Below are 72,089 nucleotides of genomic sequence, written 5' to 3' on the forward strand. Positions count from 1 at the left end.
CCCTTGGTGTATGGCGATGCTCTGGGGGCGTCTGCTGGAAGAAAGCCACTTGCAGGTACTAGGCTGTTTGGGGATCAGGGTTGGAGAGTTTTCACCTATCTCCACCTCCTCCCAGGGGGAAGTCTGTCCGCCTTCCGATGTATAGCAGCACGGGTCTCTCAAGCATCCTGAGATGCTATATAGATATCCTTTGTTAAGCGATGAATGTCCAATTAGTTGTAGATTCAAAGTGGGAGAGACAAAGAAGACTAATCATGCCACCATCTTGGTCAGAATCAGTGTAGTGAATTTTTAGAAGATGAGGATAAGAAATTCAAATGCAGAGATATCTGTTTGATAATGTTTTTAGATGTGTTGGTCAGAAAAGAAAAATTTTGAAGCCACCCACAAGAGCTCTAGCAGTACAATCAATAAGTGAAAGTGGCATACTCTCACAAGGGAAAAATGCAGAGCAACAGGCGTGAATGAATGCTTTCTGTTCCAATATGTACAGAGTTGGATGGCTCATTCTCATCTTGACAACAAGAAAAAACTGAACAAGCTGAAAAGCAAACCTCTTCTTAGATCCATGAGAGATTTGAAATTACCTCGCGGACCAATACCCCAAAACAAAAGGTGAATATAGAGAATTATTGCTTACTGGGAGAAGAAAAGACTGAGCCAGCCACGTCTAGGAACACATAAACTGTTAGAGATGAATTTTCCAAAGTGTGGACTAGCTTGAGAGTTAAAAACTTTGGGGCTCCATTCTTAGGAAACTCTCCCAAATTCCTGAATTTTTCCTACAGAAGCAACTAGGTTCTCACTCTGGAGACTAGAAAATAAAAATGTTTCATTCTCCATGCAGGAAATGAGGGGAAAATGTTTTGGGGGGCAAACACAAAAGCATTCTGTGCTCCGTAACTTAGGCCATCCCTCAAAGAAAACTAATTTGTCAAAACCATCTATGATTGTGGAAAGAGCAGTCAGACAACTCCCAGGCTCTTCAGGCTTCCTCTCTGACATAAGGGGAAGAATAAATGCTAAGAATGCATTCTGAAGTTCACAGTCCAGGGATTCTGTCCCACCAAAGCATTACAGGTTTAATCATAACATAAGAGAGTATTTTCCCAGCCTAATAACTTCCAACCATATCATCAGGGATTTAATATAAAAGCAGTGGATTAAAATGGAGTTATAAGATGCCGACACTACGTAAGACTGAGTATCTAGGGATACCCAAACACACTAGGGAAGAAAAATACAAGAACAGTAGAGGATATTGAGGCTCCTGACACCAACAGGTAAAGCAAATATTAACAGTCTAAGGCCTATTTAAGAACTCATAGTAAAGGATTAATTACCTTTAATCTTATTGTGAAAATTCAAAACTATATGGAAATTATATAAAACACTTTTGGACAACCACTCAGCCAAAGAGGAAATTAATAAGAAATGTAAAATGTATCTTGAGACACAAATGAAAACTACTTAGGAAAACTTGTGGGATGCAGCATAAGGAGTAATAAAAGAGAAGTTCATACCAATAAACACCTATGTTAAGATAGAAAGGTATCAAAATAACAACCAAAAAGTACACTTCAAGGAACTAGTAAAAGAATAACAAACCTAACTTTAAGTTAGCAAAGTTAGGAAATAATAAATATTAGGGCAGAAATAAATAGAATATAAGAAAACAGAAAAACATGAAAACTACCAATCTTTTGTAGTAATAAACACAATTGACAAACCCTTAACTGACTATGAAAAGAACCGAGAAGAATGAAGTATATGTAATCATAAGTGAAAGAGGACATATTAAAATGCTTAGTATCAAAACTAAAAAGAATCAAAAGGGACTATTATGAACACTTATGTGAACAAATTGGATAACCCAGAAGAAATGGATAAATTCCTAGAAACATACAACCTACCAAGGAAGAATTAAGAAGTAGAAAGCCAGGGGCTGGCCCCGTGGCCGAGTGGTTGGGTTCGCGCGCTCCGCTGCAGGCGGCCCAGTGTTTCGTTGGTTCGAATCCTGGGCGCGGACATGACACTGCTCATCAGACCACGCTGAGGCAGCATCCCACATGCCACAACTAGAAGAACCCACAACGAAAAATATACGACTATGTACCGGGGGGCTTTGGGGAGAAAAAGGAAATAATAAAATCTTTAAAAAAAAAAAAGAAGTAGAAAGCCAAACAGACCAACAACAAATTCAAAGAATTTATACCTTCTTAAACTCTCCCCAAAACTATAAGGAATACTTCCAAACTCATTTTTTGAGTCCAGCATCTCCCTGATACCAAAGCCAGACAAAGACATTGCAAGAAAATAAAACTGCAAGCCAATATCTCTGTTTTATCTTGACTTGGCCATAGTGCCCAAATATTTAGTCAAACATTCCACTGGATATTTCTGTTCAGGCTTTTTCTCATGAGATTACCATTTCAATGGGTGGAGTTTAAGTAAATGAGATTACCCTCTATAATGTGGTTGTGCCTCATCCAATCAATTGCAGTTCTTTATAGAACAAAAACTGACCTTCCCTGAACAAGAAGGATTCTGCCACTAGATTGTCTTTTGACTTAGACTACACTTCTTTCCTGGGATTTCCAACCTGCCTATCTAGATTGCAGATTTTTAATTTACCCAATCTCTATAACCACATGAGCCACATTCTTAAAAAAAAAAAAAAGTAATGTCAGCATTATGGCAATGTGAGATGCTTCTTTTGTCTCTCCTTTTCAATCTATACCTACTAAGACATTCATAACTCAACAGAGGTTCCTCTGCTTAACACACCAGGATCCTGGAGAGATCCACACATCTGTACATTTGAAGGTGAGTCAATTGGAACACACAGAGGAGGCAGAAATGGGGTAACAGCAGAGGCAGTACCCACAATCCCAGTCCCCTGGGCACAGCAGTTGAGCCCACAGCACCAGCAAACCTGTTAGTAGTGGCAGAGGCAGCACCCATGATCATGGCCGCCCAAGGTGGTATCCATACCCCAAGGGAACCTGGTAGCAGCAATGGAGATTACATATATGACTTCAATCCCTGGCTGCCATGGCACCCAGGGTCACAGAGAATTGTACAGTGGCAGGGGTGGGCCTGTGAGCCCAGCCCCCAACCCATGGCTGAGGTGCCTACAAACCTGACAGCCCCAGATGAGGTGGAGGTGCCTGGAATCCCATGTCCCACCTCACACTCCCTCTCCCCCTGGCAGCAGTAGTGCCTGTGACCCAGGCATCTGTGGACGGAGTGTGGTGCCTGGCATACCATTGACCCTGGTGGTGATGCCTGTGACCACAGCAACACTGGAAGCAGCAAGGCACCATCAATCTCAGAGGCACAAGGAGCAACAGTGAGTGCACTAGCCTCACCTTGACCAGAGGTAGTGGAAGGTTGAAAGTGCTGACTCTCAAATATAGGCAGAGGTAGTTCATGTTAACAGGGACCAAAAATTTATACCATTGTGCCAGCTACTGGAAAACAAAAGAGGCCTCCAAATACCAATCAGTTGAACTGTTAGAATCAAAGTAAACAAAGCTTTACCTAAATAAGAAAGGTGTTTGCTACTTCAAATGTGATGGCAGAGGAACAACTCATCATGATGAAACATCATGGTAACGTGATATCACAAAAAGAAAATGACAATTCTCCAGAAACCAAACTTAAATTCTCAGAAGACGGTGATCTATCTGATAGAGAATTCAAAATATCCATCATGAAGAAACTCAATAAGTTACAAGAAAACTTGGAAATACAGTTCAATGAACTCAGGAATATAATTAATGAACAGAAGGAGTACTTTACCAAAGACATTGAAACTCTAAAAGAAGAATCAAAGAGAAATTCTGGAGCTGAAGAACTCAATAAATGAGATGAAGAATGTGTTAGAAAGCATTGGAAATAGTAGATCATGTGGAAAAGAGAATTAGAATGTTCAAAGATAGAAATCTAGAAAAAATTCATGTGGAAGAGGATAGAGAAGTAAGATTTTTAAAAAATGAAGAAGCTGTATGAGAACTATCCAACTCCATTAGAAAAGCGACGTAAGGATAATGGGTATCCCAAAAAGAGAAGAGGGGGAGAAGGGAGTAGAGAGGTTATTTAAAGAAATAATAGCTGAGGACTTCCCCAACCTGAGGAAGGAACTGGATGTACAAGTCCACAAAGCTAAGAGAATGCCTAATTATCTCAATACGAAAAGATCTTCTCCAAGACACTCTATATTAAAACCATCAAAAGGAAACGATAAAGAAAGAATTTAAAATGAAGCCAAAGAAAAAACACAGTAACCTACAAAGGTACAGCCATTAGGCTATCAGAAGATTTCTCAGCAGAGACTCTACAGTCCAGGAGAGAGTGGAACAACATTCAAAATATTGAAAGATAAAAACTGCCAGCCAAGAATACTCTATTCAGCAAAGTTACCTTCAGATATGAAGGAGAAATAAAGGCTTTCCCAGACAAACAAAAGCTAAAGGACTTCACCACCACTAGACCTGCCTTACAAGAAATGTTGAAGGGAGCTCTTTTATCTGAAATGAAAAAGCAAAAGTACACAAAACTTTGAGTAAGGTGAAAAATAGACAAGCAGAACCAGAAAATTGCATGTCTATTTCAGAATAATGTGTTAAGCAATTATAGAATAGAGGTTAAAGGATAAAAAAGAAGTAAAAATAACTAAAACTACTTCAATTTGGTAGTGAACTCACCACATAAAATGGGATAATTTTTGGCAACAAAAACATAAAAGGTAAGGAGGAAAAAGAGGGAACCTGTATAGGTAGATGATGATAAGAAGCTATCAGCAGAAAAAGTACAATTTTATCTATGAGATGTTGTATACAAATCTCATGGTAACCACAAAATAAAAATTACAACAGAGACATGAAACACAAAAAAAGAGAAAACTGAGAAAAACATCATAGAAAACTACCAAACTTAAACGGCAGACAGAAACACAAGGGAAAAGAAACAATGGAGATACAGACCAATTGAAAAACAAAAGGTAAAATAGCACTGGTAAGTCCTCATAGATCAATGATCACCATAAATGTAAATTAATTTAAATCACCAATCAAAAGGCACACAATGACTACATGGATTAAAAAACAAGACTCAATTGTCTGCTGACTTCAGGAGACTCATCTCAGCTCTAAAGACATAGATTCAAAATGAAGGGGTGGAAGATGATACTCCAGACAAATGGCAGCCAGAAGAAAGGGGGTGTAGGCTTACTTATATCAGACAAAATAGACTTCAAGCCAAAAAAGGTAACAGGAGAGAAAGATGGATATTATGTAAGGACAAAGGGGACAATCCATCAAGAAAACATAACGTTTATTAATGTATATATGCAAACAACATAGGATCACCCACATATATAAAGCAACCATTAAGAGACCTACAGGGAGAAGTTGACAGCAACACAGTAATAGTAGAGGATTTCAACACCCCATTTACATCAATGGATAGATCATCCAGACAGAAAGTCAACAAGAAAACATTGGCCTTAAATGACACACTAGATCAGATAGACAATAGATATACATGGACCATTCCGTCCAAAGCTGCAGAATATCATTCTTCTCAAGTGCACATGGAACATTTTCAAAGATAGTCTGTACCTGTTTTGTGTTGGGACACAAAACCAGTCTCAATAAATTTAAGAAGATTGAAGTCATATCAATCATATGTTCTGAAACATAATGGTGTTAAATCAACTAGAAGAAGAAGGCTGGAAGAGTCACAAGTATGTGGAGATTAAACAACATGCTGCTGAACAACTTTTGAATCAATGTATTCACAGAAATAGAACAAAAACATCCTAAAATTTGTATGGAATCACAAAAGCCCCAGAACAGCCAAAGCAATCCAGAGAAAAAACAAAACCAAGACATCACACTCTCTGATTTCAAACTATACTACAAACTATAGAAACCAAAACAGTATGCTATTGATAGAAAAACAGATACACAGATCAATGGAACAGTATTGAGAGCTCAGAAATAAACCCACACAGCATATATGGAAAACTAACTTATGACAAAGGAACCAAGAATATACAATGGAGAAAGTCACTTCAATAAATGGTATGGGGGAAAACTAGCTAGCCACATGTAAAAGAATTAAACTAGACCACTATACACAAAAATTAACTCAAAATAGAATAAAGACTTGAATGTAAGACCTGAAACCATAAAATACATAGCAGAATACAAGTAGTAAGCTCCTTGACATCAGTGTTAGCAATGTTTTTGTGGATTTGACTCCTATGGCAATGAAAACAAAAGCAAAAATAAAGAAAAGGTACTACAAAGTAAAAAAGCTTCTGCACAGCAAAGGAAACCATCAACAAAAGGAAAATGCAACCTACCAATTGGGAAACAATATTTGCAAATTGTACATCCAATAGGGGGTTAATGTGCAAAATATATAAAGAATATATACATCTTGGCCATAAAAAAGGATGAAATTTTGTGATTTGTGACAACATGGATGGACCTCAAGAATATTATGCTAAGTGAAATAAGTCAGAGGGAGAAAGAAAAATACCATAATTTCACTCATATGTGGAATATAAAACAAAACCAAAAATAAACTCACAGATGTAGACAACAGATTGGTGGTTACCAGAAGGAAGAGAGTGAGGGAAGGGTGGAATGGGTAAAGGGAGTCAATTGTATGGTGTTGGATAGAAACTAGACTTTTGGTGGTGAGCAAGCTGTAGCATAAACAGCTGTCAAGTGATAATGTGGTATGCTTGAAACATATGTTATGAACTAATTTTATCTCAATTTAACAAATCACCTATAAAAAAGAAAAATTACTACACATGTATAAACACGTGCTCACATACACACATCAAGTAGGTTCTGTTTCCCTGGAGAACCTTAACTGATGCCATATTTTATTTAAAATTTTTTTTTTTTTTTGCAGGGAAAGATTTCCCCTGAGCCAATCTGTTGCCAATCTTCCTCATCTTTTTTTTTTTCCTTGCTCCCCGGAGGCCCAGTACATGGTTGTATATGCTAGTTATAAGTTGTTCTAATTCTTCCATGTGAGCCTCCACCAAGCATGGCAACTGACATACAGGTAGTGTGGTTCACGACTAGGAAATGAACCTGGGCCACCTAAGTGGTGAGTGCTGAACTTTAACTACTAGTCCATCAGGGCTGGCTTTTTCAATCTTTATAAAACAAATGAGCAATTCATTTTAAATGAGAAGCAATTTCTGCATGTGTTATCTTCCAAACAGTAATTTTTTAAATTGAGGTCATAATAGTTTAAAACATTGTGAAATTTCACTTATACATTATTATTTGTCAGCCACTGTATAAGAACACCCGTAAACACTTTGTGCCCACCACCAACCCCCTCCCCGTGGTAACCACTGAACTGTTCTCTTTCTCCGTGTGTTTATCTTCCACATATGAGTGAAATCATATGGTGTTTGTCTTTCTCTGTCTGGCTTATTTCACTTAGCATAATGCCCTCAAGGTCCATCCATGTTGTTGTGAATGGGATGATTTTCTACTTTTTTTTATGGCTCAGTAGTCTTCCACTGTATATATACCAGATCTTCTTTATCCAATCATCAGTCAGTGGGCACTTGGATTTCTTCCACATCTTGGCTGAATAATGCTGCAATGAACATGGGGGTGCATAAGTCTCTTTGAGTTGTTGATTTCAAGTTCTTCAGATAAATACCCAGTAGTGGGATACCTGGGTCATATGGTATTTCTCTTTTTAATTTTTTGAGAAATCTCCACACTGTTTTCCATAGTGGCTGCACCAGTTTGCATTCCCACCATGTTTGAGGGTTACCTTTTCTCCACAACTCTCCAGCATTTATTACTTTTCTCTTGGTGATTATAGCCATTCTAATGGGTGTAAAGTGATACCTTAGTGGAGTTTTGATTTGCATTTCCCTGATGATTAGTGATGAACATCTTTTCATGTGCCTATTGGCCATCTGTACATCTTCCTTGGAGAAATGTCTGTTCGTATCCCCTGCCAATTTTTGATCGGGTTTTTTGTTTATTTGTTGTTGAGTTGCATAAGTTCTTTATATATTATAGAGATTAACCCCTTGTAGGATATATGACTTGCAAATATTTTCTACCAGTTGGTGCGTTGTCTTTTTGTTTTGATCCTGGTTTCCTTTGCGTTGCAGAAGCTCTTTAGTCTGATGAAGTCCCATTTATTTTTTCTTTTATTTCCCTTGTCCAACTAGACATGGTATTTGAGAAAGTCCTTTTAAGACCAATGTCAAAGAAAGAACTATCTATATTTTCTTCTAGAAGTTTTATGGCTTCAGCTCACTGACCCAGCATCAGCTATGTTGCTTCCAACATCACAAGGGGAGAAGACCACGACTGCATTCTATTGTTTAATTTGGTTTACAAATGGGTCTTACTTAAATGATAAACAAGGATGGTTATCAAGCTGGATATGCTGTCCAGCCTCAAGAATGCCTGCTACTTTCTGTTAACTCTGCTAATCCAGTAAAAACAGTTCCTTCTGCAGGCTTAAGAAATCACCACGGAAGAAGAAAAATATGTATATAGGTTACAGCAAAAGGGAAAAATACTTTTGGCAACTTTCTCCCAGTGGTTCATATAGCCTCTACTTGTTGTGCTATATGCCCAAAGTATAATCCAGAGAAGTCACTTCATGAGTCACAAAGCCACTTTCCCTTCCTAAGGGATCCTTAGAGGTATGACAATTGGACTTTGTCCAAATGCCACCATCTCAAGGATAAATACATCTTGTAATGATCTGTATGTTCTCACATTGTTTTGAGGCCTTTCCTTGCAGAAGAGCAATGGCTTTAACAGCAGGTAAATTACTATTAGAGAGAATAATTCCTGTTTGAGGAATTCCTCCTGAGTTACACAGTGACTGGGGAAGTCAAATCTGTTTGTAATGTTTGGCCAATATTGCAGCATTTCCACTGTGCTTACCATCCTCAATCCTCAGGATTGGTAGAAAGAACTAATGACACAACCAAAACTTAATTGGCAAGGTTTCAGAAGCATTTACTCTCTCACCGCCAAAAGCTCTTGTGCTAGTGCTCCTTAATCTTAGATCTACACTTTTTGTAAACATCAGCTGTCTCCTTTTGAAATAATAATAAAACAGCCTATGCACTTAGATGAAGAAATATATGAACCAAACTTTGCTTAAGGGGTATATTAAATTGTTGTCATGGTCTTATTGAGGTGCTTAAAGAAATGAAAGATTGGTAGCTGATTCTTTCACAGAGAGCTCCCAGAACTTAAGGATCTTGGACTATAACCTGGAGAATTTATTTATTGAAAGAGACAGCAAATAAGACTGTTTGCAGCCCTGTTGGAAGGGACTATACTAGGAGGAGAAGAAGACGGCATCTGTTGTAGACAGCTGTCCCAAGACTCTGGACCTGGCCTGTATTCCTGACCTTATATCTCCTCATTTAAACCTTTGTTATGTTTAAACTGTAAACCTATTTTATAATTTGTTTGGAATACTATCATACTTAAAGAAAGGGATTAATTTGGAACAGACTGGTCTTGAAGGCCAGGCATTTATCGAGTGACTCCTAATGGAACTCAATGGTTATGTGGAACAAATCTTTGGCCTTGGCTACTGCCTGGATGGCTAAAACACTGCACCCTGAGTTTCCTTTAAAAGCAGGGAAGGAGTCAGGCTGAGTTAAAACCTGTTGCCAATCTCCCTCTCTTTAAGGCCGGATGGGCTTGTTCAGTCCTCCACTGGTATGGCTGTATTAGCAACTGTATGTGCTTCTTCTTTGGGGCTAACAGATGTCATTATTACATATGGAATCTCTGACTAAATTTACTCAAGGAGCCCTTAATGATAGTCAAGCAGGAATACCCTTATTTAAATACTGAAATGTCTTTAAAGAGAAGGGCTGTCCTTCAGAATAGAATGGCCTTAGATATTCTTACAGCATCCCAAGGTGGCACATGTGCAATCATTCAGACTGAATGCTGTGTTTTTATACGTGATGAGTCTTCCAATGTGTCATCTCTGCTAAAGCACATGAAGAAGCAAGTGGATGCCTTAAGTGATCCTACACCCAGTTTGATTTGCTTGATTGGTTCCCTTTCAGTACCTGTTCCCTTTTTCAATCTGGATTGCAATTCCTATTTCTATTACTTATTGGAATCCTTGCACTGATCATAATATTCAAACTAACTGTTGTTTTCTTTACTCAGTGTTGTAAAAATAGCATACAAACTAAAGTAATGATTGCTCGATGGCTTGAGATGGTCGATTTGTCTTATAACCCTGGGCAAATTTCCTTTTCTGATAGGGCCTATGACTAAATTCATTTCAGACTAATCCTTTCAAAAATATTATTGTTACTGTACTTGTTCTATAATCATATGCAACGTAAATGTGAAGTGTCATAGAAAATCACATATGCAATGTTTGTGCAACAATCTAAATTAATTACATAACATATGAAATGCTTCCTCTGTTAATACATATACCTCTATGCTTGTCCACTATTTCTCCCCAATGTGGACAACTAGGCAAATAATGAGATAAAAGCCTAGCACCAAGGGACACGATGGACCCAGGGCAGGCAGCAACCACCCTGGCGCCGAGGGACAATATTTTGACCATCAATGCTTTCTATCAAAAGATTATAGATCAAAAGGGGAAAATGACAAATAAAAATGGCAAGTAATAGGATATATTGGGGTATATGAGGAAGCCATTTTGTGTAAACCTAATTCGGCCTGACCTTGTCTTTCCAAAAGGGCCTGACCACAGCCCTTGAGCATGCACTGTATATCTGCTTTAGATATTCCCTATGGCAAGAACAAAGGCCCTTGAGATAAAGGTGCAGCTTCCCTCCCCTCCCAACGGTGGCATTTCTTTAAGGATTAAGCATCTTTCCTTAGGCTAGAAGCTGATTGCTGCGCTCACCTGTGACCACCCAGATCAAGACAATAGACTTGCCTCCTGTGACGCCCTCCGAGAGAGCAGACCCACTACCTGCTGTGTCCATCAAGCACAGTGCCAACAGGGCAATCTTGTGACTGTTGTGGGAGGGACATTTCAATCATATGTGAAATGTCCTGTATGGGGGTATATAACCACTCTCTATACCTCACTTCTTTGGTGCCCTTTCTTCCTTCGGGAAGAAAGGCCCCCGGCCGTGGTCCTCAGATTTCAGTTCAGAATAAACTCACCCAAATTTTCAAAAAAAAAAAAAGATTGGAGCCTGAGCTAACAACTTTTGCCAATCTTCTTTTTTTTTTTCTTTTCTGCTTTTTCTCCCCAAATCCCCCCAGTACATAGCTGTATATTTTAGTTGTGAGTCCTTCTAGTTGTAGCATGTGGGACGCTGCCTCAGCATGGCCTGACAAGCGGTGCCATGTCCACGCCCAGGATCCAAACAAGCAAAACCCTGGGCTGCCAAAGTGGAGTGCAGAACTTAACCACTCACCACCGGGCCAGCCCCCCAAAATCAAGTATTGATTCATGTCACAACATGGAATTCCCTGAAAAAAATTATACCAAGTGAATGATGTCAATCACAAAGAGCATATTATGTAATTCCATTCATATGAACGTCAACAAGTTCGGAAATGTATACAGACGGAAAATAGATTAGTGGCTGTCTGGGGCTGGCGCTTGGAGGAGCTAGGTGGGCAGATAGGGCGGTGGTAGGTTAAGGGCAGAGGCATTTTTTGCAGGTGATGGAAATGTTCTGAATTTGACTGTGGTGATAATTGCAGGTATCTGAGAATATACTGAAGACGATCAGCTGTAGACCTTAAAGGGGTCCATTGTATAGGATGTGTACTGTATCTTTAAAAAACCGTTTAAATAAGTGGATAAATGCATTGAGTTTTTGCAATGCAAATAAGTTTGCAGTCCAATCTCTTAAGCATACGAATCATTTCCGGGTACATCCCACATTTATATAACCTTTTCTTGTTTTTTGTTATATCAGTCCAAACAGGAATTGAATTACCTTAGGGATATTATAGCCTTCGACATTTCAAAGTTCTCTGAGGATAATTCAACCAATGATCTAAAATAAAGTTCCATTCAGGTAAAACGTACACCTGAGAATTGAATGAACACGTCAGACCTTGTGGTTAGACTGAGAAGAGACCTTGCGCCCAGCTAGGGCTGAGGGCTCCAACTTCCCATCAGAGCGAAGGGCTTGGGAGGCCATAGGATTCGTTCAAGCATGACATGAGTGGGGTGGGGAAGCGCTGGGTGGAAGACTCGTCAGTGTCAACAGTCAGATCAAAGTGGAGCCAGACATTATTACGCATGGTGAAGTGATTTCAAATGTCTGCGTTTGCAAAGAAGGGTCACAGTTCCCCAAGTGGCCTCGCAGCATTGCATTTCAACGGAAAGGTCCCCAGAGAGGAGAAGGTCCACTTCCGGCTGGTCAGAAACGTAATCTCTGTCCCCCTGTCACTCAAGAGGGAGGGGGCGGGGATTTTAACCTGTCCAATCAGGGTCGGCTCCAAGGCAGGTGGGCGGGGCGAAGCTCCTCTACCACGCGCGACTTCCTGTTGCTCCACAAGCTTTCCAGTCACGGGTCGCCTGTCCTTAAACTCCTGGAGCTGCTCTGTCACCTGTGATGAATCGTATGAAGGATGCCAGGGGACCCAGGACAGTCAGCAATGGTGAGTGTGCGGTCCCGCGGTGAGGACGCGGGAGGAGGGGCTGGTGGGAAGCGGCGGGGCGGGCCCGGCCTCCCGCGGTCCCCTCCAGGGTCTGCGGCCCCGAGTCCGCGGTGGCGCCGCTCAGCCCTCAGGCCCCTCCGGCCGCAGCGTGGGGGCGGGGCCAGCAGCCGGGCCCCGGGCGTCCTGTGGTCCCTGCGCGCGGCGACTTGGGCCGGAGCGTCTCTGGGCCGCTGTGCGCCCGCAGCCCCGCGTGTCGCAGATGGTGCGGGGCCCGCGGGAGGGTTCGCAGGACAGTCGGGCCTCGGCCTGCGGGGTCTGTGGGTCCCCAGGGCCTCCTTTCTCCCCACATGGCACCCGTTTTCTCCTGAGTTTTCTAAACGTTTGGGGAGCAGCGTCTCAAATCCACGACCCTGTCCCCCAAGTTCTTCCAGGGCCGACAATAAATCCCTAAATTTCCAGATCCCTCCTCACGTTCCTAAACGCCAACTTCCGGTCCCCGATTCACAGCATTATCATCAGCTACAAACAGACCCGATATCTTAATTGTTTATCACTTTTGCATAGTCAGTGGGCGGCTCTTTTAAGAGGGTTTATTGCTCGTTCGTCGATGTTTTTCTTGAGAGAAAGTAGCGCATCCCCCTGGAGGCGCGTGGTGCGAGCTCCTCCCTCCTCTCCTCCAGGCTGCGTCCTGGGCGCGGACGTGCAGCTGTTAGTCCTTTGCTGCAGGTTCCTCTCGGCAAACTTTCCTGCGCGATCTGTCCGTCAGCACTGCCCTTCCCTGGGGTTGTCATCTTTACAAGACATATCTAGGAGCCAGCCGCGTGGCCTAACGGTTAAGTTCGCGCGCTCCGCTTTGGCGGCCCAGGGTTTCGCTGGTTCGGATCCTGGGTGTGGACATGGCACTGCTCATCAGGCCATGATGAGGCGGCGTCCCACTTGCCACAAGCAGAAGGACCCACAACTAAAATATACAACTATGTACTGGGGGGCTTTGGAGAGAAGAAAAAAGGAAAAGATTGGCAACAGTTGTTAGCTCAGGTACCAATCTTTAAAAAAAAAAAGGGTGTATTCAGTCTTAATAATACTAATAAACTAATAAAATGATAATTAACTGCACTTTAATTTAGTGTCAGTTTTTCAACGAATAAAAATTTATTTAATCAATACAGCTCGAAACAATATATTTCTAAAGAGGCAAGAAAGAGGTGAATTTCAGAAAAAATAAAATATTCCAGTGTTACATTGCATGATTTAAAATTTTTTTTTTCTCTTTTCTTCTGCTGGACATGATAGTAATATTCTGAGGTCTGTTCTTTCATTTTGGGTGAGTTCAAATGGATTTACAGGGCTTAGACTTGCAGACCTGAAGTGTGAAGTAGGATTAATAGTTTGTAAAACAATTCTTCTCATGGAAACAATTATTTAACATCTTTTTTTTCCAGAATGCAATACATTCTTGTGGGATTTTTTGTTGAGCCAGCAAACTGCCTTTCCATTTTCTTTCTTCTCTTCCTGATAAAGACTCGTTTGATTGTTTTTACTGGATTGTTCAAACACTGGGTTTGTGTCATTTAAAATACCAGTGTCGCCCAAAAACTCCAGTGGGGGCAGACGTCTGAGGGCAGTGAGTTTAAGCTAAGGCCCCCCGGGGCCTGCAGAGGGAAGGCGTTGAAGGCCCAGCTGTTCTTCCTGGGGAGCCTTCCCTTGCAGGTGTCCTACTGCTCACACCCCATGGAAGGAGCCTTTATCCTGAGAGCCCTGGAAAGCTGGGGGTGCACGTGCTCCTGGGGTGGGGAGTGATGCCCTTTCTGAGGTTGTCACTGTGGATTCCTTGGGCCTGTTTCTAGACATAATTGGAGTTTTGCATGCACAGTGGAGCTGCACTCAGAGAGTAATTTGTTTACACTGAGAAAGTCTGGAGAGTCAGGAGCTCTGTGTCCTGGATTAGGACCCATTAATCTGGGGTCCATTTGGGTCAGAACCTTAAACTGAATCCAGCTGAGTTTCCTCACTGTGAGAATGGAGCCTGAGAGAGGGAGCACGTGCATTGTTCCCTGGGGAGAGGAGGGTGTGTGGGGCTCCCAGAGCTCCTTCCTGTGGCTGCTCAGGTGCCCTCCCCTCCTTCTCCAGGGACTGACTCCCTCCAGGGCTTTGTCTCCACCAGGACAGTCAGGAACATGGGACCTTCTGACTGTGGCTTTCCTTCTGTCCTGTGGGAAGTAGGCTGCTCATCTGAGCTGATTCCAGTGTTTGTGTTTCTTCCCTTTGGATTCCTTTATCGATGAACTAGGGCAGCCCTTTGGCTCCAGTTTCCCTTAGCAGTTGGGTCCTGAGACTGTAAGTTGATGGAGAGAGAGGATGTTAGGGAAGCCAAAAAATTGTGGAACTAAATAGAAGTTTCATTCCTTTTAGGCAAGAGAACCTCAAGGTGTGTGATAAATGTATTAAGTTTTTGAGCACATTGTGTATTTTTAGATCAATTTTCATATGTGTGTGGTTCTAGAGAATATAGAAATTTAAAAGGCTAAAGCAATTGAATTTCTATTTTAATTGATGTGAGAAAAACTTCTGAAAGCCTATGTAAATCTTTCAAAATTCAATACATGTAAGGAGTAAGACTCAAACCAGTATTGCATTAAAATATGCTCCTTATTCCTGAAAATACCCTAGCGTGAGATACAGGGGAAGGACAAACTAGGATGCAGCTTGTCCTTTTAGTTAGGAAGAGATTTGAAAGTTTTCATTTTGTGGTTTGCAGTTTTCTAACAGCGCTTAAAGGAATTAAATCCTAGAATGGTTTCCTATGTACAAAAGTTAAAATTAAAGACTGTTAAATAGTAAAATATATATAAATTTCTCTGTTTTTTTAACAATAAATCTGTAAGATTGCAAAGTCTAACTTAAGACTCACGGCCAACATATCCTGGTCCCCTCCAGTGCTGTTACTCAAGTCACCCCCAAATACACAGTTGTATCATTTTTGAGCCTCTTGTTAGTATTTCTTTATATAAAAACAAGCAATTGAGAAGGCATATTTTTCTTACCCACTTTGTCCTTGTAGTGAGCAGTCAGACTCCACATTTTGGGTGACTGCTCACAGCTTAAGCCTCACCCACCCTCTTCCCCTTGTGCCCCCACCTGGACAAGCTGAGGAGGAAGCCTGGGTGCTCTCTCCTCCAGAGCAGGCAGGAGATTCCCACCACCCCAGCCCCTGCCTTTGTGCAGAGCTCTTGCCCCGGCCCCACCCCGAGGCCCAGTGAAGCCCCAGGCCAGGCTCCATTCCTTGCTTTCTGAGCCCTGTGAGAGCTGCTTGAGAGGCCGGCCCTGCCCTCCCCTCAGACCTGTGTTATGTGAATCCTAAGCCTTTTCCTACCCTGTGTGTGTGTGTATGTGTGTCTGTGCCACACGGGTCTGAGTCTCAACAAGGGAGCCCCGCCTCTGCAGGTGACCATAACAGCTGGTGCCCTGAGCAGCATGTCCAGATGTCACCGCACCCATGGGTCTGTCTTCTCTTGCTCTGACTTGCTCCGCCGCTCTGCTGCCTGGTGGTGGCGTGGGCTGAGGGCTTCTGCTTGCTGGGGAGCTCGTGCTATGAGCTGTGCTGCCCCGTGTTGCATTGTTGACCCACCAAGCCTCACTTCTGGGTTCATCCAACCAGAGTGGGCAATTTTGAGAATTTATAGGCATTTTGGAGCATGGCTATGGGATTGGGGCCTCTTTAAAGTGGTCCCGTTTCAGTGTCTTTGCTATAATTTATCTGTGTGTTAGAGTGAAGTTGTGACAGAGGCTAGGTTAGCTCCAACATACCCCAGGAATGTGGGTGGCACAGTGGGACTATACCCTGTGCAAGAGGAGGGCACATCGGTGGTCACTCCTGAAACAGCTGTCATTTAAAAAGAGAAAGTGAAGAGGGGGGAAAGGCAGGGAGCAGGTGGCAGGCTGATTCCACATTCCTAAGATCAGAGGGCTCACCGGGACGCTTAAGTACCTCTGCTGCTGCCCCTGCCTCTTCTGCCACAAAGATCCTGACCCTTGGGGTTATAGGGGATGATCCCCACGGCACCCCTGTGGCACAGCAAAGGGATTCCTTTAAACTTGACTTAAGTCCAGGGACCTTAAACTCGTTAAAGAACCCAGTTGTCATGGAGGAGGTTCCTAACCCTGGTGGCACTGTTTTGAGGTTCTTGGGAAGAAAAAATGTATAAATACCAGGGTAGAGAGGACACCCCTTCCTCTGAAGTATATCCAGTAACCAAAAAGACAAAACAGAGAAGGATAAGAGGGAGGGAACAAAAGAAAAAAATACTGAAAGAAAGGTCCACAGTTTGACCCAATTAGAAGTCTAGAATATACTAAACAGATTTACACAACAAAACAGATAGAGGTACACTGCTGGGCTTTTGGGCCTCTACTGCACAGGGTCTGAATTAATTTTGCTCTCTGATGTAATGCACTAATTCAGAAACCTTCAAGCAGTTGATCATTACTAGGTGTCATATTACAGTTATACCTAGGATCCCACTAAATTTAAGGAAGCTGCCCCTCATGATCTTAGGGGTGTTAATGAATATAATATAGAGGACAAATAAGACAAATGTTTCATCTTTAGCCCTCAGAACTATTGTTTTGCCTAAATTCTCCATAGTCATAACACCCATTGTCCTGAAATATCCCATAGTGAGCTGGGAAGCTCTGAACCAATGAGCAAGAATGAAAATTAAATGAAGTCTTTGCCACTTACAAATTGGCTTGACAAATTGGGACCCAGGGACCTTACCCCACAAATAAAGTAGTTAGTATGGCCCAATGTAAATTACCCACGGCCTGGAAGGATTGAAAACTGTATAGAAAACCTAGTTAGTGAAGGGTTCGTTATTCCCGGTGCTTCTTTTAACAGCCCAATTTGTCCTGTTATGAAACCTGGAAAGAACGACTGACCCCTCAGAGTGGTTCACCTCAACTCGAGGCTGTGGCTGCACCATGCAGACCTCTGTCCCCAGTCCCCACAGTGTGGAAATTACTGACCACAGCCAATCAGCAATTGATAAATATCCTGCTCTCACAGGTTTGGCTGAGTCTGTTCTGTCCAGTCCTGTGTCCACAGCCTCTCAGCTGCACTTGGCCTTCCCCTCTGAAGGGACATGATGCCCCTTTACTGGGTTATCCTCATGGATCTTCTACAGCTGTGCCCTCCCACAGTCATTGCAGGCGGCGTCTGAACTCATCCTGGTTCCTCCAAGAACACAGGTACGATGTCACATTACTGACACATGCGCTGAGGACATTCAGGACATAGAAATATTGGAAAAAGGAGCTCACAAAAAGTGCATAGACATTGCCACTCAAACATTGAGAAGCCTTGACAACTTTGTTAAATTTCTGGAAATTATTTGATAATGTGAGACCCGCTCCTTCTCTGACACCATGAAGAAATAGCTATTGTTCTCAGCGCTCACAACAGCTACTAGCTTCTCTTGATATTTGGGAGGGAATCTATTCTTTGCTTACAACGAATTTTACTTGAGCCCATTTGTGCTGTTACTTGTAAATTTACCACCTTGAATGGCACCCCCCCTGTACAAAAGGCTGGAGACTCTCAAATTGTCTTAGAGCCAACACTCCTGTTAGTGCCCTCAAAGACTCCTTCACTATAGAGGCCTCAGTGACCTTCTGTCATGCCTCCTGGGGCACCCAGGTGGCCTTAAGTTGTCCATGGGCTTCTGATGCAAGAACCTGCCCTAGTCCCCAGGATATATGTTATTAGAGCTGCTATGACCTCTACTTATGAGGCTATTATGAAAGTAGATGGCCCTGAGCATGTGACCATATATGCAGCAACCCATTTTGCCTTGGGACCTGGAAGCAGCCCTTCAGGAGCTCAGCATGGCTACTGAGACCCCCCAGAGACACGATGGAGGCAAACCTGGGCCCTCTGGGATAGCCTACCTGCAGGAGGGGGTGGTCTTTGCTGTCCTCAGTCTCCTGCCAGGTGCCATGGTGTTGAAGGAGGTCATCCTTTGTCCAGACCCCCAGGCTCCCTGGGAACATCTTTAGGATTCCCTGAGCAAAAAGTAATGGGAGTTCATAGACTTTAAGGATGACATCACCACATTTGTACATGATGGAGCTCAGGCAGAGTTGCTTTTCATGTCTTAATTGGGCCATCTCTGATGAAGGACTGGATCTAAGGGTCATCACACTGACCACACATCAAAGAGTCATCTTAGCACCGACCAACAATGGGCTCCAGCTGCAGACCTTACAGACTATGTGCAGTTCCCTGAGAGTTGCCCCTTTGTGGTAAAGGACTCTGGGAATCTCTTGCCTCACAGTTACCTACAATAGAAATCAAAGTAACACTTGTCTATAAACATACGAAGGCCACACAGCAAGCCTCACCAGGACACTCTCTATCCACGTGGGAGTTCCGGACACACCTGATGGTAACAAAGGCACTCATTTCACGTCTCAGAATACACAGTGCTGGACTCTTAACAAGGCGTTCAATGGAAATTTCTCCTCTCTTCCATGTCTCAGGGTGCAGGCCTCATAGAGCAGCATTATGGCTTATTGAAGTAAGTTCAAATTAGAGGAATGGAAGATGGTCTGTTTCTGTCATCAGTTAGTCATCAGAGGTGAATATTAGTGTATCTCATTACTTTTTTTTGTAGTAGTCTTTACTGTTTTAGGAGCAGTTTTAGGTTTACGGGAAACTTGATTGGAAAGTACAGAGACTTCTCACATATCCACTCTGCCTCCACTCAGTTTGCCTAATATTTTATATCTTGTATTACTGTCATACAGTTGTTACATTTGATGAGCCAATTTGATGCATGAAAGTTCATAGGTTGCATTAGTGTTGACTCAGTGTTGTGCAATCTCTGGGCTTTGGCTAATGTCAAATGGCATGTCTCCATCATTTCTGTATCGTATGGAACACTTACACTGTCCTAAAAATCTCCTGTGCTCCACCATTCATTCACCCCGAAATCCCTGGCAACCAATGATCCTTCAGTGTCCTACACCTGTATCTTTTCCAGAATGTCATATACTTGGAATCATACAGTGTGTAGCCTTATCACGTTGGCTAGGAACCTGGGAGGATCTCTTTGGAATAGAAGTCCATTGAAGGGGAATGAGAGTTTAGGGTGGTGACAGTGGCTTAATATGCTGGTTTCTCATTGGCTGAGTTGTTGCTGGGCAAGGAGAAATTCTTCCTTCCTCCTGCTGGGGTCTATAAATTTAGCTTCTTCCTGTTGGGGAATGGGAGGGACACTTCTTCCTCTCTGGGTTCTGCAAGGTATGGCTAGTAGTAGTGCATGAGAGCTCCCCATTCAGGGCTTCCTGATTCCATTTTAAATGGGATTTCCTGTACTTATTTTAACATTTGCAACCCCAGGTGACTGTGAAGTGTGGCAGTGGCAGACCCAGAACCCATGTCGTGAGGCACAGGCCCCTTGAATACAGTACTCCCCACTGTCACATAAACATCACCTCTGTACCAACAAGCACAGTTTCACAATAGTCTCAATACCACCAATAATGTCAAAGAGACATCCTGCTTTATCCTAGCTCTTGGAGTCCCTCAGGTACCCAGCTCTACCTAAATCACTTTCCCTGTTATCTCTGGCACATCCCACCCTTTGGTTTCAGTGGCCTCATGCACTGGCCACACCCCGTTCCCTCACCTCAAAACCCAGCTCCAGAGTGAGTTTGGTTCCCACCTACCAAGGCCAATGCTTACTTTTTCTGGAACAGGACTCAGACTGCAGGCTTCTAGCCCTGAGGCCTGGGGGAAATGGTGATCTCAGCCAGACCCTCTGCGCTCCTGGGGCCCCCTCCCTTCACATGGCTCCCAGAATGCAATGGGCACCACACCAAAGGAAGTGGCAGGAAATGGTGGTGATCTCCACCCCTCCTGAAGGGCACAGGTGCAGGAGGTAGTGCCCCCTTCTCCTTTGTTGGAGGCCATGCCCGCTGTTTCTTGAAGGAAAGAGGTAGAAATGGGTCAAGCCACATGCCTATGTGCTCTTGCAACAATATCCTGTGCTTTCCTGGGTCCCCAAGGTGATGTCTCTGTGGCTGGGAGACCTGGGGACTGAGGTCCCCAGGCCTTGACCCCCCTATCAGGGAATGTTCCAGGGCAGGGCAGGGGTCAACGCCTCAGTGAGGATGGCCCATGGGACTGACCCACTCGAGGTCTGCATGCAGGTGATGGATCCCAGACCACAGTGACTGCAGCAGAGGACACAGTGGCTCGTGGAGGACCCACACACCTTTGTTGTCCTCACTGAGCTTCCATTGGGAAAGCAAAGTGAGGAAGGGACATGTGGTGATGGGCACATTTCTGGAACTGATCCTGGCAGCGTGAGGGGCTGGAACACGGTGATTGCTACAGCCATTGTGGGCCGACTCTCCCCTGTTCAGGCTCCTGAGCTGTGACTCTTACAGATATGACCTTACTGTACTGTGTGGGCTCAGGAAGTGGGAAGGCCCTTTGCCATCAGGAGGGGCAGATGTACCCTCCTGTCGAGATTGGTTTGGGGCCAGGAGTCACCCCTCTGTCACACAGCATGAGCTGAGAACTGTTCACTCTGTTGACATCAATGGGGATTGATTTGGGAGCCAGGAGACACCCCTCTACCAGGTGGGATGGGAGTGAGAACAATGCACTTTGTGAAGATCTGGGCCTGTGATGAAGTTTGTGTAAAGATTTCATGTTTACGTGTGTGTGTGTGTGTCTGTCTGTCTCTCTATGAGCCCTGATATGTAAGAAGTATTGGTGTGACAGGCCTTCTGGTGGGGTCTTCGGTGAACAGAGCAGAGCAAATATCCCTGTTTGCTCTAAAGCTGACATTTTAGGAGAGAAAAAGAAGATATGTAAGTAAAATTATACCATGATGATTGGCCCTAAAGAGTAAAGAAAAGTGGGGAGGAGTGTAGAGGGCCTGGGCTCTGTGTGTCTGTGGAAACAGCTGTGTGTCTCTGAGCCATTAACTCTGAGGGTTTGTGAGTTTTATGTCTGCGTCTGCATGTGTCTTCCTATATGTGCCATGACAAAGCATGTGTGATTTTGCATGTCTGTCTGTGGAGCTATATGTGTGTGTCCTTTGAATTCTGGAGTGGTTGGTTTTCCCATGTTCTTGCCTAACTGCCCTGGTAGCTCCTTTCTCACCACGGTGGGTAGAGCTGGTGAGAGCAGACATCTGTGTCTTCTCTCTGATCTGAGAGAGAAAGCCTGCAGTCCTTCACCATCAAGAGTGACGTCAGCTGTGGGTTCCTCACTGATGCTTTATTTCAGGGTGAGGGAGTTGACTGAGGGAGGTTCTCATGGTTTATTGAGTGTTTTCCTTGTGAAGGGGGAGTTGAACTTGGTCTAATTCTTGTTTGTACCTATCGAGATGATCCTGTAGTTTTTGACATTGATTTTATTAACTGTTTCTTATGTTAATTCATTTTCAAATGGAAAACCAGCATTTCTTTCCTGGGTTATGTGGTCATTGTATTTAGGTTATTTTAGTATATTGCTGGATTCAGTGTATTAGTTTTGTGTGTAGGCTTTTTTCATCTATATTGAAAATAGACATTTGTTTACTGTATTTACTGTGTATAAAATTATCTAATACGGCATACAGTGTGTATCTGTGTAGATATAGAGAAAGGATGTAGAATACAGTATATATATATTTATATATGGTATATTTAGTATATTACCTGTGTATAGTATAGGTAGCATATAATTTAGTATTATATGTAATTAGTTTATACTATAATTAGAATATATAATTAATATATGTATAATTAGTCTTATAGTATATGCTATAGTGTTATACTTTTACAGAATAGTATTACAGTCTTAGTCTGTAGCATAGTGGGTATCATTGCCATGTCTGTCTACCATATTATTCAAATAAGCCATTCACAACCTGTCCTGGGAACATAGGGACACCTCACTGTCTTGATCCTCCAAAGCCTGCCTCCCACACCCTCTGTTTGTCTTCTCTGCTTGTAAGTGAAACTGAGGTGGCAGTGTGGGCTTCAGAAATTTTAACTATTTTATCAGCCTGAGGGTTGAGGTGAGGCTCTGCGGTTTGATGTTCAGTACGTGCAGAGACATGTGTGACCTTCTTATGTATTTGAGTGACTATGAGCAAGATTCTCCCAGAGTGTTTTCTCCTAATAGGGTGACCTGGGATAAGGAGTTGATGTTGATCTTGTTTTCAGGCAGCTAGACCATTGGCAGTGATCTACAAGTCTCTAAAACTGTGAAGATGAGGTAGACTGTTGGCCAGGGCATCCTCTAGCATGATTCCTTGGAGTTTGACTAATCCTACTGACCATTGTGTCCCATTTTCATCAGGGATGGCCTGGTTAGGGACAGTAGCAGCAGCTCTCCAGTGTTCTCCATCACATGTGCTGGTGGCACACCACTGTTGATATGAAAATAGGTGCAGGATTCATTTATACATGAACAAGAAATCAGAGCACATTTCACAGTGTACACCACGTGACCTTTGCATATCAAAGGCAAGGAAAAATCTATATTTTAAATTGCTTCTTTTTACATAAATGCTGAAAAGACTTACCAGAAATGAATGGCATTATTATCTACATGAACATGGGGATTCTAGATGCCAATTTTAGAAGACATGCTAGGAGCAGCCTTCAGGCACACTTAAATCTCAGACTGAGATTTTGAAACTTGATATTTATAATAAACAATTCATGACACACAAAAAAATGTGTGTGAACCATATTTTATTTTTAATAGTGTTGAATAAAAAATTGAGCCTAGTAAGTTGTAAAGATCTAATTGGCTTTATTGAGCAACTCCTCAGTTGGGCAGCATCCATCTAGCAGGCAGAGAGGGGCTCCAGAGGGTACAGAAAGGGAAAGGTTTTAAAGACAGGACAAGGAAGTCATAAGCAGAAGAAATGATTATGTTAGGCAATTTTACCTCCCTTGGGGACACAAGGGTAGTATTAGATGGATCACCTCCTCATCTTCCTTTGGGGGATGGAGAGGCCCGTGTGGCACATTGCCTCATTGGTGCTGACCAGAGAATCCTACACTGACCGGTCAGGCTACATTCCCAGGGAAGATTACCCCTGCAGTTAGGTTGGGTATTAAGCTCTGGTTTGGTGATGTGAGTCTAGCAAAAGTGACTCCATTTGGAACCTGTGGTTTTCTTCTTTATAATTTCTTCCATTTTTATTAGATTCTCAGCTTAATTGAGAGATGTGATAAAAATTTAAGGCATTATAGCCACTCTCAGCTACTGTTGTGAAATTCTCTCCGTTTTTGTTGGTCCTTTGGGTGGTATCCAGAAGTCAGAACCCTTTTTCTTAACCTCTGTGACATTCATTGGTCAAGGCTTCAGGTTTACAGTCTTTAATCTGTCATCTCTTCATTCCTTTCCTGATGTTCCAGTCTTAAGGAGATCAGTTGCTTGGTGGTTAGCAGCTGCAAACATGCATTTAAACTTTTGAGATTATACAACACACCAGGGGGTTTATTATGATTATAATCAGGATAATTCTCAATATATGTAGTGCACTTTGAAGTCATCATCCCCAAGACCCTAATCAATCAAAATCATATAAGGCAACAAAAGACCCCATTGAAGGAGTCACCTTTTAAAAAAAGCCAAGTGGCTTGCTGAGTTTCACCTTCCCCAGGAGTGTTCATTCAGGAGCAGCAGGTGGTGTTGGCCACAGCACAGACACCTCCCTGCTCAGCTAAAAGAGAATCCAGGGCTGTCCTGGTACCAAGAACAACTTTGACCAGAGAGTCTAAGGATCTTTGTTGGGTGTCTCTTGTCTTAGCAATGGGTTTTGCAATGTCTTCAAGAGCTAAAGAGAGGTTTTCTGATCATATTCTCATTTACATTTACTCCTAACCAAGGAAGTATGGCCCTGTCAAAGAAAGTGAATCCTGAGTCCTGAATGCCTCCTGGTAGGTCCTTTCAAACTCAGTGATGTAAATTCAGGGGAGTCAACCAGTGAGATGTCTGAGTTCACCTGTGAAAAGTTAGGGGCACAGTTAGATAATGTAAGAGGCATTGCCCAGTTATGCACTATTTTTCTAGGGATTCGTAGTCCCAAGAATCGTAACTGTTACCGAACCAGGTTTGTTTTCGCCTACCGCCCAGAGAGCCAAGCATCGAGACGACAAGATTGCAGCAGAGAGAGAGTGTACTCACAAGGCAGCCATGAGACGAAGCGAGGGCGTGAGCCTCAAATCCACTTCCCCCAAAATAGGGACTCAGGGATATTTATGGAATTGGGGGCAAGGTGATCTGAAACGTGGAGACAGGTGATTGGAGAGGGGGAGAGGTGTGGTATTTGATGATCTGTGCAAGCTTAGTCAGACTTCATGCCTCCTCATAGGACCCGTGTTCATAAAATGGTGGCATTAGCATGATTTGGGCATGGAGTTTTTAGCCTCTTGATGTCAAAAGGTCACTTATCGGACATCTGCACGGGCCCAGTTGATGGGTTGGTGGTCTCAACTGGCCTGAAGTGACCAAGGAATTCTAATTCCTGAAAAACAGCTCGCCCACCCATTACCATGGTGACCCAGGCTCCAGGGAGATGTTATCTATAGGAACCTAGTGGGAGTCAGATAGCATTTTGCCTAAGCAGCACAGTTAACAATGGAGGGGGGAGGTTCAACAGCTGAAAGCTATAATCAGTAATTGCCAAAAGGACAGAACCTTTAGTTCCTAGCTACTTAATCATCAATGGCTAATTCTTTGCTGGTTTCAATAACTACTACAGACAAAGATAAATCCTATAACCACTCTCACTAAAGTGGCATTGTTCATGAATTCATTCACAGGGATTTTTGCATTTACTCATTCAAGCCAGGGGTCAGGTAGATTGTCTCCTAGCCAGAAATAAATAGTTCATCTAAATTCCAGAGGTTACCCTTCTTAGCAGTGGTCTGGGGGGTATGGATGATGGTGTTATCTATCCAGGCCATTGCCAGACTAAAGGAAAGAAAGAAAAGAAGTAAGGGCTTTATATTTAGCTTAAGTAGGAAGTTGGTCTGGCATCCTTAGAGGATGCAGTCTATATCAATGTCAGTTACTTCTCTTCCTTGTCAGTTTTTTTTTTTGGAGGAAGATTAACCCTGAGCTAACTGCTGCCAATCCTCCTCTTTTTGCTGAGGAAGACTAGCCCTGAGCTAACATCCATGCCCATCTTCCTCTGCTTTATACATGAGATGCCTACCACAGCATGGCTTGCCAAGCAGTGCCGTGTCTGCACCCAGGATCCGAACTGGCGAACCCCGGGCTGCTGAGAAGCGGAACGTGCCAACTTAACCGCTGTGCCACTGGGCTAGCCCCTTCCTTGTCAATTTGATTTGGAGGTCTCTAGCATCTGTACAGGACCAGATGTCAGGTGGTGCCTTCTTCACCTGTGAGATGTGTGTCCAAGGTTCAAGCCCCTGAAGTTTGGCTGTCATCTGGGTAGTGAGGAGGACCCCATATAGTTTCTTCCAAGGAGATTTAAGAGCAGTCTTTATGCTCACTAGTTTATTTTTATGATCTTAAAATTATCAGAAATTTGTACTTGTCAGAAAGTTCTTTCCTTGAATCTCCTTGAAGATGAAGTACTTTTGCAGGAACCCTTTTGTAAAAGCTTCAGAGTAAAACAAAAACTGTAAATGAGAGAAGACAAAAATGCCCATGGTTAAAGATCTGATGAGAGTGCATTACAATGTAATTGACAAGGAAAATTGCTCTCTTTTTTTTGGTAACATACAACGTTTTAAGGTAATAACTGGAAATTTGACTGATAACATAATACCAGCATATATCAGATTTCCAGGAATTTCACACACTTACTGGAACTCATGGAACATATATCAGTACAGACACAAAATAAAGAAGGCTTAATATTACTTCGTATCTGCCAATGCTTCCCGTGTGATATAGCATATCAAGTGTCTAATTAGTTTAACAACTTCCTTTTAATAAGGAGAGAGAACAAATCCTTTGAGATGTTCTGGGGACCCACTGGAAAAATCCAAAGTCAGTTCAAAGTCATAAAGACTTCTCTTAGAATTTGACTTTTGGGAAGTTTGTCAAAAGTATCAAAAGGTTTTTTAGATACTTGCCTAAATAGGATCACAGATCATCATGAAACAATACTTAATTATCTGTTTGACCAGAGTGACAATAAACGATTTCAAAGGCAAATACAGAGGTTTACATAGTCATGTGCAAATTTAATTATTTTAATATCCAGAATTCAGGATTTTAAGTAATCAAAGACCTGATGAAGAAAACTTGGAACACAAGTAATTATTTCACAACACACAGGATCTTCATTTTTTTCTCTAGGCAGATTACTTAAAAAGGTAAAGAAACAAACATTCTGTAGTCTCTGATTCTCAAGAGCAGACCAATAGTTCGGGAAATGTTTGTCCTTTATAGAGAGAAAACCAGTAGTAATTTTACAGCAGCTTACTTTACATATTAAAACTCGTTTACTGAATTAAATTTATTCCAATCTCAGCCAGCCCTGACCACACATGAAATTCCTTTTCCTTTTATTTTTAGTAGTTTTAATTATATATAATTTTTAATTCTTCAAATCTTTAATTTCTAGTGAAAACTAAGAAGTGTGCAATTATGAACTGTTTTGCATTAGTATTCTGTGGATTGACAGACTTTTATAAAAACATTTTATAATTTCTAGAAAGATGTCCTTCCTCATAGTAAATTTTTTAGCATGGCATAAGAGGTGTTTCCTAATAGAGACAAAGATCTTTAATTCCTCTGTAGAGGAAAACATAAAGTAGATAGACCCATGTTCAGTAATTAATGTTTCAGCATTTCCTCTCTTTTGGAAATGATGTGGATATTCAGTCACTTTAGCTGAACTCATCATGTAACTTAACTCAGCAAAACTTTAAGGTTACAGTTGACCAAAAAGATTTGGGGAGCTATTTAATACGTTCACCTTCGAGTGTTTTATCTTCCTTGCACCTACTTAATTTGCTTGTTCTTAACAACTATGTTTAGATTACCCACAAAAACTTCTCTAGACATTAGACAAAGTCAGCCGTCATCCCAAACAAATTTTTCTTGCTGACAAATTTTGTAAAAGATAACATGAATTCATTTGATTAATAAACCTAGGTGGAATAAGAGTGGTATGTCTGCATTATATTCAAGGTTGATAACACAAAAGACAGGTCTGTTTTAATTAAATCCACAAATGTAAACTAGTTTAATACAAGTATTTCCCCAGATCACCTGAAAAGCATTTGGGTTAGTTTCTATTATAGTTTTGAGAATTTTATGAATACTAAGCACTTGTTTGTTTCAGCCAATTAAATAGAACTCTTTTACAAATTAATTTTAGTAATACCATTTGCAGATGGAAAAATACTACATATATACAACACATAGTGACAAATGCAAACAAAAACCTTATAGTGTTTATTTAAAAATTTTAGCCATGAGACAGATATGATAATGTAGAACTTTCTAGTTGTTAAGTAATTGGATCTAAGTGTGTTTCTGGTAGATGGAATCAGTTAAGTTTACCTTCTCAGATGACTAGAGCCGTTCACTAGTATCTGTGGAGAAACACTAAAAAGATTTATTTGCCCAAGTTTCAAATGACCTTCCCCCTTTCATTTTTCTTCTGATAAGAATGACCTCCCTGAGTTCATACTTTAACGTTTGTATCTCAGAGGCACAGGGAAGGGATGCAAATGTGTCCAAGAAGGACTTTGATCCCCTAGGGCCAATCATTTATAAGCCTTTGGAGCTGAATAGGGCAGGTTTTGAGATTGGTAATAAGAATTTATCTGCCTCTAGAGCTGCATTTCTAGTTTTGCAAGGATTTGTGAGATTAGGACAGTTGCTCTCAATTCCTCAAAGAATTGGGTTGTAGCCTAGAAGATAAAGGACTGACACACCCATCCACCAATATTGGAATGTTTTTCTTGCCCTCTGGGTACATTTATCTTAGAGGAGAAGGAAATTTTTTTTTCTATCAGACTCTGAATATCAGCTCAGAATTTGACCAAATTTCTGGTTTAAAAGTTATTAAATTATTTGGAATATCTTTTCAGGTTTCAGCCAGGACAAGCAATGAATACTTCTGGTAATATTGTACAACCTCTTGGACTCAAGAGGTGTCCCCGAGGAGGGTGCAAAATATGTTATCCTCACAAGAGCTAGAGTCACTCCCAAAGGTAGCCAAAAGGAAGGACTGACAACTTGCATGTCCCAGGCAGGTACAAAACCAAGCTATGTTTTAGGACACAAAACAAGACAAGGAAGAGACAGTACTTATCTTTGGGAAAGAAAGGATCAAAAACCAGTTGGTTTGGATTTGGAAGGGAAAGGACAGTGTGAAATCTTATTTCCCTCTCTTGACTGGGCCCTGCAGCCAGTGGTCCAGGAGAGCTGGCTCTGTAAGAATTCTCACCCAAAGCCGGCTGTTGCCAGTTCTCCCAGGATCCCAGCTGCAGGCTCCAAAGCAGGCTTTAAAACAGAGGGGTATAGCTCTGGTATCTGTCAGAATTTGGGGAAGTTTTTCACTAATTTTAATTGTAGTTTCTGTTAGCTCTTTAAAGAGTAGCTTACTAGAAAATCCCTGTCAGCTTTGAGAGGGGCCTCCATGGGGTCCTTCCTTTGAAGGCACCTGTCAGGGTGTTTGTAAGGCTATAAACTTGGTGAACTTTGTTTATGGTTGTACAGTCTTGTTTTAGGTACATTTCACCTTAACATGCCAGCAGTAACCAAAAGATGTTACTGCAAACTGGCCAAGAAAAAGCCTTGTGTCCACCACCAATTCCTAACATGGAACCTGGGCTAGGGGATTTATTGAACCAGCAGACTTCAAGAAATAGGGACTGCATACTGATGCCAAACACATAGGAAACTGCAGATGCCACCATCCGTTACCAACATGGAATTTGGGGACAGAATCAAGAACTAGGGCTTCCAATCAAATTGGGAATTGTGGTCTGAACTACCAGCAATTCCCAACATGAAACAAAGTGACTCCAGACAAATGGGGAACTGACTTGAAAGCCAATTAGATTGAGAGGTTTTGGCAAGACAGTGGAGCCCAGAACCAAGATGGAACTTTTTCATGGCCCTCAGAAATGGTGAGAAAGACAGAACTCAAAAGGATTATATGGGTACCACTCCTGTGTTTCTCACTCTCCCCTAATGCTGTCAGTGGTTTCTTTGGATCCTGTTGCTGCCATCACACATGTTAAATAAAAAAATTAAATTGAGGGGCCGGCTCCGTGGCGGAGTGGTGAAGTTCATGTGCTCCGCTGTGGCGGCCCAGGGTTCGGATCCTGGGCGCGGACGTGGCACCGCTCGTCAGGCCACGTTGAAGCGGCATCCCATATCCCACAACTAGAAGGACCTGCAACTAAGATATACAACTATGTACTGGGAGGTTTGGGAAATAAAGCAGAAAAAAAAAGATTGGCAACAGTTGTTAGCCCAGGTGCCAAGCTTTAAAAAAAAAAAAAAAAAAAGGAAGATTGGCGACAGTTATTCGCCTAGGTGCCAATCTTTAAAAAAAAAAATTAAATTGGGTAAATTTTAAAGATTGAATTGGCTTTAACAAGCTATTCATGAACTGGGCAGCATCCCATCTGGGAAATAGAGAGGAGCTCCAAAGGGCCTCAGAAAGGGAAAGGATTTTAAAGGCAGACAAAGGAGGTCATAAACAAAATAAAAGGATTATTTCAGACAAGGTTATCTCTGTTTGGGGACAAAAAGGTCTTATTAGGTGGATTACCTCTTCTTCCTCAGGGAGATGGAGAGGGCCATGTGGCAAATTACCTTATTATTACCTTATTACAGGATATCCTAGACTGACAAGTTACATTACATTCCTGGGGAACGTTGAAGCTTCAGTTAAGTATTAAGCCCTGATTTGGTGATGTGGGACTAGGAAAAGTGACTCCATTTTTGGCCTGTGATTTTCTTTTTTTTTTTTTTTAAGGAAGATTAGCCCTGAGCTAACATCTGCTGCCAGTCCTCCTCTTTTTGTTGAGGAAGACTGGCCCTGAGCTAACATCCGTGCCCATCTTCCTCTACTTTATATGCGGGACACCTACCACAGTATGGCTTACCAAGTGGTGCCATGTCCGCACCCAGGGTCCAAACCAGTGAACCCCAGGCCATCAAAGCAGAATGTGTGAACTTAACTGCTGCACCACTGGGCCGGCCCCTGATTTTCTTTTTAAGAATCTTTTAAATCAAATGACTGATTTATTTTTAATGGGAAGCCACAGTTCTGTGTGTTAATCCTCTAAACAATAATTTTTTGAAGTTTGCAATACACTTTTACAAACCATAAAAAATTAATTTTCTCAATTCTGTTTCTCTATAAAAAGACAAGTGATATTACAGCCTGTAGTAACATTGTATATTAATCTGGAGAGGATTTCTGATATGGGCAGTGTATAAATGCACTAGGGGGGTATAATAATATGAGGAGCTCCGCTGACCCACTCCCCACTGAAACTAGTGGAAATTATTTCAAAACAAACTTTTGAAGCCTCTGGAAATTATCCTAAAGGCAAACAGCAAGTGAGGAACATCTATTCAAGAAAATCAATGGAAATTCCGTGAGAAAGGGGAGAGTGTGTGGGATTTGAACCATGTCCACTCCCTCCCTGCTCTCAGCTCAGCAAGTGAGCCCTCCTCTCCACAGCGCTGCCCCCCAAACCAGAAGACAAGGTTATCCCTCCCTACGCTCCCAGAAGGGGGGCTTTTTCCCAGGAGGAGCAGGACTTCAACATTACCCATCCTGCCTGCAGCTGCCTGTTGCTGAATTTAAGTCCCTTATTGGTTCACATGAAATGTGGGGACACCCTTCTTGCCCCAGCCCCTCCTCATGGTGCAGAGGCTCTGCTATGCTCATGCTGTGCTGAGAATGCTGGGCACTGACCACTCTTTCCCCAGCTCATGAGGTGGCTGTAACATGAGACAATCAAGAGGACTCTGGCTGCTGTCTCTCCACTGCACTGATCACTCAGCCCCTAGAATGGGATTGTCACCAGAGAGAGGCTTCCTGATGTCCCCACCACAGCTCCAGAGTCCTGGCACGGAGATTTTACCCAAACCTGGGGAAAAGCCAGCCATAAAACACAAAGTTCTTAATTCCTCCCAAAGGAATTAACTTGGCCAGCAAAACATCATGAAAAGTTCAAGTCAGAGGACACTCTCAGGAAAGTGGAGAATGAGGTGGGAAGGCAATTAGTAGATTTGTGTATTTAATGAAGATAGAGCTTACACTAGAGGCTGATTAGTTTTCTGGAAAGAACCAAGGAATTACATTGCTGGGAGGACACTTCCTAGGGTCAGACCAAATATCAAACAGTAGCTTCAGAAAGTATTGCCCCAGAGCCAGCCCTGATGGCCTAGTGTTAAAGCTGGTGCTCAGTGTTTCAGGCTGCCTGGGTTCCATTTCCGGTCATGGAACCACACCACCTTTATGTCAGATGCCATGCTGTGGCAGTGGCTCACGTAGAAAATCTAGAACAACTTACAACTAGGATACACAGCTATGTACTGGGACTTCAGGGGAGAAAACTAAATTAATTAATTAATTAATTAATGAAAGTATTGCTGCAAAGGAGCCAGAATTTCACTGGAGTATTTGGTAGAGCAAGTTATATCCCCAGGACATTGGTAAAAACAGTAGAGCAATCAGCCAGCAATTAATCTAGTTTAACCCCTGGGTGTGTATGTGAAAGAGGAAGAGAGCCCTACTAATACCACTGTCTCTTGAGTGTAGACATACAAAGATATGCACAATTGTTGGAGCTGTGTTAGAGGTTTCACTCTGTATGGAGGACATAGACTTAACTAAAATAATCCACTCAGTCACTGAACAAATAAATAAGCTAATAACAATATAAAGGGGACCAGTACCCAGATGTGCTACAATATATTACCTAAAATGTCTGGTTTGCATCACAAATATGACACATACAAAGATACAGGAAAGTAAGAACTATACACTGGGGTGGGGGGGGGGGGGAACAGCAATTGAAAAAATTACCCAACTTCTACAGGAAACCCCAGTAAAATTAACAAGTGATGTTTCAGCAGAGAAAAGGGAGGTCAGAAGGAAGAGGGGTAACATATTCAAAGTGCACAAAGATAAAACCTGTCAGCCAAGAATCCTATATTCACCAAAACTACCTTGTAAAATATAAAGATGAAATAAAGACTTTCCCAGATTAACAAAAATTGAGAGAATGTATTACTATGTGACCACCTTATGAGGTTACTGAAGGAGTTCTTCAGGTTGAAAGCAAGTGACCCATAATGTAATTGATAGCAACATAAAGAAACAAAAACACCAGTGTAGGTATATTGATAGCCAACTACCTTCCAAGATTACTTCAGGTTGAAATCAAGTGACCCAGGATGGTAATTGATATCAACATGAAGAAATGAAAACACCAGTATAAGTAATTATGGAAATATGAAAGACAGAATAATTACCTCTTTTCTCCTTTCTTCTCTTAGCTGATATCAAAGGAATTGTATAAAATACTCTGTATTTAATGTGCTGTTGTGCTTATTACATATAGAAATGTAACGTGTGTAATTTGTTTCTCATTAAGAGCACAACATTCATGGTGGGAGCAAAGCCATGTTGTGCTGATGAAGTGACTACAGATGATAGAAAAATAAGTGTAACAATATGTTATTGGTTATGCATTAATAGATATAATCTGCATAACAATAAAACCACAAAAATGGCCAAAGCGAATGCAGCTATATACTAGCAATGATTCCATGTATCACTGGAATTAAGGTAGTATTAATCTGAAGCTTTATTTATTTTTTTTCTTTTTTCGAGGAAGATTAGCCCTGAGCTAACTGCTGCCAGTCCTCCTCTTTTTGCTGAGGAAGACTGGCCCTGAGCTAACATCATGCCCATCTTCCCCCACTTTATATGTGGGACGCCTACCACAGCATGGCTTGCCAAGTGGTGCCATGTCCGCACCTGGGATCCAAACCAGTGAACCCGGGCTGCTGACGCAGAACATGTACACTTAACTGCTGCACCACCGGGCCGGCCCCAAGCTCCTTTTTTTTTTGAAAGATTGGCACTTGAGCTAACATCTGTTGCCAATCCTTTTTTTTTTTTCCTTTTTCTCCCCAAAGCCCCCCAGTACATAGTTGTATATTCTAGTTTTAGATCTTTCTGGCTCTGCTGTGTGGGACACTGCCTCAGCATGGCTTGATGAGCAGTGCTAGGTCCATGCCCAGGATCTGAACCAGCGAAACCCTGGGCTGCCAAAGTGGAACTTAACCACTCAGCCACGGGGCCAGCCCCCTGAAACTCGTTATTATAAATAGTAGAGCAACTGTTATAAAAATAACTTCATTCATTTAAATTAGAATGCTACATTGGAAGATATTCAATTAATGCAATAGAAAGTCATAAAGAAAAAGAGAAACTAAAAAGTATGTGAGAATTTTAGAAAACAAAAAATAAAGTAGCAGATGTAATTGCAGCTATGTCAGTAATACTAAATATGAATGGATTACATTATCCAAACAGAGGGAAGAGATTGTCACCTCAGATTAAAAGCACAAACAATCCATGATCCAAATATATGCTGTGTACACTAGCACACTGTAGATTCAAAGATACAAACAGATTGAAAGTAAAAGCATGGGAAAATATACATCTGAAAATAGCCTCCACAGGAAATCTGGAGAGATGATACAAATAACTAGCAAAGTAGACTTTAAAACAAAAAATATTACTAGAGATAATGAGGAAGATTATATCATACCTGAAGGGTGAAAGTTTATAGCCTGCATCTAAAACAGTACAAAGAAATAAATTTATAGTCATCAATGCCTATACTAACAAAAGAAGAGAGATCTCAAATCAATAACCTAACCTTTTACCTGAATAGGCTTGAAAAGATGAGGTACCAAACGCAAAGCAAGGAGAAAAGAAAATAATAAATTTAGAGCAGAAATTAATGAAATGAGGAATAGAAAAGCCACAGAGAAAATCAGTGAAACCAAAAGTAGATTCTCTGGAGAGAGTAACAAAATTCTACAGAAAAATGGGGAAGATTCAAATTCAGAGAATCTGAAAGGCAGAGGAATATCACTACTGACATTGTAGAAATAAAATGATTATAAAATAATTCAATGAGCAATTTTATGGCAAAAAATAGATAACTGAGTTAAAGTGCACAAATTCCTCAAAAGATCCAAAGTGCTAAACCTAAATCAAGAATAAATGGAAAATCTGAATAGAACTATAGGAAGTGAAGGGGTTGAATTAGTAAACAACCGCCCACAGTGTAAGGCTAGGCCCAGAAGTCTTCAACCCACGATTCTCTGAAGCATTAAAAGATTCTTTAATGCTGGTTCTTTTTTTTTTTTTTTTTGATATTTTTTCCTTTTTTAAAGATTGGCACCTGAGCTAACAACACTTGCCAATCTTTTTTTTTTCTGCTTTTTCTCCCCAAATCCCTCCAGTACATTGTTGCATATTTTAGTTGTAGGTCCTTCTAGCTGTGGCATGTGGGACACTGCCTCAGCGTGGCTTGATGATCGGTGCCATGTCCGCACCCAGGATCCAAACTGGTGAAACCCTGGGCCGCCAAAGCGGAGCACACGAACTTAACCACTTAGCAACAGGGCCGGCCCCTAACACTGGTTCTTCACACACTCTTTTAAAAATTAGAATGGAGAGAAATATGTTGCACTCATTTTGTGAGGCCAGTACAATAAATACCAGCAAACTCAATCCAGCACTGTATAGAAGAATTACGCACCATGACCAAGTGGGATTTATTCCAGATGTGAAAGGTTCATTTAACATCTCAAAATTCATTCATGGAATAAAGGATATCAATAGAATAAGAAGCAAAACTGGCACATGGTTTCAAAAGATTCAGAAAAAATAATTGGTAAAATCCACTACTCTTTCATAATTAAAGCACTGAGATTACCAGGAATAGAATGAAATTTCCTAACATCGTAATGAGCATTTATGGAAAACACACAGCTAATATTACATTTAATTGTAAAAGAATAGATGCTTTCTCCTGAAGAGAAGGAGCCAAGGATGTCTACTCTTGCCACTTCTATTCTAGAATATACCGCAGATTTTAGCCAGAGCCATTATGCAAGAAAAGGAAATAAAATGCATAAAGTTGGATAGAAAGATGTAAAACTGTCTGTACTTCCAGCTGAGATACCTTGTTTTTAGAAAACTCTGAGGAATCCCCTAAAAAATTTATTAGAACTGATGAAGTTCAGCAAAATGGTAGCGTACAAGATCAAAATATAAAAATCAATTGTATTTCAACTCAGTTACATTGAACAATCTGGTGATGAAACTAAGAAATGCATTGAGAATAAGATCAAAAGGAATAAAATACTTAGGAAAATACTCAAAAACTATAAAATATGGGAGTTGGCCCTGTAGCATAGTGGTTAAGTTCGCATGTTCCGCTTCGGCAGCCCGGGGTTCGCCAGTTTGAGTCCCAGGTGCAGACCTACACACTGCTTGGCAAGCCATGCTGTGGCAGGTGTCCCACATATAAAGTAGAAGAAGATGGGCACGGATGTTAGCTCAGGACCAGCCTTCTTCATCAAAAAGAGGATTGGCAGCAGATGTTAGCTCAGGGCTAATCTTCTTCTTCAAAAAAAAGTTTAAAATATAAAAAAAAGTATAAAATAAAAACTTTTCTTTATTTCATAAGAAATAAAAATTGTATAAATAAATGGGAAAACATTCCCATATTGTGGGTCAGGAGACTTAACATTGTTGAAATGTAAGATATTTCATAAAATTATGTGGAATTGCAAGGGAACCAGATTAGCAAAAATAATCTTGAAAAAGGAAACAAAGTTGTAGGGCTAACATTTCCTTATTTCAAACTTTGTAATATGCACTGGTAATCAAGAGTGTGAGAGGGGCCAGCCCCATGGCAAAGTGGTTGAGTTCGTGCACTCCACTTCGGCGGCTGAGGGTTTCGCCAGTTCTGATCCCGGGTGTGGACATGGCATCAGTCATCAAGCCATGCTGAGGTGGTGGCCCACATAGCACAACCAGAAGGACCTACAACTAGAATATACAACTATATATTGGGGAGCTTTGGGAAGAAGAAGAAGAAAAAAAAAGAAGATTGGCAACAGATGTTAGCTCAGGTGCCAATCTTTAAAAAAAAAAAAAGAGTGTTTGCTACTGACACAAGGATAGATATACAGATCTGTGGAATAGATTGAGATTTCAGAAATAAAGCCATACATCTGTGGTCCACTGATACTTCAAAAAAGTGGCAAGTATGGGGCAAGAATATTCTTTTCATAAATTAGTGGTGGCCAAGTGGATAGCCATATGCAGAAGAAAGAAGTTTTATCCTTATATGACACCACATATAGTAATTTACCAGAAAAGATAAAGACCTAAACATAAGAGTAAACTATAACAAACTTAGATAAAACATAGGAAAAAATTCATCACTTTGGATTTGGCAAAGAATTATTAGATAAGACAAAAGCAAAAACAGAAAAAAAATAGGTAATTTGGACTTCATCAAATTAATGACTTCTGTGCTTCAAAGGACTCTATCAAGAGAGTGACAACACCCTTTGGAACCCTTGTGCACTATCACTGGGAATATAAAATTATGTTGATGGTATGAAATACAACGTGGCGGTTCTTCCAAAAATTGCAAACGGAATTACCATCTGAACTAGCAATTCTACTTCTGAGAATTGAAGTAGAATTGAAAGCAGGGACTTAAACAGCTATGTTTCCACTCGTGTTAATATTAACGTTATTCACTATAGCCAAAAGGTGGAAGTAACCCAAGTGCCCATCAAGAGATGAATGGATCTTAAAAATTTGGCACATACATACAATGTGTGTTATTCAGCTTGAAAAAGCAAATTTTGACCTGTGCTATAACTGACCTATACACTTAAAAAATGGTGAAAATGTAAATTTTATGGTATGTGTATGTTACCACAATTAAAAGTAAAATTTTTAAGGCAAGAGAGTGAAAACACAACCCACAGAATGGAAGAAAATTTTGCAAATCACATATCGGCTATGGAAGTGATATCAAACTAAAGACCTCTTAAACTTAATGATAAAATGTTAACCATTTAAATATGGCAAAGTATCTCAATACACTATTTTCTAAAGAAGATAGACAAAAGGTCTATCTTCTTGTCTACCTTCTTTGGCATATGAAAGATGCCGAAGAGCATATGAGAAGACACTGAACCTTGTTAGTCATCAAGGAAATGCAAATCAAAACCCCAGTGAGGTACCACTTCACAACCACTGGTATGGCTAGAATCAAAAAGTGAGGTAAGTTTTGTTTTGGTTGTGTGAATATAAAATGGTGTAATCACTGTGGAAGTTGTCGGGGAGTTCTTCAAATATAAAACCTAAAAGTACCATGAGACCCATCAATTCCACTTGTAGGTACTTAGTAACTGTGTGTGTGTGTGTTTGTGTGTGTGTGCATGGTGAGAAGGCTTAATCCACAGTTTTAGCAAATTTCAAGTATACAAGTTGTACATCTATCAAATCATATTGTAATCTTTAAATATAGACAGTTTTATTAGTCACTTATACCTCAATAAAGCTGGGGAGGTGGTGGGAAAAGAGTTTCCAGGTGCATCCCACATTTACATAAGGATTTATTGTTTTTCTTATATCAGTGAAATAGGAATCAGTTGCCTTAGATCTGGATATTATAGCAGTTAACGTTTGAGAGGTCTCTAGGGACACAGGCAAAAAGTGATCTAAAATAAATTTCCTTCCAGTGTGAAATGTACACCTGGGACTTCAGTGAACACACATCACATGCTGTAGTTAGATTGTTACTGCACAAAGATTGGGTTCTCGTACGTGATGGTTAAAAGCTAAATATTATGGCTTCCACTTTTGGGAAAAGAAACTAGGTTTTTTGCTAGATTGATCTGCAAGGAGATGGGAGGCATATATGCTCTCAGATCTGTTTCCCTGATTCAGGATTTGGGGCAAAATTTAAGAGGTTAGGGAGAGCAGACTGGCTCATGAAAACACTAGAGGGGCAGGTTTTGATTGGAGGGCTTTAAGCCTTTATAGTAAGGTTTTAAACATTGTGGTGAGGTTTGAAACATTTACCGTAGGGTGGGGAAAGGGTTTTAACACCGAATCTTCCTGGGTGATGGACCTTTCACCTCTGAAGATAGTCCCACTTTCAAATCCCAGGCATGTCGCTGTCCTTCGGTTCCACGGGGAGGAGAATCTTTGGTTCCTATGTCATTTCAGGTCAAGATTTCCTCTTCTCTGCATGCTGTGGCTACATGACTTTCAAAATTTTCTGAAAAACAACTCTTAATCACACTGTTGATAAGAGATAGGGTCAATTTGAACTGGTCCTACTGGGCCCATGGTTACAAGACAGAAAAGTCCTTGCTGCCAGGCTGGGGCTGTGGGATTCAAACTTCCCACCAGAGCCCAGTGCTCTGGGATTCTATATCAAGTACCAAGGGAGTGGGTTTGGAGAGGGATGGGTGGAAGGCTCGTTACTGGCAAGAATCGAAGATTAAAATGGAGCCTGACTCTTTATTACAGATGGTGAGGTTACATTTCAGTGTCTGCATTTCTAAACAAGGGTTGTAGTTTCATGAGTGGCCTCGTAGGCTTACACCAAGCCCTTGACCTCTAGAGGACATAAGACCCTCTTGTTTCAGTGTGGCCCGACCTGGGCCATGCTCATGCTTTGCGCTTACTTGCTCCATTTGAAACTCAATCAGGAATTCTCTGTGCACACCTGTGCCCACGGGTTCATAAAGAGCCGAGCCGAGTGAAAAGAGTAGAGGCAGCCCCAGGCCAGGAAAAAGTTCTGTTTAAATGCAAATGTGCCAGGTGAGTCAGGTTCCAGCCAACCAGTGTATCTGGTTCATCTGAGCCAAGCAGCCCATCACTCAGGCATGAGTGAGGAGGGCATTCCACACTGTCCAATCAGGGGAGCCTCTGGGGAGATGGGTGAGATGATGTGCCACGCTCACTTGGAGGTCCCTCCTCACTCCTGCTGTGCTCAGGATGGTTTATCACCTGCCCTTAACATTACCTGGTGGCTCTGCCATAGTCTCTGTCACTCTGTGATCTGCACTGGCCATGGGGGTCAGAGGAAGGACTCAGGGGGACCCAGGAGACCTGGAGATGGTGAGTGTGTGGCCCCGGGGTGAGGAGATGGGGAGGAGGGGCTGGTTGGAACTGACTACGGCAGGACCCAGCCTCCACCCAGTCACCTCCAGAGTCTGCTCACTCAATTCCCCCAGTGGCACAGCTGTTACCTCAGTCCCCTCTGGCTCACAGCATGGGGGCTGGGCTGGCAGCTGGAAACTTGGGTGTCCTGTGTGTCATTGCATGTGGAGACTTGGGCCCCAGAGCCTCTCCAAGCAGTTCTGTGCCATGGCCCTACGTCTCCCCAGATTGTGTGGTGACCATGGGGAGGGTCATCAGGGACAATTGAGACACAGTTTCTGGGGGTCATTTGTGGGAGGAGCTGTGGTCTGTGGGGCCCCCAGTGATTCCTTAATCCCTAGGCAGCCCCCATTTTCTCCTGAGTTGTCCATGGAGCAGTGGAGTTTGAGGAGCAGTGTCTCAAATCCATGCGCCTGTCCCCACATCCTAGCTTAGCTTTTTCTGTTGACGTTGAACCTGAAGTGAGTTTCCTCCCCTGTTGGGCAGCAATCCAGTCTCTGACATGGGGGGTGGGGGGTAGTGGCGGGGGGTAGGAATGTTATTGCACAGCGCTGAGCAAGGAGAAAGGGTAGCTAATGCTGAGATCCCAAATTCCCTGAAAAGCTAAAAGGAAGGGTTTTTATTTGGGGTTTTAGGGAGGGGAGGGCGAGCATATGGCCTTGGTGGTTGTAGCTTTCCCACCAGCCTGTGTTTGGCCTTGAGACTACTTGTAGGGAGGAGGGAGCCGGTGACCTTGCTGGTTGGCAGCTTTCCCACCAGGCTGCAGCTGCTTTAGGGGAGGAGGGTGACGAGATAAGGGGTGTTCTTGGTTGTCTGTCTCTGTGATGGACTCTGAGGAGTAAGCAGGCAAAGTGCTTGCTTTTAATCCCATATATGCTGGGTTCAGTGTAGGGGAACTGATATCAGGACCGGTATCTCTGTGACTGACAGTAATTCCCTGAATTTTCAGATCTCACCCCACATTCCCAAAGCCAGCTTCCCCTCTCAGATTCACAGGAATGTTATCAACCCTTTGTTCTCCCTGGTGCATTTCAAAACGATGCACTATTTTGACTCTATGTTTCCCCAGCCCTGTGGATGCTTCTTTTTTAAAGGATATATTTGTAGATGTTTTATATGGGATGAAAGCAGAGAATAATCACCTGGAACTATGTTGGATAAAACCCTTATGCCTTTCCCCCAGGATCTTTCTGGGCAAGAACATCCTATGGGAAGTCCTGGGGTGGAGGTTTCTCTTGAGAAACTTTCCTGGGTGATCTGTCCTGTTGGGACTGCCCCTCCCTGGGGTTGTGACCTTGAAAAGATTTATTCACTTATTTAAGTCTCCATTTTTCAATATGGGTAAATATATTTAATCAGTAGAGCTTGGAAGACAGTATGAAGTACTTCGAAACAGTCAACAAAAAGGTGAACTTCAGAAAAAATAAAATATTCCTGTGTTACGTTCCATTTGTTAATAAAACTTACTGCCCTTTTTCACCTCCTGAGCAAGCGAAGTAAGTTTCTGAGGTCTGTTCTTTATATTTGAATGAAATTCCAGGCCTTAGACATGCAGACCACAAGTGTTCAAGTGTAATTTATTGCCGTGGAAATAATAAACTGACGTCTTTTTTTTTCTTGAAAGAAATAGATATTTGGGATTTTCTAGTTGAGCTAGTAAAAGTGCCTTATAATTTTCTTCCCTATCTTGAATGGAAAGGCTGGGTTTAAGTGATTTTTCTGGATTATTCAAACAATGGGTTTGTGTCATTTGAAATAACAATGATGTTCCAAAACATCTCCAGGTGGAGCGGAGGCCTGCAGTCAGAGACCCAAGCTAAGGCCCCCTTGAGCCTGCGGAGGGAAGGCCTTGCAGACCCAGTTGTCCTTCCTGGGGAGCCTCCCCTGCAGGTGTCCTACTGCTCACACCCCATGGAAGGAGCCTTTATCCTGAGAGGAGCTGCAGAGCCCTGGAAAGCTGGGGGTGCACGTGCTCATGGGGTGGGGAATGATGCCCTTTCTGAGGCTGTGGTTATGGTTCTTAGGCCTGGACATTTTAAACGTTATTTGAGTTTTGTATTGACCCTGTGGGTACACTGAGAGTGTAATCTGTGCACAGTGAGGAAGTTTGTGAAGCTCAGGTGTTCTGTCCTGTGGACAAAGGGTTCATGAATTTGGAGTTCATGTGGATCTCAGAAGCTTAAACTGAATCCGGCTGAGAGTTTCCTCACTTGTGAGAGTGGGAGCCTGGGGGAGGCAGCACTTCCATGCTCACAGGAGAAGGGAGGGTGTGCGGGGCTCCCAGAGTCCATTCCTGCACTCTGCTCAGGCGTCCCTACCCTCTTTCAGCAGGCACAAAGCACTCTAGGGGTGACATCTCAGCTGGGAGTGTTTAGACTTCAAGTCTGGGAATATGGTCACTTTCTGAGCGTGGGTTTTCCTTCTGAACTGTAGACAAGCAGGCTGCTTCTATGAGCTCATTCAAACATTTGTTTCTGTCCTTGGATTTCTGTATCAGTTGAAGATTGTAGCCCTTTGATTCTAGTTCCATTAGCACTTGGGTTTTAAAATGTAAGTTGATTGAGAGAGATGATGTGAGTTAGGAAAATTTGGAACCAAATAGAATTTTTGATCCATTTAGGCAAGAGAACCTCATGATGTGAGATGGGTGTACTTAGGTTCTCAGGTACATTTTCCATTTTTAGGTCAGTTTTTGTGTGTCCATGTTCTGAGGGAACTTTGACATTTAAAAAGCTATGCTATTCCTAAGGCAAATGAATTCCTACTTTAATGGATGTGAGGAAAAAGCACTTGAATTTCTATTTCCATTGATATGAGGAAATATGTAAAGCTTGTGTAAATCTTTGGAATTCCTAGTTTATTACAGGGCTTAATCGTAAACCCGTAATGTATTATAATATGCTACTCCTTCCTGAAAATATCCCCAGTGTGAAATATAGTGGAGGGACAAACTATCATGCCGCTTGTCCTTCTGTTATCATGGGATTGGTAAATTGTTTATGCTTTACAGTTTTATATCCGTTAGTGTTCAATGGATTAAATCTTGGAGTGGTTTCCTATGTAGAAATGTTAAATTAATTTTAAAAAGAAAAAGTTAATTAAAAATAGTGATCAAGCATAGGGAAATATGATGTCTATAAATTTCTCTCTTTATTTTAAATAAATAATGCATGGGAAGGTTAAAAATATTCCTGAGAGGAAACTCACTTAAGGAGACTCCCTGCCTGCACGTCCTGCCCTGCTCCTCTGCTCTGACTCCAGCCTCCCTACATGACCAGTTTTAATCACTGCTTCATCATCCTGTTAGTGCTTCTTTATGTAAAAACAGGCAAGTGTGAATGTGTATTTTCCTTACCCTGTGTTATTGTAATGAGTGGCCAGGGTTTGATGCTGATGATGTTTGACGACTGAACACTTAAGCCTCACCCTCCCTTTTCCCCGGGCCTTCTTACCTGGACAGGCTGATGAGAAAGCCTGGAGGCTCCTGCACTGTGGGCTGCTGCTTGCTGGGCAGCTCCTCCTGGGCGCTGTGCTGCCCTGTGCTGCACTGTTGACCCCACCAAGCCTGGGTTCTACATACAGAGGACTGAGATGGCAGTTTTGGTAATTTCTTGTCCTTTGGGAGCATGAGTCTGGGAATGGGGCCCTCCTTAATGTGGTCCTCAGTCAGTGTCTTGGGTGGCATCTGTCTGTGTGTTTAGAGTGAAGGTGAAACTGAGGCTGAAGTTGCCTTGATGTTGGGTGGGTCTGGGGTTACGAGGATGATTATACCCTGTGAATGAGGTGAGCCCATCAGATGGTCACTCCTTAAAGAGCAATTAATTTCGAGAGAAAGAGAAGAGACAGGAAAATGTAGCCAGTTTTTGGCAAGATCACAGAGGTCTCACCAGGGCCCCTAAGTAACTGCTGCTGCCCCCCACCCCCACCCCCCGCATCTATTGCAACAAAGATCCTGACCCTCTGGGTTATAGTGGACAACACTCCCAGTCTGAGTTTGTCACAGCAAAGGGATTAGTTTAAACCTGGGTCCTTACACTCTATAAAGCAACCGGTTGTCATGGAGGAGGCCCCTGACCCTGATGGCAGTGATGTGAGGCGCTCTGGAGGAGGAACTTAAGTTGTCCATAGGCTTCTGGTGCAAGAAACTGCCCCAGGTCCCACACTATCTGCCATTAGAGCTGCTATTATCACCAGGTACTGAGATCTCTTGAAATAGAGGCTCTCACAAACACTGAGCATGAGACCCTCTACTGAGGTGCCTGTTATGCCTTTGACCTTGGAAACAGCACCCTGCCTGCTCAGCCTGGTTGCTGACACCTACTTGTGATATGATGGAGCCTAACCTTGGTCCTGCAGCTTATGCCACCTACAGGAGGGGATGGCCTTTCTTCAGTTCCTTGAAAGATGCTGGGGTGCTGGAGGAGGTCACCCCTCTCCCAGATACCTTGGTTCCCGGGGTAGTTCCTTGGGATGAACTGAATGCACAGCACTGGGGAGTGCATAGACTTTAAGGACAACACACATTTGTACATGACAGAGCTCAGTGGAGAGTTGCTGCCCTTCATCCCTTAATTGGGACGTCTCTGAAGAAGAACCAAACTCGTCTCACCAGAGCTTAACCAAACATCAGGCAGTCATCTTATTAGTGGCCAAATATTGGCCTCATCTGCATATGTTTAAACTGTTGAATGATTATTTAAGAGATGCCTTTTGTGTAAAAGAACTCTGGGAATCTCTTCACTCAGAGATACTCAAAATAGAAATCAAAGTAACACTTGTCTGTACATTACTAGGTCTGCAATACAAGGTCTCAGGAGGACACTTGTCATCCACCTTGGGGTTCTGACACTACTGATAGTGACCATGGCGCTTCTCAGAGGATACAGTGCTGTGCTCTCCAACAAGGCGTTCGATGGAAGTTTCCCCTTCCTTATGGGTCTCAGGCTCGTAGAGCACTGTACTGGCTTATTGAAATCAGTTGAATAAAAGGTGTCTTGTTTCACTACTCAGGGGTGAATTATTATGAGTCTTTCTTCATCTTTTTTTGGAAAGACTTCAGTTTTAGAGCTGTTTTCGGTTTACAGAAAATTGATCAGAAGTTATATAGTTTCCACATAACCCTTCTCTCTCCATCCACACAATTTGCACTCTTGTTTACGTTTTGTATTACTGTGGTATATTTTTACAATTTCTGACCCATATTGATGCATTACAGTGTGCAGTGTACATTAGCATTGACTCTGTTAGACAATGTATGGGTTTTGGCAAATGTATAATGATATGGACCCATCATTTCTGTATCATATAGTATAGTTTCACTTCCCTAAAAATCTTCTGTGCTCCAAAGGTGTACCAAATTCCATTTCCACCGGCAATGAATGAGGATTTCATGTAGCTTCACACATTCACCAATATTTGGTGTTCTGAGTGTTTTGAGGTTTATCCATTTAAGAAGAGTTTAATGATACCTCGTTCTTGCCTTATTTGCAGTTTCCTAATAACATTTGATGAGGAGCATGTGTTCATATTGCTTATTTTCCATCTGCATATCTTCAGTGAGCCTTCTGTTCAGATCTTTTGCCCATTTTCTAATTGGTTGTTTGTCTTCTGCTTGTTGAGTTTTAAGAGTTCTTTGGATATTTCTGAAACCACTCATTTATCAGATAAGTGCTTTACAGAGATTTTTCTCTTACTCTGTAAATTGTTTTTATTCTCTTAAGATTGTATTTCTCAGAGCAGTAGTTTTTCATTTTGATGAAGAAAATTCTGGGTTTTTTCTTTTGTGGAGCCTGAGTTTTGGTTTTGTGTCTAAAAATTCATCTCCAAACACAAGGTCTTCTAGATTTTCTCCTATGTTATCTTCTCAGAGTTTATTCCTTTGGTGTTTTACCTTTAGATCTGTGATGTATTTTGACTTAATATTTGTGAAAGGTGTAAGGCCTGTATCTACATTCATTTTGTGTGTGTGTGTGTGTGTGTGTGTGTGTGTGGATATCCGTTATTTCCACCACTATCTGTTTAAAAGATTTTCACTTCCATTTTTTTATTGGGGTCATAAAAGTTTACAACATTGTGAAATTTCAGTTGTACATCATTTTTTCAGTCACCATAAAAATGTGCCCCTTCACCCCTTGTGCCCACCACCTAATACCCTTTCACCTGGTAACCACTAATCTGTTCTCTTTGTGTGTTTATCACCTACGTATGAGTGAAATTATATGGTGTTTGTTTTTCTCTGTCTGGCTTATTTCACTTAACATCATACCCTCAAGGTCCATCCATGTTGTTGCAAATGGGACATTTTTGTCCTTTTTTTATGGCTGAGTAGTATTCCATTGCACATATATACCACATCTTCTTTATCCAATCATCAGTCTGTGGGCACTTGGATTGCTTCACCCTCTTGGCTCTTGTGAATAGTGCTGCAGTGAACATAGGAGTGCATAAATCTTTGTATTGTTGATTTCAAGTTCTTTGGGTAAATACCCCATCGTGGGATAGCTGGCTCATATGGTATTTCTATTTTTAATTTTTTGAGAAGTCTCCATTCTGTTTTCCATAGTGACTGCACCAATTTGCATTCCTACCAGCAGTGTATGAGCATTCTCTTTTCTCCACAACCTCTTCAACATTTGCTATTTTTTTGTCTTGGTGATTATAACCATTCTAATTGGTGTAAGGTGATATCTAAGTGTACTTTTGATTTGCATTTCCCTGATGATTAGTGATGTTGAACATCTTTTCATGTGACTATTGGCCGTTTGTATATCTTCTTTGGATAAATGTCTGTTCATATCCTCTGCACATTTTTTGATTGGGTTGTTTGTTTTTTTGTAGTTCAGTTGTGTGAGTTCTTTATATGTTATGGAGATTAACCCCTTGTCAGATACATGATTTATAAATATTTTCTCCCAGTTAGTGGGTTGTCTTTTCATTTTGTTCCTGATTTCCTTTGCCTTCCAGAAGCTCTTTAGTCTGATGAAGTCCAACTTGTTTATTTTTTCTTTTGTTTCCCTTGTCTGAGTGGACATGGTATTCAAAAAGATCCTTTTAAGACTGATGTCAAAGTGTACTGCTGGTATTTTCTTTTAGATGGTTTACGGTTTCAGGTCTTACCGTTAAGTCTAAAAGACTTTCATTTCCATTTTGAGTGCAGTTCTTTCTTTGTCAAAGATCAGTTGACTATATCTGTGTGGGTCTATAAGGAAAGCAATTAACTCATGTCTCCTTCAACTTTGCTTTATTTGCTTATTAATTCCGGGATTTGTTTCCAATGGTGGGAATTCCTTCAGATGTTTCACAGAGACAATCATGCCATATAGAACAAATGTTATGAATTTAGCTACAAGATTCATAAAGTTGTTCCTTCTCAAGAAGTGGAAGTTCCCCTCTATTACTAGTTTGTTATCATAAATGGATGTTGGATTTTGTCAAATCCTTTTTTATTTTTGATACCAATCCTGGTATCAGTTTCCCTACATTCAACCCAGCATATATGGGGTTAAAACCAAAACACTCATTCCCTGCTTACTCCCTGGCTTCCTGGCTCCAGAATCCACTATCCTCCATGGAGACAGACACCGCCAAGGACAAGCACCTGGATTCATTATCTCCTCCCGGCAAAGAGATACAGGCTGGTGGGAAAGCTCTGACCAGCAAGGCCATACACTCGCCTCCCCCTACATAAAACCCCAAAGACAAACCCTTCCTTTTCGCTTTTCGAGGAGCTTGGGATTTCAGCATTAGCTGCCCTCGCTCCTTGCTCAGCACTGTGCAATAATAAAGTGCTACTTTCTTCCACCACACTGGGTGTCAGAGATTGGCTTGCTGCGCAACGGGTGAGTGAACTCCCTTCAGGTTCAGTGTCATTTTCATTTCCCAGTCCTTTCTGATATTAGTAATTTCTGTCTTTCATCTTTTCTTTGTTATCCTGACTAGATGTTTATCAATTTTATTAGTCTTGTCAAAGAAAAAGCTTTAAAAAATTTTCTCCATTGATTCCCAAGATGACATTGATTTATTTTCTAATTTTTATTATTTCTTTTATTGTGCTTACTTTGGGTTTAATTTATTCTTCCTTTTATTGTTTCCTAAAGTAGATGCTTTCATTATTGATTATAGATCTTTGGTTTTTCTAGTGTATTTGTTCAATGTCATAAATTTCCCTCTAGACACTGCTTTTGCTGCATCAAGAACCTTTGGTATATTGTTTTTTCATTTCATTTAGTTCAAAATAATTTTTTATTTCTCTGGAGAGTTCTTGTTTTATCCTATGTATTATTTAGAGGTGTGTTGTTGAATCTCCACATGTATGGGGGTTTCCCAGCTATCTTGCTGTTATTGACTTCTGGATGAATGCCTACGTGGTGTGAGAGCATGTTTTGTGTGATTTCTGTTGTTTCAAATTTGTTAAGGTTTGCTTTATGTCCCAGAATGTGGTTTGTCTTGCTGAATGTTGGATGTAAACTTGGGAAGAATGTATATTCTGCTGCTGTTGCATGAAGTATTCCATAGATAACAATGAAATCCACTTGTTTCACAGTGCTGTTCAGTTCACCTCTGTCCTTGCTCATTTTCTTCCTACTGGGATTTATAATTCATGGTAAGAGGATGTTGAATTCCCCAACTATTGTACTAGATTCATCTATTTCTACTTGCGTTCAATCAGCTCTTGCCTTATGTATTTCACCCCTCTGTTGTTGTGCACATACACGTGAAGGATTCCTGTGCCTTCTTGGAGAATGGACCCATTTATCAGTATGTAATGCCCGTCTTTATCTCTGGCACTTCCTTGGTTTGAAATCTGCATTGTCTATAAATCACATACCTCTGGCAGCTTTCTTTTACTCTGTGTTAGCATGGGTATTTTTCTCTATCCCTTTACCTTTCATCTATCTGTGTTTTTATATTGAAAGTGGGTTTCTTGTAGACAGTATATAACAGTTTGTTTTTTAAAAATATGATATTACTATATCATTCAATTATATTGAGACCATTGATGATTAAAGTTGTTATTGACACAGTTGGATTAATATTGAGTACCTCTTTTACTGTTTTTTATATCTTTCTCTTGTTTGTTTCTTTTTTTTCTTCCAGCTTTTTTCCAGCTTCTCTGGCTGAATTGAGCATTTTATTTGATTTTTTTCTCCGCCTTTAGCATATCAATTACTCATTTTTTAAAAAACTCTTTTGGTGGTTGCCCTTGAGTTTTCAGTTCACATTTACAAGTAACCCACTTATTCTGCCAAATGACACTATACCACTTCACTGTGTGTAAGTACCTCAACACACTATTTCCAGTTTCCCCTCGCTATGCCTTGTCACATTGCTGTCATTTATTTCACTTGTCAATAAGCTTCTCAGTACCAAGTCCATTGTTGGGTAATATTATTTTAAACACAGTGTCATCTGTTATATTAATTATAAATATGCAAATATTTTACCTTCATTTTTTCCTTTTCTAATTGTCTGCCTTTATCATTTATATTATTTCTGATAAATTTTTGAACATTTCATTCAGAGTAAGGGTACTCATGACGAATTTACTCAATTTTTGTCTCAGGAAGTCCTTATTTATCCTTTATTTTTTAAGGATAATTTTCCTTGACTGGAATTCTAAGAGAGTGGTTTTTTATTTCCAACACTTTAAATATTTCAGTCTACTCTGTTCTTGTTGCATAGTTTTTGAAAAGAAGCCCAATTTAATTCAAATATTTGTTTCTTTATGTCTAAGGTGTGTTTCTTCTGTTGCATTTCTCAATATATTCTCTGTCTTTCATTTTTCTCTAGTTTGAATATGATATCCTTAGGTCTGCAGTTTGTAGTTTAACATACTTACTGTTCTCTGAGCTTCCTGGATGTACAGTTTGCTGGCTATCATTAATTTTAAGATATTTAGTGACTATTACTTCACTAGTTTCTTCTATTACTTTCTTTTTGTTCTTTCAGGTATTCCCATTATGTATATTTTATACCTGTTAAAGAGGGTTGTTCTAGGATTCATGGATATTGTCTTCAATCTTTTTATTTCTTTTTGTCTAATAATGATAATATTTGTTCCATTGTATAGCATTTCTGTCATTTCAGAACATGCCCTTGAACCTGCCATTATAGAGAAATATGATGAGATGTGATCAGAGTAAATATCTGTAAACAATTTCCATGTGTTCATGATGCTGTTAAATTGATAGGGAAGTGTGTACAGAAAAATTGTGAGTTTTTGCTGATCACATCATAGAATAAATGTTTGGAGAAGACAGAATCATATGTAACCTTCCTGAAAATGGAGTATGGATGTCCACTGCTGTCAGGCTCATGTATCCTACTTTACACATATTTGTGGTGTTTTAGGACTCAGTGGCCATTGGGGACGTGGCTGTGAACTTCACCCCTGAGGAGTGGGCTTTACTGGATCCTTCACAGAAGAGACTCTACAGAGATGTGATGGAGGAAACCTTCAGGAACCTGGCCTCAGTAGGTAAGAATGAGGACACTCCTTCACTGCATCACTGAGAGAACAAGTGTTTCTTGACCATCAAAGTTGTTCCAAGATGTAGAATGTAGAAAGGCGAGATGTTGAAAAATAAGCTGAGAAATGGTTATAGCTCATCATGGTCTTAGAATCTAAACATTCTTCTACAATTTCTAAGATTTTGGAACCAACTTTCTGGATCTGCATTTCAGGAAAAACATGGGAAGATCATGATATTGAAGATCAGTATAAAAACCAGGGGAGAAGACAAAGGTGAGTCACACTCACAATAGAAAGCAATGTCTCGTGTGAGAATCCTGTTATGTTATGAAATTTTAAAAAGATATAAACAAGACAAATAACCCTTGGTTCAAATTTAGTGATTCTTAGAAAATTTTCACCACATACACTTTCTGAAATGTGATGTAGAGGTTCAGTTTTGCAAAATAGTTCACTTGGAAACAGTTTTAATAAACCCTATATATGAATATCACTGTTTGGATAATAGCAGGGCTGAAGTCCTCTTGCAAAGAATTCAGTATATTGAATTTCTGAGAATTCAGACAAGGTAGAAAACCTAAACTTTTCCTATAAATTAGAATAAATATAACAAATTTGAAATCATTAATAAAGAAATCATTAATAATGTGATTCTCATCTTTTACAGAAGTCATATGGTGGTGAGAGTCTGTGAAAGTGAAGAGGGTAGTCAAAGTAGAGAAAACTTCAGCCTTATTCCAAATCTCAATCTGAATGAGAAAACTGCAGCAAAACCATGTAAATATAGTGCATGCAGAAAAGTCTTCATGCATCATTCATCCCTTAATAGGCTCGTTCAATGTCATACTGAACACAAAGCATATGACTATCACAAATATGGAGAGAAACCATATAAATGTAAGGAATATGAGAAAGCCTTCACTTTTCCCACTTCTCTCCAAATACGTAAAAGAACTCAGACTAGAGAGAAACCGTATGAATGTAAAAAATGCAATAAAGCATTCACTGCTTCCAGTTCTCTTCGAATACATGAAAGAACTCACACAGGAGAGAAACCCTATGAATGTAAGGAATGTGGGAAAGCCTTTACAGCTCCCTCAAGCCTGCGATCACACATGATCTCTCACACTGGAGATGGACCTTATAAATGTAAGGAATGTCAGAAAGTATTCATTTCTCCCAGTGCTTTTCAAATACATGAAAGGAGACACACTGGAGAGAAACCCTATGAATGTAAAAATTGTGGCAAATCATTCAGTCATCCCAGTACTCTTCAGATACATGAAAGACGTCACACTGGAAAGAGACCCTATCAATGTGAGGAATGTGGGAAAGCCTTTATTGCTCTCACAAACCTTCGAGTACACATGATCACTCACACTGGAGGTGGACCTTATAAATGTAAGGAGTGTGGGAAAGTTTTCATTCATCCCAGTTCATTTCGAATACATGAAAGGAGTCACACTGGAGAGAAACCCTATGAATGTAAAGAATGTGGGAAAGCGTTCAGTTTGTCCACTAACTTGAAAAAACACAAAAGAACTCACACAGGAGGGACACCCTTTGTATGTAAGGAATGTGGTAATGCTTTTAATTCTCTTCAAGTTTTCCAAATACATGAAAGAAATCACACTAGAGAGAAACCCTATGAATGTAAAAAATGCAACAAAGCACTCAGTTCTTCCAGTTCTCTTCGAAGACATGAAAGAAATCATACTGGAGAAAAACCTTATGAGTGTAAAAAGTGCAATAGAATATTCTGTTTTCCCAGTTCTCTTCGGGTACATGAAAGAATTCATACTGGAGAGAAACCATATGAATGTAAGGAATGTGGGAAAGCCTTTATAACTCCCTCAAGTCTTCGATCACACATGATCCTTCACACTGGGGTTGGACCTTATAAATGTAACAAATGTGAGAAAGTATTCATTTCTGAGAGTTCACGTCAAAAACATGAAAGGAGACACACTGGAGAGAAACCATATGGATGTAAAGAATGCAGTAAAGTATTCAGTTATACCAGTTCTCTTCGAAAACATGAAAGAACTCATACTGGAGAGAAACCCTATGAATGTCAAAAATGCAGTAAATCCTTCACTTCTTCCAGTTCTCTTCGAGTACATGAAAGAATTCACACAGGTGAGAAGCCCTATGAATGTAAGGAATGTGGGAAAGCCTTTATAGATTCCTCAAGCCTTCGATCACACATGATGTATCACATGGAATCTAGACCTTATAAATGTAAGGAATGTGAGAAAGCATTTATTTATCCCAGATTACTTCAAAGACATGAAAGAACTCACACTGGAGAGAAACCCTATGAATGTAAAGAATGTGGGAAAGCCTTCATTTCCCATCAAAGTTTCCAAATACATAAAAGAAATCATATAGGGGAGAAACCTTATAAATGTAAAAAATGTAGTAAAGCATTTAGTTTTCCCAGTTCTCTTCGAAAACATGAAAGAACTCATACTGGAGAGAAATCCTATGAATGTCAAGAAAGTTGGAAAGCCCTTGTTTCTCATGCAGACTTTTGAGGATATGTGAGAATGCACACTAGAAGAAAAGCCATATATACGTTATGAATGTAGGAAGGCCTTTTGTCATCCCAGTTCTTTCTTAATGTATAAAAGGAGTTACTTAATAAAAATGTCTTGAATGTAAACAGCGTGGGAAAGACTTCAAATGGCCTACATCCTTATATGTGAAACTCTCACCAAAAATAATATGAGAAAGCTTGATTGAAATTGTGTATGAAACTTGTGTATGATGTTCTAGAAAACTTTCAGTATAAAAGAGTTGTTATAAAAGTTGTAAATATATTGTGTTTAGCAAGCCTCTTTCCTAAAGTCCAACATTGGATTGTGGATTTCTATTAATTTGTTTCAGAAATGAATATTGAGGTGAGATAATTCTGCAATTCATCCTTCATCAATAATACATAACATTAATGGCTAGTGCTTTTTCCGTAAGTCAGTGAATAATATTTTTTCTTTGTTTTTAAAAGGTTTTAATTGTTCTGTGTTAAGGGGCCACTGAAAAATGACAGTTTGTATTTGTTGGGAGTTTCTTACTGGCCTTGTATTGCAGTTCCTGGTCATGCCTCATCCATTGTATATATTGCTCTTTTCTTAGAGAAAGATACTTTTTTGGGGTGGTTGGTATAGAAGAGCCTGTTTCTATTTTCCATACTATTAAACAGCTGGAACAAAGTTTTATGTGTGGCAAGTTTATCAAAGACTATAGTTTCATGGGAATTCTTATTTTCCTATTTGGGTCTTTGCTGTTTGTCCTTCCTTCTGACTGGTATTTGGTGAATAGACTTTGAATTAAGTAGATGCCTGTGATGGGGCAACAAAATCTAGAGCTGGACACATCACCCTGTATTGCATTATGTCAGTGAGGGTAATGTGAAGAACTACATCTTTAAGAATCCACCCCCTTTATGGTTCCATGTTGGAATTCCCCAGTAGCCTCACTTGCATGAGATTTGGAGCAGAAGCAAATAAGGCATTCGGCAGGTTTTGAAGCCACCACACAGGGAGAGAGACAGTTATGTAGGAGCTTTGAGGACAACACATTCCATTCCATTTTATGGGTTCTTTCCCCTTCTAGTCAAGATCATCTTGAAAACCATTCCCAACTGTTTGATTCCCATTTTCCTAGAGGTGTATTTTCTACTGATATTTTCCCAAGTTTCACATCAAAGATCCATTAGAGTTAGGATTTTTCTGTAAGGCCTCTTATGTCCACCAGGAAACTAATTCAGACTTTTGTGGTTGGGAGTGTTCTCTGATCCCCCCTTCTCTAGATGATATCTGTATAAGGTCTAATGTGTATGGGAAACACTTTATGCTGTTAATAGTGCTAGTGAGCCTGTTTCCCTGATTCACCATGACGTCTACAATGGGGCATAAAAAGAAGGACATGGGAGTTTGTTTCTCTGCTGCACTGTGCAGTGGCTGCCTTGACCCAGTTCTTTCACATGAGAGCAATCATCTTTCTCATGTCAGGAAGACTGTGTGTTTCCTGTTACTTGTAGCTGCACATGTCCTCTCAATATATTTTCAATAATGTTTGATTGTATGTCATTAAAAGTACATTCATCATAGATTTATCCTTGTGAAGTAAACACTTCTGTGGTGGTTTTATTGATTTATCAACAGTTCTAACCCACTGTATGCTAATAAATATTGTGGTTTTCATTTCCTCAGAATATATTAAAATCCATTTAACTAGGAATTTTAAAATATACATTGCAATTTTCTTCATTTGATCATTATATATTATGAGTCAGTTTTATCATGTGTGTTCAAATTCAGGTATTTTTTCCTTTGTGTTTTTTATTCTTTTATAGTGATAACTTTTACCCCAAATTTAACTTGTCCTTCAGTCTTAACACAAAACTTAAAAATCATGTTTTTTCAGTGCCCTCTTGCCAGTGACCTGCAGTCAAAGAGAGGGGTGTAAGGAATTCTAGTAAGAATGACCACAGACCATAAAGGACTGTGAGGTGTAACAGTAACACGGTGCTCAAAGGACTGCTTACAAGATTATGGCCTGTGTTTGTGGATTTGATTTCTATTCAAGGAAGCAGGTCACTTTCTGTATTGAATGCTGTGAAGAGGTCAACTTAATTCTATCTTTGGTAAACATTTTATCTTTGGCAAATGTAATCATTGTTTTCCACAAGGCAAAATCAATGTAGTAGGCATAAAGCTATTTTGTAAGAAGTTCTAGTCAGTCATTTTAGTAAGACGAAGGGAATATTAGTGATTTTTGTGATTTGTAATTTTATCTCTTACAACTTTTACTGGTGTGGTTAGGAAATATTTTAGTTTTGTCTTGGTAACTGTGCACCTTTGATGAAGGAGGTGTGTGACATTTGTCTCTTCAGCAGGATAAGACTTACCCTTGCAGTGGCTGCAGGCCAGGTCCTAGTCCTCTGGAACAGCTTTGGTTTCCTCCTTATTATCAACACACTAATGAACTTCCTATGGTGTGTAAGACACTCTTTGCCATAAACTACCTCAGTTAAAATAGATAAATTTACTTTTCAGTATACTGTGTAATATTTTTTAATATCTCCTTTATGCCTTAGAGTTTAGGTAAATTGTGAGACAATACACACCTAGCAAGGGAGAGAGACAGGACCATGGTGCCAATCCAGCCTTTCTTTCTCAGAGACTGTGCTCTTGATGCTAATGTTTCAGCATCCCTCACCAGCCATGCACTGTAGAGTCAGTGTACCCAGTGTAGCAGAAATAAGGCGTGGTAGGATGTGGATATAGTGGCATGAAACAAGTTCTTGCTGTCAGGTGCTTATATGTTTGTGGGAAAAGAAAGATGATTAAAAAGTGGTAAAGCTTTGTTTTATAAGATGGAATAAGGGCTTTGAAGGAAACTAAAGAATAGCATTGAGCCAATAGGGAGGCTGAGGTGCATATGTATCTTTTCTGTGAGGGTAGGAGTGAGCGAGGATGTCATTATTATTGTTATCTGGGACTGGAGACTTCCTGTTGATTTAGGCCACAGATAATTCTGGTGTCTTTTTGTGCTTAATATCTTTTGAGAGGATTTTTATTTACCTTTAAATATTTAAAATACGGTCTTTTGCATTTTCAGTTTTCTGCTCTACAAACTTGAATGTGCAATATATACGCCATTCACCGTGGAGTTCCTCCCATGTAGAGAAGCGGTTGCCTTCATCTGTCCTGTTCTAGCTCATCCTGAGTGAATTCTGAGTAGAATGACATCTCTGTGAGTCCGCTGTGATCTCCCCGTGGAAACAGCACAAAGAGCTCTAGCTGGTTAGAGGCAACCATCCCAGGAATAATTGAGTGAGCTGCAGAGAGAGGGTGTCATTTTTAGTAACATCCTAATTGAGTATAAAAGAAGAAATAGGAAATAATCACTGTCTTTTTTAGCAGGAGTGGCCAGAAGTCTTTAGTTTCAATGATCCACAATGCCCCAGAGCACATTTAAGCTGTTCACAGGTTTCATTTCCATGTGCATAAATGTCCAGCTATCTTGCGGAAAAGTCAGAAACAACAATAACAGCGACAAGGTTTGATAAAGCACAGAGAAATTGTTACTCTTCCATTTTTCTTTAGTGTTAACTTGTATATTGGAGGAGTGTCTTTCATATGGGCACACGAGTGTTTTTTGATGATGGCATGTTTTCCATTTTTTGATGACAGGATTGCTATACATTTGTGACAATTCACAATCGTGCCTGAAATACTATATATAATTAATAGAAAATGAATAACAGAATCACTTTCACATGTTAGGAGAATGTTAAATTCTCCTGACCCTTGATTTTTGTGCATTCAACACTTCTTTCTAGCACTGTGGGATTCTTCTTAGGAAGAATTGAAGTATTGAAAAGAAGAATTCATTCTTCAACAGGGCTTTCTTGCAACCCTGTCTTCATTGAGAAAACACCCCCTAGAGTTGCACTTGCCCTCCTCCCATCTCATAGTCATAACTAGGAGTGAAGTGAGAGGGCTCCCAGAATCTGAGTTTAAATCAGGTTCTGTGGACAGATGTGTAGAAATGCTGTGGTTCTGAAACAAAAAGGTGTCTCCTAAGTGGGATCTGTCTGGGGACGTCCTCACTCATGTGCATCAGCCTCATTGCCTTCCATTATTATCCATAGACTGTTTCCAGCTCTTCATTTCCCAACTCAAGCCTACTTGTGCCTGCTTACATGGAAACAGCTTTAGAAATCCATGCAGATCTCACTTTGGAAAATTTCCACCAGACAATGCCGAGGGCCTGTGAGCTGAGAGGATCACAGAGGCAGTGGTAGAACCCATGTCATGGGCACATTCTGTCAGTCACCGTGACCAGAAACAGCACGTTTATCAGATCTGCTTGCTTGCTTATTCAGCAGTACTTTAATGTGGCTGACATTGAACAGGGAAACATAGCTCTAGAATTTGTCAAAATAAGTCCCTCCATTATCTCCCTCCACACACTCCTTTCCCGTAGAGGCTTCAGCAGCCTCCTGTGATGCATCTAAGAGTCTCCAAACCTCTCCTGGTGGATGTAAATTGCCCAAGGCATTCTTGTACTGGAACTATTCTCATCCAGTGCTGCACATAATTGGAGAAGCCACTGCTGGCAACTGACAGAGTCCTTTTGTAAATGGAGGCCCTCCCAGGGCCTGAGTTGATGATCCTCCACAGCCAGCTTCCCTTTGGGTCATGAATGCAGGACCCCTCAGGCCTGCTAACCACAGGCCTCCTCATTGAAGAGATGGGTACTTACAGCACTGAGCCAAAAATGGCGGTTCTGGCGTATCACCCTACAGGAGGAAGTGTGTTCCCCTCTTCTGTGATTGATGTAATACATTCAGGAGGAGGTGCCCTCCTTTTTAGACACATTGGCACTTTAGGAGTGACTTGGCACATGAATGACCAGGGAGTTCATATACTTTATGCACAGTGTGTACCACCACACCTGATGGGTCCACGGCAGAGTTGCTGTGTTCTTCCCCAGATCAAACAGGCCAGCCCTGATCACGGATTGGATCAGATTGATGAGTCAAACCCCAGGCAGTCATGCCAGCAATGTTGAATCCCCTGGCCAAGAATCAAACTCATCTGCACATTTTTATAAAAGATTTGTGGCCTTTGCCAATGATCTAGCTTTCTCATCCCACCAATAGCAACAGCTGCTTATCCAAGGCTCATTTCATTGCTCAGGGTGATAAATTCACTCAAATTTCTGAGACACATACTGACTCCTCAGACCTGATGGCCCCTGGGCCCCTGTGATATGGAACTATTAAGAGGCCTCTAACCTAAAGGCCTAGGCAGAATCAAGGGACTTCCCTCCCCTTTCCCATATAACTTAGTGACTGACCAATGAACCTGATATGAAAAAAAACATGTCACAGGTAATAGAATCCATGCACATTAAGTCCAGGTGGAGGAAGGGACCCTATAGCTGATGGCAGATAGACTTTGTCAGGCTGCTCACCCCCTCTGCTGGGCTGCTTGCTATGCTCAGACCACGGTAGGACCTTTTATACACAAATTACCCCTCCTATCTTACGTGATCCTCCTGAAGCCAGAATCAAGGACTCACCAAGACACTCTAGAAATTATTGATTTTATCAACTAATGCTCAAAATATAAAACATTATGCTCTTGACAAAGCTATTCAATGGATCTTGTACCTCTCTTATGACTCAGGCTGCAATGCTCTTAGGGTGGCTGAGGCTTACATAGGCAAAGCTTGCTTTCTTCTAAATAGATGTTCCTGCTCTGAGTTACATTCAATCTCCATGCTTTGGGGCTTATTACTTTTCTCTGATCATCAGGCTTACTAGCACCTTCTAAGTAGAGCCTTTCTATACTAGACATGTCTGTCAGAACAGTCACTCCTACAGGTCTTTGGTTTCTTGTAATCGTGCCCCCTGGCCACCACACTTATATCCCACTCCCAGGTCTTCCTCCTAACGTCACCTGTAGTCTGAGTGCCCTGCATGTCAACATTTCATTTTGGGCACCTTCTTTCAGAATCCCTTCAGTCCATCCGATGCAAATGTTCTGCTTTCCTACCATTTGCCCTCACATGCTCATGACTCACATGGGAGTCACTGGTACTGACCTGGGCATCATGATGTCATTCAACAAACATGTCCTTAATGCCAATCACACAATGTCCCAAACACTCAAAATACATGTAGCAGTCAGCCAAAGTTTGAGATGTTTTCCATGAAGGAAAACTCCCTGGCAGCCATGGTACTCGATGACATCTGTGCCAGTCATCCTCTATTTTGTATGTGGGGTGCTGCCACAGCATGGCTTGATGAGCAGTGTGTAGGTGCATACCTTGGATCTGAACCCATGATTCCTGGACTGCTAAAATGGAGCATGAGAACTTAACCACTATTCCACCAGGCTGGTCCCAAGTTTAGGGAATTTTTATAAGATGAGGAAAAGAAATCTGAATACAGAGATCCCACTGGGATAATGTTTTTAGATGCATTAATCACAAAAGAAAAATTTTGGAACCACCCATATGGCTCTAGCAGTAGGATTACCAAGTGAAAATGGTATAGCCTCACAAGGGAAAATACAGCAACACAAGTGAAGGATGGTTTCTGTTCAGATATGTAAAGAGCGCTGAGTGATCATCTCATCTTCACAAGAAACAAACTAAACCACCTGAAAAGCAACACCTCTTGCTTTTTCCAAGCGTGATGTGAGATTATATGGCAAACCAATGCTCCCAAAATGAGAGACTGAGAAATAGCACTGTTACGTACCTGGAGGAGAAACAACTGGAGCCAACAACCTCTAGGAACACATACTCTCTTACTGATGAATTTGCTGGAGACCCAGATTGGACTAGCTTGAGAGTCAAAAGCTTTAAGGAGTCCTGTGTTAGAGAACCCCCCAAATTTATGTATTTTTCCACCAGGAACCCTAGGAGGTTCTTGTTGTGAAGACTGGAAGAAATTGTCTCATGCTTCATTCAGGAAATGGGGGAAACCTTCTCGATATACACACAAAGAATTCTGTGCTCTGTGACTTAGGCCCTCCCTCAAAGGAAACTAATTTGCCAAAACATCTGGTTGGCGAAAGAGCAGTCAGACACACCCAGACTCTTCAGGATTTCTCTCTGACAAAAGGGGAGGAATAAATGCTAAGAACATATTCTGAAGTTCACCGTCCAGGGATTCTGTCCCATCAAAACATTACAGGTTTAATCATACATGACAACATATTCTCACCCTAATGCCTTCCCACATATCAACGTGGCTCCAGTGTAGAAACAGTGAGTGAAAACAGAATTGCAAGACACGGATGACCTAAGATTGAGTTTCTAGGGACACGCAAACACCAGGGGAGAAAAACACAAGGACACTTGTATGCGGCATAAGGCGTAGTAAGAGAGAATTTTATAGCAATAAATACATATGTTATAAAGATATCAAGTTAACAAGGGAACTAGAAAAAGAACAAACTAAACCCCAAGTACAAAATGAATACTCTGAAAACTACAAAACATGGTCAAAGAAGAAATGTATAAATAAATGGGAAAATATCCCAGTTTCATGGTTTTCAGGACTTAACATTTTTGAAATGGCACTGCTGCACACCATGATCTAGAGATTCAGTGCCAGACCGATCGTAAGCCAGCTGTACCCCTTATAGATATTGGCAAGCTGTTTCACAAATTCTATGGAATTGCAGGGAAACCAGAATAGCCAACTAATCTGGAAAAAGAAAAAACAAAGTAGCAGGACTAACATTTCTGGATTTCCAAACTTTATACTAAGCAAAGGTAATCAAGCTAGTGTGGTAGTGACACAATGATAGACAGAGATCTGTGGAAGATTGAGATTAGTGGAAGATTGAGATTAGAGAAATAAACCCCACATTTATGGTCTTTGACAAAAGTATCAAAAGAGAGGAAAGAATATTCTTTTCCTAAATTTGTACTGGGCCAACTGACAGCCATATGCAAAAGGAAGAGATTGTACCCTTAAAACAAACAACATACACTGACTTCCCAAAAAGGATCAGAGACCTAAAGATGAGAGTAAAAGTGTAACAAAATTATATAAAACACAGGAAAAAATTCCTGACCTTGGATTTGGCAAAAATATTTTGGATATGACACCAGGAGCAATAATGGGAAAAAATTGGACATTTGGACTTATGCACTATGGATTACTACTATGGTACTAATTTTATGGGACCACTGTGATATATGTGGTCAGTCATCGACCCCAACATTGTTATGTGGACTATATATATAAGGATTACATCTCAATAAAGCTGTTCATATAAGTAAATAAATGCATTCAGAGCTTTGCAACGAAAAGAGTTTTGCAGTCCCCTCTCGTAGGCTTATTTAAATTTCCAGATTCATTGACACATCCATCACCTGACAGTAACTTTGCGTATGTGTGATGACAATGTCTTAATCTCTTGTCCGCAGTATACATATATCACACCATCAAGTTGTAATCTTTAACTACAGACAATACTATTAATTATACCTCAATAAAGCTGGGGGGGGGAAGGTTTCCAGGTGCATCCCATATTGACATAATTTATTTGTTTTCTTAGATCAGTGATAGTAGGAATCAATTGCCTTAGGGGTATTACAACTATTTACATTTCAAACTTCTCTAGAGACAAAGGCAAAAGTGACCTAAAATAAATTTATCTCCAGTGTAAAATGTAAAATTGAGGATTTAGTGAGCACATCTCACAGCTTGTGGTTGGTGAGAAGAGTCCCTGTGCCCAGCTAGCGCTGCGGGGTTCCTACTTCCCGCCAGAGCCCAGGGCGCTGTGATTGTTTATCTTAAGAATTGATCCAGTGGGGTGCAGTAAGGATGAAAGATCAAAATGGAGCCAGACTCTTTATTACGGTTGGTGAGGTCACATTTAAGTCTCTGCGTTTCTAGACAAAGGACAGGTTCCATGAGTAGCCTCACAGCGTTACACCAAGCCCTTGGAGGAGATAAAACCCTTTTGTTCCAGTGCGACCTGGCCTGGGCCACCCCCTTGTCTGTACTTGTTCCTTCTTGAAACTCAGTCAGGCATTCCCTGTGCACACCTGCGACCACGCGTTCATATAACGGTGGGGAAAGCAACGGCGTTAGTCCCAGGCCTGGAAAAATTTCTGATTAAATGTAAATCACCCAGGCAGGGACAGGTTGGGGCCACTGGCAGAAGCCGGTTTGGCTGAACCAGGCGTCTTCCTGCTCCGCTGCCACTCAGGGTTGAGGGGCCTTTTGGAACTGTCCAATCAGGGGAGTCGCTGGGACAGGTGGGTAGGGTGACTCACCACACCTGCATGGAAGACCCTTGTCTCTCAGGCTTCGCTGGGGACCCCCCGTCACCTGCCCTAAGTGGTCTCTGGTGGCTCTGCCGCAGCCTCTGTCGCTGTGACCTGCACTGGCCGTGGGGGTCGTAGGAAGGACTCAGGGGACCCAGGAGCCCTAGAAATGGTGAGTGTGCGGCCCCGGGGTGAGGACGCAGGAGGAGGGGCTGGTGGGAAGCGGCGGGGCGGGCCCGGCCTCCCGCGGTCCCCTCCGGAGTCTGCGGCCCCCGAGTCCGCGGTGGCGCCGCTCGGCCCTCAGGCCCCTCCGGCCGCAGCGTGGGAGCGGGGCCGGCAGCCGGGCCCCGGGCGACCTGTGGTCCCTGCACGCGGCGACTTGGGCCGGAGCGTCTCTGGGCCGCTGTGCGCCCGCAGCCCCGCGTGTCCCAGACGGTGCGGGGCCCGCGGGAGGGTCCGCAGGACGGTCGGGCCTCGGTCTGCGGGGTCCGTGCGCGGAGGGGCTGAGGTCTGTGGGTCCCCAGGGCCTCCTTTCTCCCCAGGGGGCACCCATTTTCTCCTGAGTTTTCCAAAGGTTTGCAGAGCAGGGTCTCAAATCCAGTCCTTTCCCCACAGGCTGCTCTTCCTGGCACTGACAATAAATCTCAAACTTTGAAGATCCCTCCCCAAATTCCCAAAGCCAATTTCTGCTCTCCAATTCAAAGCATTCGTCCTCCGTGGTGCATCAAACAGACTCGTATTTTAACTATCAGGACTATGAATTCAGAACAGGTTTTTTACCTTTTATATTTCCTCAAGAGGAAATATAAGCTTCACGTAATAGGACGTTTTCTCTCCCAAATGCTTGACACCATGTCAGCATGGCCCCCAGGATAAAAACAGTGGATTAAAAAGAGAGCTTCAAGACACAGACTCTGCTTAAGAATGAGTTTCTAGGGAAACCCAAACACACCAGGGAGAAAAGCACAAGGACACTACAAGATATTGAAGCCTGTAGCACCCACAGCTGCAGCAAACATTAAAGATAATCTAGGGCCAGCCCGGTGGCGCAGTGGTTAAGTGCGCACGTTCCGCTTTGGCGGCCCAGGGTTCGCTGGTTCAGATCCCAGATGAGGACATGGCACTGCTTGACAAGCCATGCCGTGGTAGGCGTCCCACATATAAAGTGGAGGAAGATGGGCATGGATGTGAGCTCAGGACCAGTCTTCCTCCGCAAAAAGAGGAGGATTGGCAGCAGTTAGCTCAGGGCTAATCTTTCTCAAAAAATAAAAATAAAAAACTAATAGCAACAAATGTTGGAGAGGTTGCGGAGAAAAAGGAACCCTCCTACACTGCTGGTGGGAATGCAAACTGGTGCAGCCACTATGGAAAACAGTATGGAGATTCCTCAAAAAACTAAAAATAGAACTACCATACGATCCAGCCATCCCACTACTGGGTATTTATCCAAAGAGCCTGAAGTCAGCAATCCCAAAAGTCCTGTGCACCCCAATGTTTATTGCAGCACTGTTTACAATAGCCAAGACGTGGAAGCAACCTAAGTGCCCATCAACAGACGAATGGATAAAGAAGATGTGGTACATATATACAATGGAATACTACTCAGCTGCAAAACAGAACAAAATCATTCCATTTGCAATAACATGGATGGACCTTGAGAGAATTATGTTAAGTGAAATAAGCCAGCGAGAGAAAGATAATCTGTGTATGACTCCACTCATATGAGGAATTTAAAACTATGGACCAAGAACAGTTTAGTGGATACCAGGGGAAAGGTGGGGTGGGGGGTGGGCACAAAGGATGAAGTGGTGCACCTACAACATGACTGACAAACATTAATGTACAACTGAAATTTCACAAGATTGTAACCTATCAATAATGCAATAAAAAAAATAATAAAAAATATATTAATACCAAAAAAACGTTTAAACTTAAAATAAATAAATAAATAAATAAAGTAAAATAAAAATAAAATTAAAAAAATAAAAAACATAATCTGACACTTGTTCAAGAAATAAGCTCACACTAACAGCCTATTTATCTCAAATATTATTGTGAAAATTCACAAATACATGGAAACTAAACAACACACTCTTGGACAACCTCTGGGTCAAAGACTAAATCAAGAGGGAATTTTAAAAATATCTTGAGACAAAGAAAAATGAAAACACAACTTTCAAAAACTTATAAAATGCAGCATAAGGAGTACTAAAAGGGAGTTTATAGCAATAAATGCCTATATTAAGACAACAGATGTCAAGATAACCTAAATTTATGCCTCAAGGAACTAAAAAAAAAACAAAGTGAACCCAAAGTTACCCAAAGTTAGAAGGAAACAATGAAAAAAAGGGTGATGATTCAAGTATATAAAATAAGAAATGAAAGAGAACCTATTATAGCAGATTCCTCCAAAATAAAAAGGATCAAAATGGGCTGTATTGGGGCCAGCCGGTGGGGCAGCGGTTAAGTGCGCACATTCTGCTTCGGCGGCCCGGAGTTCACCGATTTGGATCCCGGGGGCAGACGTGGCACCGCTTGGCAAGCCAGCTGTGGTAGGCGTCCCACATATGAAGTAGAGGAAGATGGGCACGGATGTTAGTTCAGGGCCAGCCTTCCTCAGCAAAAAGAGGAGGACTGGTGGAGATGTTAGCGCAGGGCTAATCTTCCCCAAAAAAAGAAAAAAAAGAGAGAAAATGGACTGTTATGAACATTTATATGTGAACAAATTGAATAATGTAGAAGAAAAGCAGAAATTCCTAGAAACATGCAACCTACCAAGAAAGAATTTTAAAATAACCTGAAGAGACCATCAACAAACTCAGAGAATTAATACTAATTCTTCTTGAACTCTTTCAAAAACTACAAGTAGAAGAAATAGAACAATCCCCCCTTCTCTATGGGGGATACATTCTAAGACCCTCCATGGGTGCCTGAAAGTGTGGACAGTACCAAACCCTGTATATACTGTGTTTCTTCCTATACATACATAGCTACGACAAAGTTTATTTTATAAATTTGGCACAGTGAGATCAACAACCACTACTAATAAAATAGAACAATTATAACACTATGCTGTAATAACAGTTATTGTGAATGTGGTCTCACCATTTTTTCCAAATTTTCCATTTAATATTTTTAGGCCATGGTTCTGAAACTGTGCAAAGTGAAACTCTGGATAAGGGGGGACTATGGTACTTCCAAACTCATGTTATGAGGCCCTGATCTCCTGATACCAGAGCCAGATAAAGACATCTCCACAAAAGTAAACTACAAGCCAATGTCTCTGTGTCAACTTGGCTCAGCTATAGTCAAACATTCTACTGGATGTTTCCGTGCAGGTTTTTTTCATGAGATCACCATTTCAGTGGGTGGAGTTTGAGTAAATCAGATTGCCCTCCTTAACGTGGATGCGCCTCATCTGATCCATTGTAGTTCTTAATAGAACAAAGACAGACCTTCCCCAAACGAGAAGGAATTCGGCCACTGGACTGTCTTGGGACTTGAACTACAGTTCTTCACTTGGGTTTCCAGCCTGCTCAGGTAGACTGCAGATTTTTGATTTAACCATGTCTCCATAATGACATGAGCCACTTCCTTTTAAAAAAAAAAAAGACAAGATAAAAGAATATATATGTATAAACACACACGCACTTTCACAGACACATCATGTCGGTTGTTTCCCTAAAGAACTCTCACTAACACCGTATTGGGTTTTTAATACTTTATAATTCAAATGATTGATTCGTTTTGAATGTGAAGCCATTTCTCTTTGTGTAATCCTCTAAACAATAATTTTTAAGAAGTGTTAAATGGCTTTTTGCAAATCATAAAAAAATTTTCTCAATTTTGTTCACAAGTGATGTTAGAGCTTCTGCTTCCTTCCTACTTGAAACTCGTATTTCCTGGAATGAGCTTCCTCCTAAATGCGTTAGGATGGCGTGACCGTGACAGAAGCTCTGCTGACCTACTCCTCAATAAAACTGGTGAAAATTACTTAATAACAAGCATTTAAAGCCACTGGAAATGGTCCCAAAGGCAAACAGCAAATGAAGAACATTTACTCAAGAAAATCTGTGGAGTTTTGTAAGAAACATGAGAGTCTGGTCCTTGAACCAAGAACAATCCACCCTCAGCTCCCCCAGCTCATGTTGGGGGAGACTACCCCTGAGACCACTGAAACCGAGAGCTCCTGGCACCTTGTCACTCAGCTCCACTGACAGGGCTGCCCAGGAAGAACAGAATGCAACACCGGGAACCCAGCCCCCAGTACCTGCTGCTGAGGGGTAACAAGCGCTGGGTGAGTGTGCTTGAAAAGTCAAGACACTGTTGTTTCAGTCCCTACACATGGAAGTGAGGTGATACGTTTGGAGTGATGAGCTGAGAATGCTGGGGTGACACTTGCCCTTATTCTAGCTCATGAGGTGGCTGTAATGTAAGCCATTCCTGAGGGGCCAGGAGACAATCAAGATCCCTCTGGCTGCTGCCTCTCCACAGAAGTGAGCTCTCAGCTCCTATAATGGGATTGTCACTCAAAGAGGCTTTCCATTGTCCCCAAAACAGCTAGAGGGTCCTGGCACTGAGATTTTGCCTCTACATGAGGCCAAGTGAGACAAAGCACTTTACTTTCCAAAGAATTAACTTGGTTGGCACAAGATCATGATAAGTTCAAGTCAGAGGACACAAAAAAGCAGAGAATAAGATGAAAGGCAGGAATAGATTTGTGTATTTATTGAAGATACAGCCTAGACTGTACACCAACTATTTTTCTGGAAAGAACCAGGGAATTAGACTGCTGGGAGGAGGATTCCAAAGCTCAGAATAAATATCAAACAACAACCTCAGAAACTGTTTCTAAAAAGCAGAGATTTTCAGTGGATTAATTGGTCAAGAAAGTTTTGCTCCCAGGACATTGGTGATGTCAATTAATAAAAGGCCTAAATGGCAAGAGAAGCAAGAGGTTTATTTGGGGTCCTGGGAGTTGCAATTCAGGGGGCATAGATTTGAGTAGGAACTCAGATGTGCTCTGAAGTGGACCAAGGAGGCAACAGGGGTTTATAAAAGCAAACCCACAAGCTTCCGTAAGTTGTCCTGAACAATTAACGATCAGTTCTGGCAAGGAGAGAGCTGACATGCCAGTAGGTGATTGATTCCTAAGCTGGTCCTAAGCATTTTGTTCATTTCTGGGTGAGGAATTGTTCCAGGATATGGTTTCTGTGGTCAGGCGAAGTTCAAACCTCAGTCTACACCTGGCTGTGGACGCACATAAACCTCCCTTAATGTCAGCTCCATTTGAGAAGTCTTGACATGTGTTATTATGTTTTGGAATCCTCATCTACATTATTTTCCTTTTGATCCAGATATTTTGGCAGTTGTGAATCAACTGTTTGATGTTATATGTTTAGGTGTCTCCCTATTTTCCAGGAAGGCTCATTCTTGTGAAGTTCGAACCCACATGGGGGGAAACTGAGGTCCTTTATGGGAGTAACTTAGTCAAAGGCTTAGGTGACATCTGAGCGAGAAGTAGAAGGTCAGAAAATGAGTCTTAGGCATCATTTATAGTCCCCAGACGTCGATAATGGTCTTGTTCTCAATGGTCATCAATGGATAGGTCTCTCGAATGCTCTCAAGTCTCTGGACAACAATGACCTTGATGTTTTGGGAAGCCACCAACAGTGAGAAGTACACATTATGAACAGTGTAAATATGACAAAAAGAGAGCAAATTAGGATTATAAGAAAATAATTTGTAATCCAGACCTTAGGAGAGTCTCAAGACCAGAAAGGAGCCACCTAAATATATCGGCTAACTTGAAATTCAAACCACTTGGAGTAAAATCAGAGTGGCCCTTCAGAGATTCAGCGAGTTGGACGAGCTTCAGTGTCTCTAATTCAACGGGTTACGAATTATTAATGCAGGTGCCACAGGAGGTGTCGGCAGGAGCACAGACTCCTCCTTGGGCAGCAAGGAGAGAGTTCAGGGCTGTCCTCCTGTCCAGGACTGCTCAAGCTAGAGCACCTGAGGGCTCCATGCTGCTCTTATTGATTTGCCGTAGAGGGAGCAGCTGCACTGACAATTCTGGTAAGATTCCTCATCATCAGGTCCATTTGGAACATGCCAACTCCTAACCAAGAAAAGACTCCTAAGGAAATAATGTCCTATATGTCCTGAATAACCAGCAGGCAGGTCACAGCCTTGAGTAAGAACACAACTATTGTCTTCATATTCAGAAGGATCTTGGGGCCAGCCCAGTGGCACAGTGGTTAAGTTCTCACGTTCCGCTTCAGCGGCCTGGGGTTTGCTGGTTAGGATCCAGGGTGCAGACCTATGCACTGCTTGTCAAGCCATGCTGTGGCAGGCATCCCACATGTAAAGTAGAGGAAGATGGGCATGGATGTTAGCTCAGGGCCAGTCTTCCTCAGCAAAAAAGAGGAGTGTTGGTGGCAGAGGTTAGCTCAGAGCTAATCTTCCTCGAAAAAAAAAGAGGGATCTTCATCAGGATAGTCCTCTAAGATAGAGAGGGCCCTTTTCTTTTGAGTTTTCTGCGTAGAATCAGTCTGTCCAGAGATCAGTTTAGTAAAAGGAGTGGTTAATTGGCCTAGGAGACAGGTACCACCCATTTGTCAGCTATCTGGCCAGTCAAATGCCCATGGTTTTCTATGATATTCCCATATAAAAATATATCCTGGGGGCCGGCCCAGTGGCATAGTGCTTAAGTTTGTGTGCTCTGCTTCAGCAGCCCAGGGTTCACAGGTTCAGATCCCAGGCATGGACCTAGCACCGCTGGTCAGGCCATGCTGTGGTGGCATCCCACATAAAATAAAGGAAGATTGGCACAGATGTTAGCTCAGCAACAATCTTCCTCAGGCAAAAGGAGGAAGATTGGCAACAGATGTTAGCTCAGGGCCAATCTCACACACACACACAAAATATCCTGAAGGGGCAAAGAACACCAGCCCATGTTTGATTACTCAAAGACTCATTTACAGATAAAGAAGGTAGCACAGGAGTGAACCAGAGCTCTGTCTTGTGTGTGCATATGGGAAGAGTGTCATTCTCTAGACGGTCTACAATGTCATCAGTCTTCTGGAAGAAGGTCTTCCAGACAGGAGTTGCACATCATGATATTAATCGGGGAACAATTATGGCCTCTCTGATGACATTTTTTATAGAGCCACATGTATGAGTGTGGGAGTTCATGGAGGGGCATGGATGGAGCATATTTAGAGGCAGTCAAGCATTCCTTGAAAGGGGTTAGAGAAAAGCAGGGCTGATCTTGCTGTTTAAGGGGACAAAGATGAACTCTGTACGTAAAGGTGGAAGGCCAGGTTGTCTGATTTATGATAAAATTAGGGATAAAAGTGAAATTGTAAGTTCGTGCAGCAATAGGATTGTTTATTCCCCTAAAACTATTGGAAGGTTGGTGATGACAGATCTAGCAACCAGATAGGTTGCTAGAGGAGGCTAGGGATTGGGAGAATTGTTTTACAGCATTTTTATCCCAGGAATTAGGGACTGGGAAAATGGATGGTGGGAAAAGCACAGAGGTCAGTAATAAGGCAAACATGTTACCACCAACACAGAATGCCTACGGTGTGTAGGAGGACAAGGAACGTTAGAATTCCAGCAAAGAGGAAAAGAATGCCAAAAAGTTCAGATAGGTGATGCATGAATACTGGCCTGGTCCAGATTCTGGGGACAGCTGTCTACCTCAGATGTCATCAGCTTCTCATCCAGGTGAAGAGCAGCATGAGATATTTTTAATTTGAGGTCTCCAGTGGGTGAGAGGTCCAGTAAGGTGAGGGTGCCTTTATGAGAAATATGAATCCATGCCCTGAAATTTGGCTGCACAGGGATTGGTCAACAATACGTGGTATGGTGCTTTCCATCATGGTTATAGGGCATCCTGGAGAAGGTATCTTTGTGAAGACTCTGGTGATGTACCTTTTTGTCTCCCAGGATCACCCTGTGAAAAGATTTTTCTACTAGAGCAGTATTATCCTTAAGAGCCTTGTGAGCTCCTTGCAGTAGGTCAGAATATCTACTTTAAGCAGGACAGGCTCATGTAGTCCTCGATCTAATCTCATATGTCACCCTTTGATGATTCAAAATAGGGAAAGTTTGTGCTTCCCAAAAAGTGTGGACCTAAGGTTAAATAATACCAAAGGCAAGGCTTTCATCCATGGGAGATTAAAAGATTCTGAGTTTGGCCAATTGAGTTTTTATGATCCCATTAGTTCTTTCAACAAGACAAGAGGATTGAGGATGATACACACAATGAAAATGTAAAATGGGCCAGATTTTACACACAGATTGTATGGTTTGACCTGTAAAATGAGGTCCTGGACTGCTGTGAGGCTCTGAGGGGACACTGCAGGTAGGTATCATCTTTTCCAGGAGAATTTTACTTACACTGTGACCTGTTGCCTTGCAGCATGGGAATGCTTCAGTCCAGTGGGAAAACATGCAGACCATTACTAAACCTAGTCATATCCTGGAGATGGTGGTAGTTGGATGAAGTCCCACTCCCATGTCTCAAAGGATCCAGAAAGTCAAGGAAATGGCCTATGGAACTGTGGTTGGGCTCTCCAGGGTTCTGTTTAGGACATATATGGCATCTTTGATAAACCCTCAAAGGCATTTTAGGTATTGGTTTCCTAATATTGTTTTCCCCACAGCACCATCTTATCAGTATCCCAGTGAGTGAAATGATGAGCAGAGCTTAGGATGCGTTCCTGGGGGTGATCATGCAGGAGAAGACAGCCATTAGGAGCGTACCATAAATTTTTCTTCCCTTCACATATGAAACCTTCTTCTGTCCATTTTCTCTTTTCCTGTTTGGTAACCAAATGTTGGGCTTCCATTAATTTATTTTTTTAATCTCTGATAGGATTAAGAGTAATGTTGGTTTTAGGGCAAATTCAAATGAGGTTTGTAATCTCAGAGAGTTGCATTTTTTGCAGCTGAATCAGCAAAATGATTACCTTTACTTTCCTCTGTGTTCACCTTAGAATGTCCAGGAATCTTTATTGTTCCTAAAGATTTCAGTTTCTGAATGGCTTCTAAAAGATCTAACATATAGGAGCTGTTTTTCATCTTTTGACCTGTAGAGGTTAGGAATCCTCTTTGTTTCCAAAGCATGCCGCAGTCATGAGTTACTCCAAAGGCACATCTGCTCTCCGCATAGATATTGGCAGTATTCCCTTTGGCTGGATAACAGGCTCGAGTTAGGGCTATAAGTTCAGCTAGTTGTGTAGAGGTGGCCATTGGTAAAGGACTAGTGTCTATTGTTTCTATTAAAGACACAATTGCAAAGCCCACCTTATATTTGCTATTTTCGTCTTTCAGAGAAGATGCATTAGTAAACCACACTATGTCAGCATTTTCCAGTGGGATTTCTTATAAGTCCAGCCTGGGGACCAATTATTGGTCTGTCAAAGTAAAACAGTCATGAGGTGTGTCATCAAAAGGCAATGGGAGAACCCACAGCCAACATCATACTCAACAGACAAAAACTGAAAACGATCCCTCTGAGAACAGGAACAAGAGAAGGGTGCCCACTTTCACCACTCCTATTCAACATAGTACTGGAGGTGTTGGCCAGAGCAATTCGGCAGGAAAAAGAAATAAAAGGAATCCAAATAGGCAATGAAGAAGTAAAACTCTCGCTGTTTGCAGATGACATGATCTTATATATAGAAAATCCCAAAGAATCCATAGGAAAACTATTAGAAACAATCAACAGCTACAGCAAAGTTGCAGGGTATAAAATCAACATACGTAAATCAGTAGCATTTCTATACACTAACAATGAACTAACAGAAAAAGAACTCAAGAACTCAATCCCATTCACAATGGCAACGAAAAGAATAAAATACC

The 72,089-nt window shown here is 41.5% G+C and overlaps 1 protein-coding gene across 2 annotated transcripts; it reads left to right on the forward strand.

Annotated features, from left to right (window-relative positions):
- The first annotated feature begins 12,558 nt into the window (after window positions 1-12,558).
- LOC124252019 (zinc finger protein 709-like) lies at window positions 12,559-53,329 on the forward strand. 2 transcript variants are annotated; one of them, XM_046685091.1, is made up of 4 exons: window positions 12,559-12,665; window positions 50,282-50,408; window positions 50,615-50,675; window positions 51,070-53,329. In XM_046685091.1, the coding sequence occupies exons 1-4, from the start codon at window positions 12,636-12,638 to the stop codon at window positions 52,937-52,939; spliced, it is 2,088 nt and encodes a 695-aa protein (XP_046541047.1). In that variant the 5' UTR covers window positions 12,559-12,635; the 3' UTR covers window positions 52,940-53,329. The 2 variants fall into 2 exon arrangements, with proteins under 2 accessions (XP_046541047.1, XP_046541049.1); XM_046685093.1 differs by lacking the exons at window positions 12,559-12,665; window positions 50,615-50,675 and having other exon boundaries at window positions 50,281-50,408.
- Window positions 53,330-72,089: the final 18,760 nt, after the last annotated feature.

The sequence above is a fragment of the Equus quagga genome, chromosome 14 (genome assembly GCF_021613505.1).
Source record: "Equus quagga isolate Etosha38 chromosome 14, UCLA_HA_Equagga_1.0, whole genome shotgun sequence".
NCBI lineage: Eukaryota > Metazoa > Chordata > Mammalia > Perissodactyla > Equidae > Equus > Equus quagga.

Coding starts and splice junctions, on each gene's coding strand:
- LOC124252019 (XM_046685091.1), top strand. CDS start 12,636: ATGCCAGGGGACCCAGGACAGTCAGCAATG. Junction 12,666..50,281: donor ACCCAGGACAGTCAGCAATG/GTGAGTGTGCGG, acceptor GTGGTGTTTTAG/GACTCAGTGGCCATTGGGGA. Junction 50,676..51,069: donor AACCAGGGGAGAAGACAAAG/GTGAGTCACACT, acceptor CATCTTTTACAG/AAGTCATATGGTGGTGAGAG.